General features: G+C 35.8%; 4 protein-coding genes across 4 annotated transcripts; 1 reads left to right on the top strand and 3 right to left on the bottom strand.

Moving 5' to 3' along the window:
* Positions 1 to 6,227: 6,227 nt before the first annotated feature.
* LOC131159179 (protein SIEVE ELEMENT OCCLUSION B-like) lies at positions 6,228 to 7,740 on the bottom strand. Its single transcript, XM_058113890.1, has 2 exons — positions 7,322 to 7,740; positions 6,228 to 7,065 (listed from the first exon to the last, which is right to left on the bottom strand). The coding sequence occupies exons 1-2, from the start codon at positions 7,664 to 7,666 to the stop codon at positions 6,424 to 6,426; spliced, it is 987 nt and encodes a 328-aa protein (XP_057969873.1). The 5' UTR covers positions 7,667 to 7,740; the 3' UTR covers positions 6,228 to 6,423.
* A 2,377-nt stretch (positions 7,741 to 10,117) lies between these two features.
* On the bottom strand, positions 10,118 to 13,348 carry LOC131160987 (protein SIEVE ELEMENT OCCLUSION B-like). The gene is made up of 4 exons (XM_058116853.1): positions 13,130 to 13,348; positions 12,813 to 12,908; positions 12,178 to 12,635; positions 10,118 to 10,238 (listed from the first exon to the last, which is right to left on the bottom strand). Exons 1-4 carry the CDS (start codon positions 13,346 to 13,348, stop codon positions 10,118 to 10,120), a joined length of 894 nt encoding a protein of 297 aa, XP_057972836.1.
* A 19,880-nt stretch (positions 13,349 to 33,228) lies between these two features.
* Positions 33,229 to 37,555, top strand: LOC131159177 (protein-L-isoaspartate O-methyltransferase 1-like). The gene is made up of 4 exons (XM_058113888.1): positions 33,229 to 33,508; positions 34,423 to 34,693; positions 35,640 to 35,804; positions 36,909 to 37,555. Exons 1-4 carry the CDS (start codon positions 33,296 to 33,298, stop codon positions 37,157 to 37,159), a joined length of 900 nt encoding a protein of 299 aa, XP_057969871.1. The 5' UTR covers positions 33,229 to 33,295; the 3' UTR covers positions 37,160 to 37,555.
* Positions 37,556 to 38,748: 1,193 nt separating this feature from the next.
* Positions 38,749 to 51,240, bottom strand: LOC131159176 (28 kDa ribonucleoprotein, chloroplastic-like). Its single transcript, XM_058113887.1, has 4 exons — positions 50,463 to 51,240; positions 49,979 to 50,080; positions 39,474 to 39,755; positions 38,749 to 39,042 (listed from the first exon to the last, which is right to left on the bottom strand). Exons 1-4 carry the CDS (start codon positions 51,039 to 51,041, stop codon positions 38,980 to 38,982), a joined length of 1,026 nt encoding a protein of 341 aa, XP_057969870.1. The 5' UTR covers positions 51,042 to 51,240; the 3' UTR covers positions 38,749 to 38,979.
* Between the last annotated feature and the right edge of the window lie 20,849 nt (positions 51,241 to 72,089).

Genomic DNA, 72,089 nt, shown 5'->3' with positions numbered 1-72,089 from the left:
CCAGAAATGATGATTTTTAGAATATGAAGCATGACTTTAAACGGCATATGTGTGGCATGAACATTATTTTTTATGTGAAGTGAATTAAGATATAATTGATTTTACGAGGAAGCATATTTCCAGGTGTTTTGAAAAGACGAGTTATGTTATACTAAGTTTGACGAATATGTGAAAAATGAGTTATTTTCAGAATGTAAATACCTGAAACGTATTTATGTTATTGGCGCGAGGCCATGTATTTATATTATCGGCACGAGGCCGTATTTATGATTTTGGAGCGAGGCCATGTATTTATATTATCGGCACGAGGCCGTATTTACAATTTTGGCGTAAGGCCATGTATTTATGATTTCAGCACGAGGTCGTATCTATGTTTTCGGCACGAGGCCATGATGATGTTATGTATGTTCATGTATTATATGTTATTACAACCAGGATGTTAGTTTAGTTCAGTTCAGGGCTCGATACCGTAACTATATGTGTAGATCAAATATCTATGTCAGATTAGTGCTAACCATCCCACGAGGGGATGGGAGATGGGTAGTCGATGTGGCTTTCAGTAAAGTGTGGACGTCTACCTGGAATTCCAGACCAGGGTGTGGCGGGCCCATCGTACTTACAGACATATTTGATTTCGGCAATGGTCGGCCAGCCATTGTCAGGTCCCGCCTTCAAGCTGCACAACCCGTCATGGGGGGTAATACATTACATTAGCTAACTATTCATCCTAGGTAAGTTTTCAGTAATTTCAGTACTATCAGTATAACAGATGCATTATTTATGATATCATTTACGAGTAAATATGAAAGTTTATGATGATTTATTTTACGACGATGAATGTGTACGGAAAAATGAATTGTACTGTATATATATGATTGCATTAAATGTTCATGTGTCACACAGCTGTATTTAGTTTATTTTCCCTTACTAAGAAGTGTCTCACCCCCAACATTAACACATTTTTCAGGAAACACAGAGAAACCAGCAGGTCAAGGCCATCGTTGAGTGAGTGGAGCTTCCCTACTAGAAGGGTAAGCATTGAACTAGGACTAGAAGATTTTTGTTGTAAGGTCCTAGTGTCATTTTTGACTTTTTGAAAGATCGTAAATAAATATAGTATTTTTGAAATGTAAATAACTCTGGTATTATGTTTCACTGTTGAATGATTGAGATTTTATTTTACTGCTACTTAAGCTTCCGCTATGATTGATAGGTGTCCCCGTTACCCACGGGTTCGGGTTGACCATTTATTCATTATATTACATTTTATGTTAAAGAAAATTAGGGTCACTACAGCTACGTGGAGAAATAAAGAGATTACGACACTTTGGAGTAATAAGGAAGCATATGCTCACAATCAAGTATATCTTCACTGTAACAACCTAAAGAATAATGGGATTTAAATAATAAAGAGGTAGGGAAATGGAAACAGTAATAGAAGGAGGGTATATTTCATCGACGAGAAGATGCTAAGAGGCTGTATAATAACCCAGGAAATTAATCAAGGACTCGTTGACTAATAAAGGGGATTCGTCGACGAGGATAACATAGGGTATATTTCGTCAACGAGAAGATACTGAGAGGTTGTTACTAAACTCTAAAATTTGTCGACGAGGAGATGGTGTTCATCGATGACCTTTCTTCATGACCTCGTCAATAAGATGATGTGACTCGTCAACGAAGGTCAGTGTATAAATAGTGTTTAACTCGAATTTTAAGCAAAATTTTCAGTAAAAACTTTACTTTCTCCCTCCTTTTCAATTTCTCCCCCTTCTCTCTTCGATTTCGGCCCCATTAGTCACTAGATCGACAATTTGAGGCCACCACAACGCCCCTGGAGATGTTCTCTTCAAGTCTGCCGGAGCGAATCGTCGGTGGGACAAAGTTGGATTTCATCCTAGATTCAGAGTAAGGTCTTTTAAGAAAAATTTAGCTTTCCAACAGTTGTAGGAAATGTTGTAGACGTAGAAATAGTAATATTTTGTTCTGGAATATATGGTTTTCAGGGTGTTGAGTGAGGAACCTACGGGTGTAAAACCCGTCACGGTCTGGGATTTTAGCAGGAGTCGGGTAAGGGAAATATGCTATTTTAGGCAGTTCTAAAATGATTTTCATTATGAAATGTATATTTTTACCAGATTATAATTCACAGTAGAACTTTATACAGTTTATCAATTATAAATAATATGTTTTAATTACTATGTGGCTTGAGAATATAAATATAGTATAGAAACATGCTTTACAATATTTTTCAGAGTTATGTTTTACAGAATATACAGACAGCGGATATGTTTTATAGCAATTACAGAATACCATGATTATACAGTTTACAGTACCATGACATACAGATTTACAGTTAATTTCAGAAACACAATTAATATAGATATAGTTTACTACAGCGTTGTGGTTAATCCAGTTATTACAGAATTATGGTAAAATAGATAGTTGTATATAGAGATACATTATATAGTATCAGACCCTGATGGACCATTATAGATATAGTTTACAGAACACAGTACCATTGTTATATACAGTATAGAGTGCAACCACCTATTTAGATAATACGTGATAGATAAGTTGATCGCATAGTGCCCACGTGTGGAAAGACTCCCCATCAGATATGGGTTGAGGGGGGTTGATCAGACTCACGGAGTATAGTGGTTTATCCTAGTACGTCAGCCAGATTAAATCTCGCCTACGGGTCGCACAACCCTTCATGAGAGGTTAAATCATGACATACAGTTATCCGTCTAGGGAAGTTTTCAATTATTATTATGTATGCACAATTTCACAGAAATAGGGTGTAACATCCTCAAAATTTTTTCATTTTTTTTTAAATAAATTACTCTAATTTTTGAATATAATGGGCACCCCTATGCAGTGGAAAACATAAATCTCATAACCACATATACATGTATATACAATACCAGAATTCAGTATTTCAACCATAGCTACATAATACATCTTTCTCTCCAGTGTTAACTATCCAAAAATACAAAACCCTACACAAAACTTACCCTATAACTAGGGTGACCAAGGGATCTCTATTCGCGAGCCTGATTTGCTCGCCTAGCTGGCTCACCTGAAAAAAATGTTAAAGTAATGGGATAGGTCGACGCTCAGTAAGTGGAAATATGTTATTACTAGTGTGTGGCGATCGAGTCATAAAATTATAATAATAGTATTTAAAACTGCATGATTTGACAAATCTATAAAACACATGTATAAAAACTTAAAACATTTGTATCATCTAAACTTTCTATCATTCATACTGCTATAACATACTATATACAATAAAAACTATAAAATTGTATACATATACATAATTGTGTTCTTTCCCTAGGACTATGTATGTCATGATTTGACCCCTCATAACAGGGTTATGCAGCTCGTAGGCGGGACTTAACCTGGTCGGCCCTCTAGGTAAGTCATCATACTCTGCACTACCTCAGGCCGGTCAAACTGCATCCACTCCTAAGCGCGGGACTGGCTGCTACCTCGTCTAACCGGCCCCCTCTACTCAGTGTATTTGGGAGCTGCATCCTCTCCGAGCACGATTAGACAGTATCGTCACACCATCTGAGATATGTGGTTACACTCTATCTATATATAGCAACGATGCCGTGCTCTGTAAACTATATCTGTTTGTAATATCTCCACAGGGATCTAATATTATATATAAGTACATCTATATATATATATATATATATATATATATATATATATATATATATATATACCTTTACTGTTTTCATCATGTTTCCAAAATAACCATAACGCTATAATTTTGTACTGTAAATACTGTAAAATCTGAGTAACTGTAGCATCTCGATGCTATAACTGTATAATCTGTCTTTATAAACTGTGTGTTATGGTATTCAGGAAAACATAGCATTTTATAAAAAACTATGATATATATTGAACTGAATAAAATCTATATAAATTTATTTGTTAATCATCTGTGAATAATTGTATGTACATGCTATATAACTTGATATGCTGAAGTACTGTACACATTTTTCATCAGGAAAATATCTACTCAGGCCACACAACATTAAAACATTTGTTCTGTAAAAACTGCATAATAACTGGTATATATGTATCTATGAAAGCTCTGTTAATATTCTTAAAACCCTAGCATAGCATATTTCCCGTACTTTATTTAACTCTGAAAAGTCAAGCCCCTACTAAATTCTGGCCCTATACCCACAGAGTTCTCCACTCGACACCCTGAAAAATCAATTCCTCCAGAACAAAACATAAGTATTTCTTCGTGTATTGTATTTCTCACAACTGAGGGAAAAAAATACTGAATAAAATACCTTACCGTGAGATTGGAACGAAATCCAAATCAACTTCTCCAATGACTAGCTCCGGCAGATTTGCAGAGAACTTCGCCAGGAGTGTCGTGGCAGCCTCAGATCTTCAATTCGGCAAGAAATGGGCCTGGAATCGAAGAGAGAATGAGAAAGGGACGTAGAGAGAGAGAAAAGAAGATTTCCTGTGCTGAAATTTCATAAAAATCTGGGTTTTCACTATTTATAGAGTTGGATTCGTCGACGAGACACGTCACCTCGTCGATGAGTCCTTCAATAATTTCGTCGACGAATTTCAAACTGTCCAAAAACCCCTCTCAGCATCTTCTCGTCAATGAGGCGTGGCTTCGTCGACGATACTTACGAGCTCGTTGACGAACTCCTTGTGTTCGTCAACGAGGCCTTGTGTAAAATTTTCGTATTATTCCATCCAAAATGCAATGTCGTCGACGAAGCCTGCTGCCTCCTTCTGTTTCTGTTTCCATTTCCCTCTCTCTTTAATATTTAAATATCATTATTTTTCGGGTCCTTTCACAAGGAATATATGTATATATATTAAAAGTATTATGTATAGAAACCTAAAATATAGATGTGTTAAGTAACATGCAAAAAAATGGTGGTTTATATTATTTGTACTGTATTTACAGATTCAGTTATACATGATTATATAGAAACATATTTTTCATAGTATTGTAACTCATTTGCCACACGCTAGTAATAGCATATTTCATCTCACTGAACGTCATCTCATCCTATCAAACTAACATTTTTCAGGCGATCCAAGTAGGCCAGCAGATCAGGCTCGCAGGTAAAGGGGTTTCGGCACCACCCTATCAGTCGAGTGAGTATTTTTGGGAGTATTTTTGTATAGCCCTAGTCCAGTTGAGGGTATTTTGGGAAACAGTCATATATGTATAGTTTGGGAATACTGTAGCTCTCTGGTATTGTGCATATTTATATATGGTTGTGTTTATATGAATTCAACTTCTCGATGCTTAGGTTGTTGGTTTGGTTTAATCCAATTGATATCAGAGCATTATAAATTTCATAGTAGAAAAAAAAAAAAAAAAAAAAACAGAACTGGAAAGTAAATAGCATGTCGTTACAGCATGGTATTAGAGCATTATAAATTTCATAGTAAAAAAAAAAAAACAGAACTGGATAATAAATAGCAGGTCGTTACATTCACAATTGGCATGCTCATCAATCCGTTAAGATTTGTGGAGATTCGTCATTTAATGAGGAAGATTCAAGATTTGTGGAGATTTGATGCACCAAATCTGTGCGTGAAGATCTGATCCTACAAGTCAAGGCAACATGGAGATTTGTCTCTACCTTCTCCTTTATTTCCTGCACAATTCCCTTTGCACAAAAAATATATTCTTGCCTTTTTTTTTCTCTGTCTAACAGGGCTTAAATACCTATTGTAATCTTTCTTGTTGCTCACGTTGAGAAAGATACATGAAAATCAATTTCGATTTTTAAATTTAAAAAATTCTCTCCCTGCACACCTACTTTATAAATAGTGCCTAATTAATATTGGACGTTCTCAAATTACATCATGATGACATATGATTCTCTTTTCTTTTCTTTTTTTTTTCCAATTAACACCCAATTTTGGTATTGAATCCTTTGTGTCCATCTGAAATTCAATTCAAAAACACGAAGTTTGTCCCACCTCAAAAAGTCTCAAAATGATGCAGCTACCCCACTTTCAAGGTCCATCAGCAGATTAATTTAATGAGATGCATGTAAGAAAAAGAATTGGCACCGTTTAGGTAAACAAAGCGAGGTCAAGCACCTTGCATCCCATCCTCCATCTTAGGAGACCCAAAATAACAGATACGCAAATAGAACATTCAATAGTGACATTTGATGCTTTTGAAAAAAAATTTGTGGATGATTACACTCTTTTTACTTGAAAAATATTTTTGAGATCAACTTGCCTCAACTTAAAGGAGTGCCATTAGAAGGATCAACCTCCCTTCTTTTAAACTTGAACCAACAACTTAATTCAGTCATAAAATATTGACCTCAAAGCAGAAAAGACAATCTGAAGTAGCAAAATATGTTTTGAAAAACATGAAGTAGCCCGAAAATTAATTACTCAAGGGTGCCTGCAGCAGCATCGGGACATTGTGTGTGGAGCCATTGTTTGGCTGCACTGAGTGCCCATTGGGTTCTTCGAGTACTTGCAATCAAAGTCCCTCGCCATCGCCATACAGCAACAATGGTTTGCCGCCTGTGGCCACATAATACCCACGTTGTTACTACTGCCAATACACTCCTTCAACGCCACCAGAATCATGCTCCTTCCGCTTGTCTCGACTACCTGCCTCTCCGCACACCTCTTCAGCGCTGGGAGAATCGACTCTCCGGCCGCTGCCACCATCTCCGACCCTCCCACAGTGCCAAACAGGGCCCATCCCTCCCTATGGCCATCGAGGGCCAAAAGGCTCTTAGCTTCATTCAAAACAACGTCATTCTCACCCACATGCACCAGCTGGTGGCCCACATGGAGGATGCTGGTGAGGCGAGCCCAGAAGTGGCGGACGGTCTTGTAATGCCTCCACGTGTCTATGGTGTTGCAGTGGGTTAAGAGGGTTGAGATTTGTTCCTTGGTGGAGTTGGATTTTCCCACATAGATCATATCCCTTTGGTTCATGAGTTTGGTTGCTTCTCTTTGGAAGTCTCGAAGCCATTCCTCCTTCACACCTCCGTATAGACAAATCAAGTCATCGCTCCTTCTCTGATAAAGGAGGAAATGGATTGATTCATTAGAGGAAAAAAGTTCAAGGTTGTAAAACGAAATGGCATTTGCAAACGCAAAATAATCAACCAACATCTCGGGTGATATTTTAATGGGTACAAGGTTGCGAGACTCACTCATGTGTCTAATTGAGACATTATTTAAGATGAATTTTCAAAATATTAAATTCTATAATATAAAACACACTTATATTCATACATACTTCATTCAATGTGAAGCATATACTCATACATACCTCATTCAATGTGAAGGAATCAACAGTATCTAACAAAAGTCGAATGCCCCACTTCTCTTCCCGCCACAGCTCTCTCTCCTTAAATCCACTGAATTGCAGTGCCTTACAGCCCCAAATTCGAAACGTGTGTAGGGCATTAGGGCACATTACCTTCCCTTCTTGGTCCACTGCCACCAAAGTGGCCTCCTCATTGCTACCCCAAGCATCAGGCAGTAAAGGGTGGCGCACTGTGTACCCTATCATCTTCATTCTCTTATTATTAAATGTTGTGTCTTTAATTAGGTCCACTGTTGTGATGGGAAGCCACACCATTACACAAAACCCACCTTCTCTTTTATGCAACATTTCAAACTTCTCTCTCAAAATTTCTAACTCTTCATCAAAGATGTTAAGATTGGATATGAACAAGAACACTTTCTTTCCCCTCAGTACTTCAATGTTAACCTGCTTAATATATATACTGTTACTACATATGGAAATCAATAACCAAATAAAGGATACAATTAAAGATTAAAGTGGCGATTAGATTGAAATCATATAATTAAGAACGACCACTTACCCATTCTCCAGAACAGCAGTCACGGAGTGGTGGTTGATTGACCATAGAGCATATCAACATATCTATCACATTTGTAGTAATTGTAGTATGGGATGTTGTAAAGGTGTTTGTGAAGATTTGACGAGCTGCAATATATTTGATGATGTAATTATTAAAAAAAAAATTACACTTTATTCATATGTAGAAAAAGGATTATTCTACGTTAACACTTATTTTTATTTTATATATATATATATTGCTATTGATTGAATAGTAAATGTTCAAAGATCTTTTCACATGAAGTTTGCTTGGAGACTGATGACGTTAGATAATCTTTGGACCCATTTCTTTAAGGCTAAATATGTTAAATCAGGTCACATGAGTTCTATCAATTATACTCCTAAGCACTATCGATTTTGGAAGACAATCTTGAAGATCTTTCCAAAAGTCTATGAGAATGTTTATGTGAAGGTTAAAGAAGGAAAAACTTCTTTTTGGTTTGATAAGTGGTTGAGTAGTGGTCCCCTTGCGGAGTGTTCTCGCATGGTCCAATATCCTAAGTTTAAGATTCAAGATTGCTGAGAGTCAGAGAATTGGGATACTGATATACTGAAAGATTTGGTAGGGGTCCCCAAAACGGATGAGATTTTGTTGTCGTCTATAAAGAACAAATCGAGGCCTGATGTGTTTATTTGGAAGCCATCCATAGATAGAAATTTTTCAACTGCCTCGACATGGGAAGTGATAATAATTAAAAGGGATCAGTACCCGTGGATGGAGTGGGTCTAGCATAAACTTCTACCTAAGAAAGTATCGATGTGTATGTGGAAAGTTATGTTCCAATGTCTTCTTGTAGATGAGAGAGTGAGGAAACTGGGAGTTGATATGGTCTCTTATTGCTACTGCTGCATGGATAAAAAGGAGGAATCTCTCAATCATGTTCTGAGTATGGGCTCCATTGCAAGTATGGTTTGGAAGAGAGCAACGTCTGTCTTGGGAATCCTAAACTTTGAGGATGAACCTTAGAGCGTAAAAATTAGTAGAAGGTTTAGATGTACCAAAAAATCATCCCAAAAAGGTACAATCATTGGTTTGTTACCTACTATGATTTCTTGGAGCCTTTGGCTCAAACGTTGTAAAGCTCGCATAGAAGATAGGCATGAGTTAGGAAATGCAGTTTGGTTATCGGTGAGGTCTTGGCTCACTAAAATTGTAGAAGGCGTGAAGGGTTCTCTGCCTTCTATTGATAAGAATTTATTGGAAGAGTTCTAAGTGAAAATGAAAACTTTGAAGGTTATAACTCCTCAAAAAGTAGTCTGGGAAAAGCCTCCTACAGGTAATATTAAGGCCACTCTTTCTGAAAAATTTGAGTCAAGTACTAATAATGGAGCGGAGTTGCAGGCTCTTACTAGTAGTGTTCAGCTCTATAAAGAGTTGAGATATTAGAATATTTGTATTGAAAGTGACTCGGAATTGGTGGTGGGTTGGCTCACATCTAAGATTTGTTCTTCCTAGTACTTATGGGACTTTTGGTAATTGTTAGAGGAGGAGCTACAAGGCTTTCAGTTCTCTATAAAGCACCAATTTAGATAAGTTAATCGGGTGGTAGATTATTTGGCTCGTCAAGACAAGGGAGGCAACACAAGGAAATATTTTGTAGGTGATGTGTTGTGGAGTAAAATGAGAGGTCTAATTCGTATGAATAAGATGAGTATTCCAAACCTTCGGTTTTGTTTAATGTCATCAGTTGGTTCTCCTATATTTTCCTTAAGTTTTATTGTGTTTGTTTTGCTTTGATTCATATGGTCTTGTTTAGTTTGATTTAGTTGGATATTGGTTCGGGTTTCATTAGGCTTGTGTTGGTTCTGTGGCATGGGATGGTTTTGCTAGTTTCTTTGTATATCCCTTGTGATATGTTTGTAACCACGGTTTTTCTCCGCCATAAGCGAGAGCAATCAATAAATTTGGGGTGTTTAAACAAAACAAAAAAAGACTCTTTATCTTTTATGTTCAATTTTTTCATCTTCAAATATCTTTATTCAAAATTTAATTTAATTAAAAATCATTTTACTTAAACTTTTTGGTCTATCATCTTAATTATAATAATTCATTTCTAACATGTTAAAATCTAAATGTTAGAGATATAACAAATAAGTTAATGATAATATGGAGAGAGAGAGAGAGAGAGAGAGAGAGAGAGAGAGAGAGAGAGAGAGAGAATTCACAAGATAATTTTTAGTGAATGCAAAGAATTGAAGTTAAGACTCACCATTACGCTGATGAGAAAGTAAAAGTTGATATTCAAAATTCCTTCTCCTCCTTTCAATGTCGACGGCCAAGGTTTGAAACTCTGTAACTTGCACTGGCTGTATTCTAGAGCTGTTAAAGGAAATGGGTCATTTTTAAATTATTAATTAGGGTAAAAGACACTAACCTCTTTTGAGGTTTGACAAAAAGATTATGGCGTCTTCCGAGGTATCAAAAATTTCAAAAACCTTCCCTGAAACCTTCCCTAAGGTTTGTTAAAAATACACCAACATTGCCTTACATTTTACAAAAAGATAATTTTTTTAAGGGAGAGTTGTGTCTTTTTGACAAATCTCAAAGGAATTAATGACATTTTTGAAACCTTGGAGTAGGTTTGTGTCATTTTTTTTACAAACCTTAAAGAAAGTCCATGAAATTTTTGAAATCACAGGGAAAGTCTTTGTCTTTTTGCCAAACCTCAAGTACGGTGAATATCTTTTATCCAATTAATTATTGAAGAATATTATATCAGCATAATTTATGTAACAAAGTTTCTATAAGCTCAAATTTGGTGCTCCAGTGTTGCAGTAAATTTTTTAAAAGAAAAAAACAAGACAGAACTGAAACAAACATTAAGTTGACCTCAAACTATCATCACACAATTTCTTTTTAGTTATTTTTTATTATATTTTTTGTCACCTCAATACCAACTATTAAAATTTTAATGAAATAGTGACAAATAAATTCAATTCAATTTCATTATATGGGCATCTTCAAACTTTTTATCTCAATAGTATTCAAACCCCACACTCAGTGCACGCATGGAGTTAATCTTGTTAGGAAATTTTAATTTCCTATTGTGGGCTCACATATTTAAGAATAATTATTTTATTAGACTATTTTAACATCTATTAGATATAAACTTTGTAATGTATAGAAGTTCATTACTAAGTTAATTTAGAATTGATGGACTTCTAAACTTAACTTTGTATATATAGAAAAAAAAATAATAGGATCATGGTCCCCAAATCAAATCAGAAATAGTTTTCACGTTCTTTCTTTTCCCCATCTAAAAAGAAGAACACGAGTAAGGCACTTAAGAATTTGACTGTGGAAGATTAAAACTCTTCGCTAAAGGCTGTTGGACAATCAAATCAGACACGTCTATGGATCCATATATTTATTCTACATTTAGTATGGATTTAGGTATTTATTCCGTGTTTAGTTTTCTTAATTAAATAACATGATGATCTTGGGATGTTAGATTTATGGATTAAAATTATTACCAACAACTCCACCACCCTAATCCCATGTTTGGCAAGAACACTCGCACGTCACGAACGTCACAATTTTAATTATTTTTACTTAATTTCATTAATAATATATTAATTCTAAAAATCCGTATTTATATTTTAGGATCATTCCAAACACTTAAGAGGGCCTTCTCAGCCAAGGCCCACCCCCATAGTTTTAAAAAGTTTAATAGAAAATAAAATCCTTAGTGTCATTAGTTTGGATCCACATTACACACTACCTCAGAAGATGAGATGAAATAGGATTGTTTGAGGCTATTCAAAAATATTTGAAACACGAATCGAATCAAGCTGAAAATTCAGTTATTCGATTTTTTTGGTTTGGTTCCGGTTCAGATTTTTTACAGATTTCGATTATCAATTGGATTTTGGTTTGTATTGATCCCGAACCAAAGATTATCTGGACTGAATTAATATACATATTTATTTATAATGTTATATACAATACATATAAATATATTAAAATATATACATAATAAATATTTTAAATTATATATATAATTAAAAGAAAAAAAATTAAACATTAAACCCCAGCTCACTTCTTCTTTCACCACCAAGAAAAAAAAAAAAAAAAAAACCTTTCAGTGACGGTTTAAAATGTTGACTATTAATTAGCAATGACAGTTTAGTGACAGCTACAGATTAAATTTAATGTAGTAAAATTATGTTAAATCTGACGTATTTAAACGAAAGGTGGACCCCATGTAAAAAAATAGCATTGCTCAATAAAGAAAGCCTAACAAAAGCCAAAAACGGACCTCAAAATGCTAGTGCAGAAAGCGACGCCGTTGATGAACCGGTAAATGTGGAGGGGCAGATCGTGGACAGACGCCGACGCCGACGCACTACACATTTCCTGCACTGCGACGTAGTGCTGTTTGAGCTCGTTGAACTTCACCATCTGGGTAGTCACCTCCACCACGCCCCCGATCAGTCCGGCGAACATCTTTTTCACGGAGCCTATCTCTAACAGATCCGGCAGCGCCCAGCGCCTCAGCAGATCCACCGATTGGGCCAGTGCGTTCGCTGGCGGGCAGTGCCAGTAGGCATACTCCGGCTTCGGAAGCAACGGATGTGGGCCGTTTACCATCAAGAATTCGCCGTACTTGACGGCGAAGGCTGCCAGTGGGATGGCCAGTTTCGCTTCCCACTCGAAGTTGGACAGCAGCTTCAGTATCGCCATGGTGGTTGCCCCCACCGGAGCGTTGCAACACATCTATATAACAAATAAATTAGTTAAACCAAAAACTACAATTGATTATCGGCTGACAATATCTAGAACTAATTTTTTTTACAAATTTGATATATTTTGAATTCTTTTCTCAACATCCTTCTCTTAATTTTTCTTAAAGTGTTGAGTTATTTCAATATGAAGTTAGTTTGAGAGGATTACCTCACAAGTGACCTTTTGAATGGCATCCAACACATCTTCATTGAGGCGGCCATAACAACCACCACAATAGGCATCTTCCCTTGAAACATGCTCCTCCTATATAATTAAACTGTTAACGTGACAAGCCTGTATACGTGTGTTCTACAAGAAAATATTAAGTACATAGAACATATACATTAAATTCTCTTGTCTGTGAATCTCGCATGGGTCTGCTCTACCTGTTTGGCGCCTTAGTCTGGATTCGTGTGCGTGTGTGTGTGTGTGTGTGTGTGTGTGTGTGAGAGAGAGAGAGAGAGAGAGAGAGAGAGGGGTCGTACAGTGGAGATGAAGGAGGAGGAGCTGTAGACGATGGACTTGACAGTGCGGAGGATGGACTTGACATCAACACTCTTGATCACATTAGTGGAAGGGGTGAGAGCTGCATGGGTGGCCAACACCTCTCTCCCCAAAATGGCGTCCTCTTCCTCCCACTTCACCGACGATGACGAGGAGAAACACCCACTGTTTTGGACGTACAATCCCTGATTTGTCGACATATTTACTTTACTGTATACTTTTCACTTCAGTGAACGACAATATATATATATATATATATATATATATATATATATATATATATATAGATGCACCCCCAGTAGAAGAAGAAGGTCAAAACGTCGTCAATTTCGAGCTCGAAAACAAGGATGAAAGCCCTGGGTTCCTTCCTCGACGTCGTCTTGTTTTGAAGTAGTGAGAAGTGAGAACAGAGACTGCCTTATATATATATTTATATAATTATATATATTATTTAGCTGGCAATCTTGGATGGTACGTTTGTAATCTTGTTTCAGCTTTTTCTTTTCTCAGGAAATTTGATACAAAAATCAAACACCGTAAGCTTTTGTTTTTTAATTTTTTATTTTTTGTCTCTCCCTTTTCGACATTAAAGTTAAGGGTTTAGCTACTTCAAACACACTCATTCCATACTAACTATTTATGCAGTTGGCTTTATACAATAATTTAAGTCATCTCTCTGTGCCACTCTTGATGATTGATTAATTTGTTTGGTTTGTAAAAATGAAATGTAATTCATCATTACAATTTTTTTATATTTATATGCATCATTTTCACTTTTATCCAAATCATTTGATTTGAATTTATATCAAATTTGGATAAGATACAATATAAAATTGTATACAAATTTATTCAAATCCAAATTTAAGGTTCAAAATTCATGCTTCTAAACACGATGTTAATGTACTTCATTCTAGCATGCTAAATATTTTATCAACAGTGATTTTCTTTGTACTTTATTAAGAAGACGCATGCATATAATACTTTATCTGTTAGGAATGTAGTTCAAAAATTATAATTAAGCTTTTGGGTCAAATTGGTGCTCACCCATATGTATCAAACCGACCATAGACTCTTCTGGTGCAAACAATTTGTACATGGCATGAGGTTGATTACATTTTGTAAACTAAAAGTATATAAAATATATATATATATATATATATATAATATATATATATAGAATATTAAAAACAGCGTTGGGAAGATCATGGACTGCTATATATGAAATCGATTTGAGTTCTCACTCCATAGTATGGTTCTCTGGATTCATTATTCCTTCTCTTTTTCAGGTCAAAAAGAGCAAAGGGACAAAACAAAAGGATGCATGTAGGAAACATATAGAATAAAACATTATGTTTTATTTATTTCCATGTTGCCAAATCCAGCATCCAAGTAGATTAAAGCTAGCAGTTCTACCAGCTTGTCGGATTCCCTGTTCACATTCATCGTTTTACACAATGGCTGGCTGGCTAGCTTGTGAAAAAAGTAATGCTTGCTCTACAAAAAGATTAATGGGTAAAAATTAAAATTATAATGGATAAAAGCTACACAAAAGTCAAGAACTTAAGGCAATGTGTTATGAAGATGCTACAAAATACAATTGATCTTAATATTTAGATGATTTTGATTTTATCCAATATATTCAGCTGAAATTTTTATGCATGTAAGGTAATTCAAGACACATTCTTCTTTTTGAATGGTGCGATGGGAGAAATTAATTATAAACACGACCTAACCCTACATGGTGTTTATATGCCTGTTTTCTAAATTAAAATATGTGACAATCGCTCCAATTTTTCATGTGTCTGATGATGCGAACAAATGTAGGATTTATTTTCGTATGCTTTGCATCTAAAAAACAGACATGTTAATAATATAGAGAGATAGGTCTCATATATAATTTCTCTGGTGATTGAGATTTGGAAATCGATAAGATAACTGGCAAAAAAAATTTTATAACTAAGCTAGACTTTTTTCAAGAAAGGGTACCATCAAGAATCCAATATCATTGGAAATAGTTACCTCATGCTATGTTTAAAATATCTAAGTCTTCATATATTTTTCCTTTGTAAATTTAGAATTAAATTTTTTTAATTGGTTGTAATGTTGTGTGTTAAACTTGGATTGAGCATAATGGTACATGCGTTGTTTTTGAGTTATATACAATTGTATTTATTTTTCTACAGGATAAATCTAAAATGTTTAAAATATAAGGGTGATATTTTCAACAACACTTATCTAAAGTGATTTCAATAGCGTGATGTAGAAAATATGGAGTTGGAATTTTTTTATGTTGAAAAGAAAAATTAATCTTATTGTGTAATAAATGAATTTAAAACCTATTTATAAAATCATATGATGTGCACAACACAGGGTCATAGATGTTTCATTCAAGAGGATTGAAAGTTTCTTATTTGTCGCTCCTTTAATAAATTTACCATTTCTTTAAAATATATATATAGATGTACTAAAAGAGAATGCAGTTGTTCTGAGCATTTTTCTTGGAAATGAACTCTGGTCTTATGATTTCTCTCTTAATTAAGAAGGAATTCCATTTTTTAATATATTTTCTCTCAATGTCAAATGTTATTAAAAAAAATTTTTTTTTAAAAATATTCCAATGTTATTAAATACTAAGAAAAATTGAATATTAGTTATGTGTAATATCAAAAAAAAAATCATTGATTTGGTGTTTTTTTATTTTTTATTTTTCTTAATAACTAAAAATGAAAAAAGTGAAATCTTTCATATTTTCCATTCTTTTTCTTAATACTTTCAAGTTCCAAATACATACAAATTGGATAAAAGAAATGTGCATAAATAAAAAACAAAAATTTGATGCTACTCATTCAGTTTCAGTTTATTTTTACACACCAACATATGTTAGGGCCTTCTTGTTTGTGCATATATGGCTAACTTTTATATTATTAATTTAATTATTAGCTTGATAAAATTATAATATTCATCATGCTATTTAGTGTGATTATGGAGGAGGAATGCCCTAAGACAGCGTTTTCAGCCTTTCTTTCCCAAACAAACCAGTCAATCCACATGTTAATTCCTTAAATTTTGTTTGGATTAAGAATTTTGTTTAAGGAATAAAACATATTTTCTTTGTATTGTGCAATGTAGCGCAAAAACGATCGTGCAATGCAATGTAACAATCACGATGAACAATACGGAAACACACATATAATGAAAGCAATAAAAGACATACCAAAAGATTTAACGTAGTTCGGCAGAATGCCTACGTCCACAGGAGCAAGTGGTAGCTGAAATTTGCAAAATTAGGGTTACAACATTATATTTATACTAACCCCTATACAGATAGAGGTATTAGAGAATCCCTCAAATACCAATGTATCAATCCGTGGAAGATTTGCCTCCATATCCCCAACCTATTGATCTTCTCAGTTTAAATTTCAAAAACAACCCTAAAAAAATCATCGACGGTTTCATCAATCCGTCGACGGTTTTCCTTCATTGGAAGTAACAGTTATTCTCTAGATAATCTCTAATCACTTTTCTACATACTACTACTGTTATTGTTAGTGTGATTAAAGATAATTCGGCGTCTAATAACTAAATTTCTACCCCCACACCATTTAATATACCCCAAAGATATGAAAGAGTGTGTTGCTCCTGAATCAAATAACACCATACCTTTATTTGAAAACAATAAGATATCACTTGTCACCATGTCTCCCACATTTTCTGCATCTCCGGGAATAAGAGAATAAACTCACGCCTGGGCGGTGTTCCTTTGGTAGTTGCCTCGGGGTGTCTAATTCCCTCCCTAATATTGATTAGGTGGGGATGCATTATTCGTCGAGCCAAGGCAGTGTCGTGCAACATGGCTAGGTCTACCACACTAGAAACATGTATTTGATCCACTTTGGCATTCCCCCGAATGCTTTTTATTATATCTAGGACAAATAGGATATGATGGGTTACCCTGAAATTCCAAATTTTCGGCAAAGACGTGGAAAATAATAGTCATTAAATAGAAGAGGGAAAGGAAAATTCAGAGGAGGTAAAGCAGGGCTCGTCAACGAATGCCCTGACATCGTCGACGAACTTCCTTATATGGGTCGTTGACAAGTCTCAATATCTCGTCGACAAAGAGATACCAAGAGGGTGTATTTCAGACCCATTAATTCGTTGACGAATTCTTTACTTTCATCAACGAACTGCCTTCTTCACCTCGTCGATAAGTCAACATGTCTCGTCAATGAGGCCACATGGTCAGCCATCTATATAAGGGCAAAAATCAGATTTTTGACGAAAAAATCAGCCAATTCTCTCTCTCTCTCTCTCTCTCTCTCTCTCTCTCTCTCTCTCTCTCTCTCTCTCTCTCTCTCTCTCTCTCTCACATACACACACACCACACTAGTTTTCAGTTTCTCTCACTTCTCTTTAGATTTCTGGCCACATTTCTCCCTGGTTCGACGATCAAAAGCTACCATGATGATCTTGGGGAGATTCTCTACCACCTAACCAGAGCAGAATTTCGATTTTAGAAGTTTGGGAACCATTCCAAAAATAATACTATGTTAAATAGCTAAGTTTTATCAGTTTTAAGTAATTTTGGCAACATTTTCCCTGTAAATAGGACATTTTTCATAGAGATATGTTCGAAACCTGGGTGTTTACATTAAACTGTTCACATAATCGAACCAGTAATTAATGAATTATATGAGTGCACAAGATCTACATATAATCAGCATTAAATAATGTAATGTGTTTATGCATCCCACAAACAATCTATATCAGACTATAGGTCTATGAAAAAATAGAATGTGATGTTGATAATGGTTTACATGGCTTCTTTAGGACTCAAAAACAACTATAATAATCAAATACAAATGAGTCCTTTATTGATAGAATTTTCACTTAACATATGTAAAAGTAAATTTAGAGATGAAGTTTAAAATTCATTTGAACTTCACTCATCCTTTCAAAAATGTTTTAACATTCACCACACTATAATCATTCTCACAAATATGGTATATGTCTTTGATTATTTTGGGAGAAATTTAACAAATTTTCAACAGCATACTGTCTGTAAATAGAATATTTCCCAAACCTGCAAGTCACAAAAGTATGCAATTCAGAAGATTTTTGCATCATACAGATGCTCAATGTGCTCAAGACAACCTTATGACTTAAAAATAAAGACAATGATATGCATGAAAGTTCATAGGATTATGTTTTCCAAAATTATAGAAGTTTTATAAAAATTTGGCAGCATTTTCCCTATAAATAAGACATTTTCCATAGAAATATATTCCAAACCTGGGTGTTTACTCTAAACAGTTAAGAATAATCCAACCAGTAATGACTGCACCTTATAAGTGGTACAAAACACACAAAAAAAAAAAAAAAAAGTAAGCTTTGAAACACTATGATCTATTTAAATTTATTCTGATGATCTTTATTCTGACTAGATTTTATGCATGCTTTTGATCTTCGTTTCCCTAATTGGGTCTTAAGTTGGAAGTTTAATGTTATTAGATCTTCAATTAAGGAGTTGGGAGGCTCCTGTATTACTTGTAGGCTATAGTGTTTGGAAGATTTATTTCGGAGGAGGTTAAGAAGGCGTTGGAATTTAACAATTTTTTAGCACCATGCTGTCTATAAATAAAACATTTCCCAAACCTGCAAGTCACAAAAGTTCCTCCTAGGTTTAGTTAAGCCAACAGCAGTAGTACAAAACCTCAAGTTCGTCTACGCATATACGAAATTGCGGAAAATATAAATCAAGTCCTAACAATATAAGCAACACAGTTCCAGTATCTCCCAACAATTCACAATTTAGCATATGAATAGAATTAAACAAGCAACAGAACTACCAGCACGCAGTTCAAATTACGTTTTACATACCTGCATCATCTGGTCAAGATTGGCGCATTATTTGTTCGAACTGTGCTTAATTGCCTGTTCAAAATTACTGCAAGCATGGCTTCAACATTGGACACCTTGTCTTTCAAACTCTGGTTCTCCACTGTGACATTAGACACCATGTCTTTCAATTGCTGATTCTCCATTTCCATCGTATGCATCCGCTGAACCAACTCCTTCGCCCGAGACTCGGCGTATCCACATTTGATTAGATCTCTCACAAGACCACGGATATCACATCAAGTTGAGAAGTTCACAACACTCCAACATTCAATCTTTATTGGCTCCATTAATTTCTAAAACAAAGCACAAAGAATTTTGTGAGATCAGTTGAACTAAGATCCTAAGATCACAATGTACAAGAAGAAGCACCTTATTGTTGCAAGGAGGAGCCACCGTCTGTAAATTGGACATTTTCCCATAAAACCTATACTTGAAACCTAATTGTTTTCAGCAAATAAATCATTTCAATCATGCAACAGCCTAAATCCACTACGAGCATACAATTCACAATATACTGCATCAATCATGCGGATGGTGTTCAACACAAGCATGTATTCCAACCCGCGAATTCTACAATTCATATAACATAATACCATCGTCTCTTATATTGCAGAAAACATAATAATAAAACTTACAATTCCTTTCATTTCTCCACATTTGATTAGATCTCTCACAAGACCTCGGATATCACATTAATTAAGCTGAGAAGTTCACAACACCCCAACATTTAATCTTTATTGGCTCCACTAGTTTCTAAAACAAAGTACAAAGCATTTTGTAAGATCAATTGAACTAAGATCCTAACATCACAATGTACAAGAAGAAGCACCTTATTGTTGCGAGGAGGAGCCACCGTCTATAAATTAGACATTTTCCCATAAAACCTGTACTTGAAACCTAGTTGTTTTCTGCAAATAAATCATTTCAATGGGTGGCATAGCAGAACGTGCCGAGGGCAACTGCACATCCTCAAAAGTCACCCTTGGTGCTCTCGTCTCATCTGAAATCTGTTCGTAATCACTCAGGGCTGCTTGACCGCTAGAAGAAGACTCTCCCCTTGGTGGGTCCTAGAACCTCTGCCGCTTGGCAACGCATCGTGGCGAGTGGCCATGCTTTGAGGCAACCCAAGGCTTCGTTCGCGGAGGCATTGGCCAGGAAAGATGAAACCTTAAGATTTATGTTGATAACAAAAAATTTTTCGAAGGGGCATACTTAACAATAACATTATGAGAAAATATTCACCCATACTTATTAAAACACGTGTGAATGTGGTCAAGTGATCAACTGCGGCCAACTCAAACATATACATGCTATTTGTGGTTCCAAGAACATTACTTATCTCATTTGGTGCTTATACAGTTATATACTTCAACATCTATTATCTTATATTTTGAAAAAGTTTTTAACAAAATTTCGGCAACATGCCGACTGTAAAGTGAACACTTCCAAAAAAAATATTTTACCTGAAAAAGAGATTATATATGTGATGACCCAAAAATATATATAAGATTAAAGCATAATAACAATAATAAAATAATAAAAATGGTCATTAAATTAATATTAATACAGAAATATTTTTTTGTAAGATCCTTGATTTCATGTTTGATGCCTAAGAAAAATCTTGTCTTAGTGAGTGCTCAAAGACCATTGTAATTCAGTCACTCCCTAGAGGTCGGTCTGGTCAAAATGAATTTTCACAGGATAAATAAGGTAGACAATGCTTGTACACGTGGGGCCCACATGAGTCCCGAAGTCGTGTGAGGTCCACATGAGTCCTGAAATTGTGTAGGATTCAATAAACTGTATAAGGACTATTGGAGTTACATAGGATCAACTTAGGTCTTGAAGTTGTGTGGGACCCACAAGATCATATGGGGCATACATGAGTTTTCAAAATTCGAACTTAATTTTTTAAAAAATAAATAAATAAAAATAAAACATAACTTAAAAATAATAACAATAATAATAATAATAATAATAATAATAATAATAATTATTATTATTATTATTATTATTATTATTATTATTTTTAAAAATTTTTTAAAAAAATTAATTAATTAATTAATTAAATGGGAGTGTCGACAAGCACTCTCATTTCTCCCATATGACCTCGATCCCCATCCCATACCTAACTCATCCATGCTCATTCCTTAATTTTAAAAAATTATAATTTCACTCATTTCCCCACACCTTTACAAATTCAATTTTCTTCCCCAAAATTTTTCTATAAATAGGAAGCTCTCAACCTTCATTTTTTACAAAAAAAAAAAAAAAATCAAAGGAAGAGAGGATTAGTGAGTAAAAGAATTAGTGGTGGAGTGAAAATTTTTACTATAATTAAAATTCTCACTCACCCACTATTTTCGATATCATTTTTTAGAGATATTCGTTGTGTTCGCAGCACAAGATAAAAGAAAAAGTAAGTAAATTTAATTATGTTAAATTTTTATTTAAAATTCATACCCAAGTTTATTTATAAGTAAATTTCAATTATGTTAGTTAATTTCATGAAATTCTCCTAATTTTATTTTTACACATATTTAATTATACTAATTTTATCTTTAATATACTTGTATTTATTTTTTAGTTAAGAAATATTATAAATCTCTCGAGCATTTTACATCATTAATTTCTATTGAAGGAAATATTTTTAACACGAAAATTGTGTGGCATGAGTTTATTTATAAGTTGCATATTTCACAAAAATATAAGTAAAGATTACATGAGTTGAATTTTTTTATGTTGCATATTTCTCGAAAATATGAGTAAAAATGAGATTTTCATGATATTATTATAATTGTACAAATTATATAATAAAAATATTTTTAAAACCCCTTATTCCTCAGACGATACAAAAAATTATGAATGCTCGATACCGCAGCTTAAAGTTTAAACAGATCAGAGTGCACCCATGCTGTTTGCAAAGTGATTTTATGTGGTAGTAGATTTTTTCTAACTGCACACCTGTGTCGGAGCATAGTTTAATATGGAAAATCTTACTTAATGATGATATACGTTGATTTAGTTTGACTGACCAGCCAGTTAAGTCCAGTCTTCAGATCGCACAATCCGGTCATAGGGGTAAACATGACTTACGATTAACAGACATAAGGGTGGTTTTTACAGTACGTGTATATACATATTTAATTACATATACAGAGTTATTGATGAATTGAAGGAAAAGTATATATTTATGTGAATAGGGGCATTCTTATGCCTAGTTAATGATTTAATACGGAAAAGTATATATCTATATATATACACACATGATTGAGTATTATAGTTATAGTTTTAAAAGTTAAAAAGTTCATTTTAACAGTTATAGTATATGAATATAAAATTTTACTGTTGTAGTTGATGGTAAAAGTTTTTATACAGAAAAATAATTTAGATTTATTTGCGTCCGTTGAAAAATTTATATTTGTAGGAACCCACTCGAGTTCGGGTCTTTACAATTAGTATCAGAGAATAGGATATAGGTTCTGCATACTCTAGCATATAGATTTTACTAGAACTTAAATATAAAACATGATTTGGGTAGAATTGAGTAGTTTAAAATATTTATTTTAGTTTGTTATATTATTATACGTTAATAATAGATTTACGATTTTAAAATAACATTTGATCATTGTTTAATAATAGATCCTAAAGATAGTAACATTTGAGAAAATGAGATTAACGTGAAGGCTCCAAGGACAGATAACAATTTTATATTCTCTAAAAAAAATGATAGTATTATTGAAGATACGTTAATTAAGTTAAATATGTTATTTATGTTTGTAAAAACACGTACTCATATTGATGACTCATAATTAATTGTTAGATTAGGTGCATTAATAATTTAAAATTTTCATATATATAAATATAATAATATAATAATATCCTAGATTTATTTATTTTTGTTTTTATTATTTTCACTAAAAATATAAGAACACATTAGACCCTACTGGGTTTGGAAGTGCTATACATACAAATAAATATGAACAAATGGTTTATTCTGAAATCTGAATTTACCCAAAATTCCATTACATGTGCAAGTTGAATATAAATATCTATATTTTTACATTACATATTCAATTCTCATTAAAACATTCAAACTTAATTGAAGAATATATATTTTGACGAAATCTTTAATTTTAATTTTGTATTAGTTTATAAGGAATTAAATATAATTTAAATGTTATTATATTATATTTAAATTCAAAAAAAAAATCTCTTAGCATGTGTAAGTTAAATATGAATATATATATATTCATTGCATATTCAATTCCCATCAAGTATCCAAGTTTGATTTAGGAGTACAAATTTTGACGGAATCTTTAATTTTTATTTTGTATAAATTTATAAAAGTTAATACAAGTTAAATTTTACTATATTATATATATATATATATATATATATTATATAGTAAAAAAAAAAAGCCTCATGGATGGAAATTATCGACTACAACTCACTTACCCCTAAAGCAAGGCCAAGGCATGAGACCACTTTGGCATAATGGGAACCCGAACCCGCGATCACATGGATGCACAACCGGTTCCTTACCACTAGGCCACCCACCCAAGTGGTGACCTAAGGATGAGATTAATTATAGTTAAACCATTAATAAAGATGTAGAAACATGAAAAGAACCTTGAGTCCGCAAATTTTGCAATACGTGTCGCTCGCTTGATTTCTGCAACACGTGTCACTCTCTCTTGATTTTTGCAACATATATCACTCTCCCTCGATTTTTGAAAAATACATTACTTGAGGCACACGTCGCTCTCTCTCGATTTTCTCGACACACATCGTTCTCCCTCGATTTTTGCAAAACGCGTCGCTCGATATCCATGACACACGTCACTCTCTCTCAATTCTTGCGACACACGTCACTCTTCCTCGATTTATGTAAAACGCGTCGCTCGATATCCGTGACATGCGTCGCTCTCTCTCCATTCTCGTGGCAAACGTCGCTCTCCCTTGATTTTTGCAAAATGCGTCGCTCGATATCCGTGACACGCATCGCTTTCTCTCGATTCTCGCGGATCACGTCGCTCTCTCTCGATTTCCACAACACGCGGCCCTTCCCCTATAAAAAGGGTCTGCCCTCCTCGAACTCTAAGCATCACAGCTTTCTATCATCTTTAACAACCACATTTCAATTTGTAAAGATTAGTTCTTCCTAACTTTTCTCTTGGTTGTCTCATTACTGGAAAATGTTGTCAAATCACCCAACTCCCCAAGTTGCTGAGAGCAGCACTAGATCACCAATCTAAAGATGGAAACCCAACAAGGCGTAGCTGGAGATTTTAGAGGAGGCCTTCCGCAACAGTCAAGGGGAACTCCCTTCTGTGGAGTGGGCTATCTTGCTTGCAGCACGACTTCGACGGTATGATCCAATCAAGCCGAGAAATGTACGCTTTTGGTTTGAGAACCGTAAGCGTAAGTGGGGATCAGTTGAAGAAGCCACTATTTCAACTACTACCCCACCAATTATCCATCTTACCTTCTCCGCCACCACCGCCCCAAGTAGTGCCCCTGCCATTTTCCCAACCACTTGTACCCTCATCCCTATCGACAATATTCCGTCTATGAAGCTTACAACTAACATCACACCAATGAGTCATACCCCTTACAATGGCAGCATCGCAGTCACCACACTAAGGGTTTCGGATAATGTTGGCCTACTCTACCATTGTCAAGAGATCCAATACGCATTGAAACTCATGTACAGGCCACCAATGGCTCGTTACAAGCATCCACACTGAAGGCCACAAGGGAAACGAGTGTTTTCTCCCTTTTTTCGACCCAAGCAAGCGATATTACAAGAGGTCAACTCCGCTAAGAAATAACCCAGGTAGTTAGCAATGACACCGCTAGCACTTCAATAGATGTTGACGTTGAGTTAAGGCTCTAAAGGCCAGATTTCGTTTCATTTTATTTTATATATATTTTTTTAATTTATAAGACATGTATAATATATATATATATAATTATCATTTTCCACATCTTTTAAATTTCTTTTCTATTTCAACCCCTATTAGACCAACGATTCACACTTCAGTTCCCAAAATAAAATATTTCGCCAAATTGACCCTCAATCTATTCTAAGACTTAGCTGAATCGTTCATCAATTTACTCTTTTAAATAGCGCAACCAATTATACAGTACTCATTTTAAATTAACAAATTTTGAGAACGAAATTTTTATAAGGAGGGGAGAACGTGATGACCCAAAAATATATATAAGATTAAAGCATAATAACAATAATAAAATAATAAAAATTGTCATTAAGTTAATAGCAATATAGAAATGTTTGTTTGTAGGATCCTTGCTTCCATGTTTGATGTCTAAAAAAGACCTTGTCTTAGCTAGTACTCAAAGACCTTTGTGGCTCAGTCGCTCCCTGGAGGTCAATTTGGTCAAAATGAAATTTCATAGGATAAATAGGGTAGACACTCTTTGTACACGTAAATAAGTACATATACATAAAATAGTGTTTTGACAGACATAATTTGTTGAAATACATAGTAAAATAATAATAATAATAATAATAATAATAATAATAATAATAATAATAATATAGGTACCCTATGTGGGGCCCATATGAGTTCTGAAGTCATGTGGGGTCCATATGAGTTCTGAAGTCATGTGGGGTCCACATGAGTCCCGAAACTATGTAAGGCTTATAAAACTGTGTGAGAACTATTGAAGTTACGGAGGACCCACTTTGGGTCTCGAAGTTGTGTGGGCCCACATGAGTTTTCGAAATTCAAACTTAATTTTTTTAAAAAAAATAAAACATAGCTTAAAAATAATAATAATAATAATAATAATAATAATAATAATAATAATAATAATAATGATTTTAAAAAATAATTAATAATTAATTAATTAAGTAAATAATTAATTAAAAATTAATTAAATGGGAGTGTCGACAAGCACTCCCATTTCTCCCATATGACCTCCATCTCTATCTTCATCTCATTCCTAACCCATCCATGGTCATTCCTTTATTTTAAAAAAAATTTAATTTCGCCCCTCTTCCCACACTTGTACACATTTCATTTTCTTCTCCAAAATTTTTCTATAAATAAGAAGCTCTCAACCTTCATTTTTTACAAAAAAAAAATTTCAAAGGAAGAGAGGATTAGTAAGTGAAAGAATTAATGGTGAACTGAGAATTTTTACTATAATTAAAATTCATACTCGCCTGCTCTTTCCGATCTCATTTTTTAGAGATATTCGTTGTGTTCGTAGCACAAGGTAAAGGAAGAAGTAAATAAATTTGATTATGTTAGATTTTTATTTAAAATTCATACCCAAATTTATTTGTAAGTAAATTTCGATTATGTTAGTTAATTTCATAAAATTCTCCTGATTTTATTTTTACACATATTTAATTATACTAATTTTATCTTTAATATACTTGCATTTATTTTTGAGTTAAGAAATATTCTAAATCTTTCGGGTATTTTACATCATTAATTTCTATTTAAGAAAATATTTTTAACACGAAAATTGTGTGACATGAGTTTATTTTTAGGTTGCATATTTTACAAAAAAATGAGTAAAGATTAGATGAGATGAATTTTTTTTGTGTTGTGTATTTCTCGAAAATATGAGTAAAAATGAGATTTTCATGATATTATTATAATTGTACAAATTATATAATAAAAATATTTTTAAAACCCCTTATGGCTCAAACGATACAGAAAATTATGAATGCTCGGTACCGCAACTTAAAGTTTAAACGGATCAGAGTGCACCCATGCTATTTGCAGAGTGATTTTATATAGTAGTGGATTTCTCTCGAGTGCACACATAGGTCAGAGTAGAGTTTAATAAGGAAAATCTCACTTAATGATGATGTACGTTGATTTAGTTTGGCCGGCCAGCCAATTAAGTCTAGTATTCAGATCCCACAACACAATCATGGGGGTAAACATGACTTACGATTAACAGGTCTAAGGGTGGTTTTTACAGTACGTGTATATGCATATTTAATTACGTATATAGAGTTATTGATGAATTGAAAGAAAATTATATATTTATGTGAACAAGGGCATTCTTGTGCCTAGTTAATGATTTAATACGGAAAAGTATATATCTATATATACATGATTGAGTATTATAGTTATAATTTTAAAAGTTAAAAAGTTCAGTTTAACAGTTATAGTATATGATTATAAAATTTTACTGTTGTAATTAATGACAAAAGTTTTTATGCAGAAATTTTTAAATTTACAATTATTTTAAAAGTATTTTTGAAATTATAGTATTAAATATTATTTTACGAAAATATGAAAGCTCATTTTGGCCACACACTAATAATAATCTTACTTACTTACTGAGCATCGTCTCACCCCAATCATTATTTTATATTTCAGATCATTTTGAGAAGCGTACCAGAAATCTGGAGTAGCAAGTACATGGGCGAGAGTAGAAAGAGTCGAGTAGAATAAAAATTTAGCATAATACAATTTAGAATACTTTTGTGTATTATAGAATTTTAAAATTTGCATTTTAATAATTGAGACATATATTTGTAATAAAGCTAATTAGTGTTATGGTAATAAAAATCATTTAGATTTATTTGATCTCCGCTAAAAAATTTATATGCAGGAACTCACTCGGATTCGGGTCCTTACAACATATAAGAGCATGCGAGAACCTAGATTCACTACCAGCATGCAATACACAAATCTGCATCATTCACAACCAGTATGGCAACTCAATCCAGTATTTCACAAGAGGTGTAATATAATTCAGACTAAGAAAATTAAAAAATTTAGAAGATTTACTTCACATGGCATTTAATTATTGTCTTTTCACTGGCCTTTTATACATTTTAGTTCTGAAAATTTATTGCAATCAATTTTAAAATAAATTATTGTTATAAAATATAACAACCTACAACACAAGAACAAACAGTAATTAATTTGCCACTTTACTTCATATGACATTTAGTTCTTGGCCTTTCATGTATTCCAGTAGTTCAATGGAAAAAAATTATCCCTTACAAATAATCATGAACATATAAGAGTAGCTTATCTATCTTCGCCTGAAGTAGAGTTTTCACTTCCAAAAATAAGCCCAACAACCCCGTGCACAATAATAAATAACTCGGTCACATATTAATGTAACATGTACGACATAAAGTCATAAAAGACAACTATGGTACTATCTCAAATGAATGCACAAATTTTAGTAGTAGAATATTAGAAGGGGAAAGGCACCAAAGTGTCCAGCTCACACTTTATACTTACAATGAATTTAACACGCATACACCAAGGCCTAACCTAACAACATTTCCTGGATTTATCACACAAGTTGGGCATTACGGATTTCCATGCTCCAACTTGAGGGGGAGTATTAAAGAAATATCTACACTTTCCATTTTTCAATTATTATAGAGCAGATATTTAGGAGTAATTTGGGATCTTATTCCTTGACTCATGAGAAATGAGAAATAGAAAATTTTCGACCAAAAAATTGATCCAACACTATGAATTAAGGAGAATTTCGCTCGAACTGTAACACCCCGACCCCGAGGGGTCTGGGATATTAACTTTTTACTACTGATTTATAATAGAAGCAAATAAACTCAATTGTTATTAAACCAAAGCGCTAATTATCCATATTACAATCATTTATTTAAAAAAGAAAAATTTCACAATATAAATATCTGGCATCATGCTAATATTTCTAATCAATCTTTATTTTTCTATCCCCACCCGCGTGCTTGTTAAGCCTGATTTCCAACATGCTCTTCAGAGTTATCTGAAATAAAAATATGATTGGAGCGAAACGACGCTCAGTAAGTAAATAAGATTATTATTAGTGTGTGGCCAAAATGAGTTTTTTTAAAATTTCGTAAAACAATATTTAATATTATAACTTCAAAACTGTCTCTAGAATAAATATAAATTTAAAAATTTCTGTATAAAACTTTTACCATCAACTATAACAGTAAAATTTTATAATCATATACTATAACTGTTAAATTAAACTTTTAACTTTAAAACTATATAAATATTTAATAATAAATATACATATACTTTTTCTTATACGTTTTCTTTAGATCGTCATTTAAGCACTAGAATGATCCTTTTCATGTAAACTTACACTTTTTTTCAAATCATCAGTGACTTTATATACGTAATTAACTATATATAAATATATATTATAAAAACCACCCTTAGGCCTGTTTGTCGTAAGTCATGTTTACCCCCATGACTGGGTTGTGCGGTCCGAAAACTAGACTTATCTAGTTGGCCGACCAAACTAAATCAACGTACGTAAACTTTAAGTGAGATTTTCTTTATTAAATTCTAGTTCGGAACCAGGTGTGCACTCAGGAGAAATCCACTAACATAAATAACCACTCTGTAAACAGTGTGGGTGCACTCTAATCAGTATAAACTTTAAGCTGTGGTACCGAGCATCTGTAACTTTGAACTTTCGTTGCCATAAGGGGTTTTAAAATCATCTTATTATAATTTATGTAATTTAAAATAATATCGTAAAAATCTCATCTTTACTCATATTTTCATAAAAAAATGCAACATAAAAATAAACTCATGTCACACAATTTTTGTGCTAAAAATATATATAATTTTATTTTTGAATAAAAAGAAATGCTGAAAATTTACCCGAGGGGATTAGAACATTTATTAACCAAAAAATAGATGCAAGTATATTAAAGATAGAACTGATATAATTAAATATGCGTAAAAATAAACTCATATAAATTTTGTGAAACTAATTAAAATAATTGAAATTTACTTATAAAATAAACTCGAGTATAAATTTTAAATTAAAAAAAAAACTAACATAATCAAAATTTACTTACCTTTTTCCTTACGAATACTGTAACTATCTCTAAGAATGAGATCGGAAAGAGTGGGTGATTGAGAACTTACTCAAAAATTCTCTCTCCACCATAATTTCTTTCACTCACTAATCATTCTCTTCCTTAGAAAATTGTTGTGAAAAATGAAGGTTGAGAGTTCCCTATTTATAGGAAAATTTTGGGGAAGAAATGGAATTTTTAAAGTGTGGGGAACTTGGTGAAATTATAATTTTTTTAAAATTAAAGAATGGGCAAGGGATGGGCAAGGTATGGGTTGAGTATGGGATGGGGATGGAGGCCATGTAGGAGTGCTTGCCACCATTCTCATTAAATAAATTTTTAATTAACTACTTACCTAATTAATTAATCAATTAGTTAATTAATTATTTTATTATTTTATTATTTTTCTTAATCATTATTATTATTATTATTATTATCATTGTTATTACTTTTAAACTATTTTTAGTATTTATTGATTTTATTATTTATTTTTGAACAAGAATTAAATTTAAATTTTGAAAACTCATGTGGGCCCCACACAACTTCGAGACCCGAATGGATCCTACGTAACTTGAATAACTCTTATACGATTTTATGCATCCTACATAGCTTTGAAACTCGTGTAAACCTCCATACAGTTTCGGGACTCATGTGGGCCCCACGCAGTCTTGTGAGCTCCGCATAGGATACCTATATTATTATTATTTTATCATATATTTCTACAAATTATATCAGTCAAAATATTATTTTATGTACTTATTTACGTATATAAACAGTGTCTTGTAGTTCCGGGACTCATGTGGACCCCACATAGTTTTGTGGGCCCCACATATGATACCTATATTATTATCATCTTATTATATATTTCTACAAATTATGTCTGTCAAAACACTATTATATATATATATATACTTATTTACGTGTACAAACAGTGTCTATCCTGTTTATCCTATGAAATTCCATTTTGACCAGGCCGACCTCCAGGGAGCGACTGAGCCGCAATGGTCTTTGAGCACTCGCTTAGACAAGGTCTTTCTTAGGCATCAAACATGGAATCAAGGATCCTACAGAAAAACACTTCTGTATTGATATTAACTCAATGACTATTTTTATTATTTTATTATTATTGTGCTTTAATCATATATATATTTTTGGGTCATCACACGAACCATTCAAAAAAATTTTGAGGATGCGCCTTTTTAAAAATTCCATTGAAACTTGATTTCTCATTACTATTTGCCATAAAGTGCACTCTAAAGTTCTAATACTTGATGAATTGAATAATGAGTTATAAGTGTAAAAATATGGGTTTCCTATCAATTTATGTTCGATGGACTAAGTACGATATTTTTATTTAACCTAGTTAACTACAAATTTATTAGAAATTCAAAGTCAAAGCAATGTTCACAAAACTAGTAGGCTTTTATTTGGGAAACTAGCAATCCATGAATAAGAATATACATAGAGGAGGTTGTTGGCACCCTACTTTGTTTGAAAAAAGGAATTTTTTTTTTCAAAAAATTAAAAAGAGAGAAGAAAAAAATAATTCAAAAGAAAAATTAAATAAAAATTTGGTGTGTGGACCCACATGTCTAGGCCAAAATTAACGACGTCGTTTTGAAAAGGCCAATAGAAAATCAGTGGTGGTAAATATTGCTTTAATCACAATAGATATTAAAATAGTAAAATATATTGAAGGACACTCTTATTCTTGGAGATTCATAAATTTGTTTCAATAAATATTCATACAACCGTGAACATCAATAGTAGTATCATTGTCCAGTGCATCTAAATATCATGCATTTGATCATTACTTATTTTATTTGATTGTACAATACATTGAATTGTGGTAATAGTGAGAGGATATGATGTTTAGGCATTTTCATGAAACCAGTTCAATGCTTTAACAGTGATGAAATTTTATTATTCAGATGCAAAGAGGATGATCGATCTTCGAATCTGATCTCCTCCTGAAGTTGTAATTTGAACTTCAACAAAACAAACAACTGTTTAAATGCTCATGGAGATGAAGAAACCCCAGATCTCATAATCTACAGATAACATTTTAAGAACAATGAACCCCCAAAGACATACATGGAAGACAAGAGAAGAAGAGCATGTTAGAGAGAGAAACTCTCCCTTCTCTCTAGAAGGTGCATGCTCACCGAATGTGATTGTAGGGCTAATCTCTTTGACCGTGTTGTGAATCCCTCACAATCAGCTGTGTTTGAGATTGGATTGTGCTTGAATATTGGAATTTTAGTTGATAGTGGGCTAATTTTAGATTAGTTGCACTGAGTTCCTAGACTTGTGAAGTGGTTCTTCGTGGTCTCGTTGAGAAGCTTCGTGAGGATTCTTTCATATTTTTCTAGGGTTAGAGGATCGGAGTAAGAGTACAGATTTTTTCATTGCGCTATTTGAGAACATTGTAATCATTTTTTATCTCAAAAACTTTAACAATATTAACGGCTTATTTAGTTTGCACAATAGCTATTACTTGGAATAAAATTAAAAATAGTGAAAATTTGGAAAATGTAAGTAATAGGTGTCCCTTAATATATGTTTCTTCTTATCCCATTAATATGTAATAAGAAAGAAATAAATCTTCTCATAGAATAGATATTTACCACTCATAAAAAAATTTTACATTTTTACTTGCTTTATAATTTCAATGTAATTTTTAATCTAACTAATTGTAACTAACCTATTATATATAACTAATCTAATTTTAGGAATCAAGAATCTACAAATCAAACATAGGTTAAGAATTATTTGAGTGGCAAGAGGTATCCTTTTTTTTTTTTGGAGTCAACTGAAAATTCACTAGTTAAACCTAGGCTCCACGTTAGGAAGTATCCTATATCTCATCCCATAGAGGACTTGTTGTTGTGGTTGTTGTTATGCAAAGCGAATTTCCCCTCTGGTACATTTTTTTTAAAAAAAAATATCAAATTTATCTATATAATTATTCATAATTATCTCAAAACACACCCACAATCACATAACAATCCCAAAACACCCTTATAATTTTTCAAAAAAATTTTATAATATATATATATAATTTATAAATTAAAATATTATTTCACCCTTGCGTATTCTTTTTATAATTTTTTTAAAATTTTTAAAAAAAAAAAAATTGTGAAGCACACAAATATATATATATTTTTTTAAATCCTTATAATAAATATGAGTCATAAAGTAATCTCCTGGTCTTATCGACACAGATCTTTCAAAACTCTCTCCTGTAAGGCCGGGCCCAAACACATGGGCTGTGGGCCTTATCACGAATAGGCCCAAAAACCAAAGAGAAAGTCCACCAAATCGCACGTGTGAGGATGGAAGCGGTGACGTGCGATCGTGCGAGTAAAGTGCACACTGGGCAACGATAAGGGATGGAACATGCCAGAAAATGAGAATGCCTTCCTCTGCAGTAGCGTATGGTTGCCGCTACCGTGCGCCTATTAAGCGTCTGATAAGCTTCAACGCGCCCCTAGACCGTCGCCCCCACTGCCTCCTCCGCCGCCCCACTCCACTTCTCCCCTACGTCTCGGCCTCCCTATCTTGCTCTAAGATCCCTAACCCTAATATCTTCACGGGGAACTGTCTCTTCTCCGGCATGGAGGTACCTCTCTCTCTCTCTCTCTCTCTCTCTCTCTCTCTCTCTCTCTCTCTCTCTCTCTCTGTATTAGTGGATTGCTTAATTGAATGATATTCGAAAGGTTGATTGCTCCAGCTTGCAAATTGGTTGATTTTTTCTTGTTTGTAGGACTCCTGTTCAGTATATTTCGTTGTTATTGGAATGAATTTGCTTTAAAGAGCGCGTGGGATTGTTCATTCAAATTATGTTTATAGAATTGCCATCTTTCAGGAGTTGGAATTTTTTCTGAATATGATGTTATTGTCATTAAAATTTATTTGAATCATATGCTAAATCTGTAGTTATTGTTTGTAGAATCCATTGGTTACGGGTATGTGTGGAAAACAATGGATATTGAGGATATGGGCACCTATTAGATATTGTTCAGTTTGTGGCTGTTAAACTTGGCAATATTGTCCATGTGTTGCCTTGGCTGAAACAGCATGGGTTGTTGGGTGAAATTATTTGGCTTGACTTGGGGAGAAAAATTTCAGGGGGCAGGACCAAGGTTGAGGAGGAAGCTCTGAAGAACAAAGGTTGTGTTAGGTAGAAAGGGAAAAAAATTAAGGATTTGTCCTAAATTGTGCTGAACGAGGAAAAGAATCCATGTATTTGATTTGATTCATTTTTTGGGAGAAATACTTAGTGATAATTGTTGTTAATGTTGAGCCTACTCAATGGGCGAAAGAAGTCCCATACTTGACCCCAATTGCTCAAGATAAAGTTTGCTTATTTTTTTCTTACGTATTATGGAGTTTGATGCATCCTCATTTGATGATAATTTTCAATTTAAATATTGTATTTTTGCTGTTTGGCTGTCTGCTAAGAAATTAAATTCATTGTTCCAGTTCACCAATATTTGAAATTTATACTTTTGTTATTCTTGTGATGATTTACAGCGCTTCTGGACTGCAAGTAGTATCAATAAGAACAAAACAATGGTGGAGCATTTGCAGAATTATGGTGTGATTACATCAAGGAAGGTAGCTGAAATAATGGAGACTGTTGATAGAGCTTTATTCGTTCCAGGTGGAAGCCAACCTTATGTGGACAGTCCAGTACCAATAGGATACAATGCCACTATTTCTGCACCTCATATGCATGCCACATGCCTTCAACTGCTGGAGGAGAATTTGCAGCCCGGCATGCATGCCTTAGATGTTGGTTCAGGTGATTTTGTGCCTCAATAGTGTTAGTTGTGCAATAAATTTTCAGGACATCACTTTCTCTTATTGTTATGCCAAATTAGCTAGAACTTTTTCATTGTTTTCGAATTACCTTCAAACGCTGCATTTGAGGGCATGGGTTTTGGATCTTGGATTTGGATTTGGACAAATATAAAAATTATTTAAAAAAAAAAACAGTCCAGTGCACAAAGCTCCTACTTATGTAGGGTCTAGAGAAGGGGCAGACCACAATGGACCTATAGTACGCAGCCTTACCTTACATTTTTGCAAGAGGTTGTTTCCACACCTCGAACCTATAACCTCCAGGTCACACGGCAACCACCTTACAAATCCAATACAAATTCAAATCCAAGGTCTCCCCAAATATAGGGTCAAAGTACTCCATGCCAATAGTATTTCAATTGATTTACTTTTCATGCATATTTTGCAATGGAAACTCAAGACTTGAAAATATATCTGTATATGGCTTGATGAACATTTTGTAGCAAGCATCCCATGCAACTAACAAACAAGTTGCAGGTGACGTGGTTTGGTTGCGATGCACCAATAAAGCTCCACAATAGAAGCATCTTGAGTTTGTTTTAATTCTCATGTCTCTTTTACTTAGAGTTATTATCAATGAACATGTGTTTCTCTTTCTTTCTCTCCCTCTCCCCCCCACCCCCCCTCCCTCCCAAAAAAAAAACACACACACACACAAAATTCTGCATTTGTGTGTGCTATTTTAGCTTGCCCTCTTAGAAAATTTACCCAGGCCTTTTTTTCTGGATATATATTTAGTGGCTCTATTTTGATCCTTAAAAAAATAACTCAAAGCCGCCCAATCTAATGGTCTCCATAGTCCATAAGGAAGTTGATCCCATATTTCCGTTCCACATTGTTATTGTGTTGCGCTTTCCAGTTTGTGACCCTTACTGTGATCCTTGTAGGAACGGGCTATTTGACTGCATGCTTTGCATTGATGGTTGGACCACAAGGTCGTGCAGTTGGTGTAGAACATATTCCTGAGTTGGTGGCTTCCTCGATTCAGAATATTCAGAAATGTGCAGCTGCTCCACTGTTGGAAAAGGGTTTCCTCTCTTTACACGTTGGTGGTATGTTTCTAAAAGGTCTATGTTTGTTTTTATGACAATGTTTTGTTTTAAATAGATGGGAAGAGGGTTTGAAGCTAATTGCTAGGAGAACTTTGTGCATGTGCCAGCTGGTACATGCATTTACCCCCACTATTTATTTGGTTGGTCCGACATGGGCTCTACGCAAAGAATGGTGGTGATGTGCTGGTTTTTACTGGGTACAGGAAAAAAAATCTCTATTAATAGGCCCTAGGAATGGTATGGAAGCAATATTTCTATGAATGGTGGATGGGCTTGAAACAGTGTCTTCTTCATCAGAAAACTTCTATGCAACTTAGTTTAATTTTTCCAGTTGGGATCAACATGTCTAGTCCAGTCTTTGTCTTTAGTTTTTTGAGAGCATGTTGAAAAAATGACCAGGTTTTGAAAAGACAGTTGTCCCCTACTCTTTTTGACAATGCTTCTGTATACTATCTCTTGATATCGTTATACTTGGGAAACAAGTAATATGTTTTCTATTTTTATGAAATAAAAAATAAAGAGCACATAACATTTCCATAGGCACCCACATGATTATATAGGATGGTTTTTTTTTTTTTCAAGGAATTCTATAGGTTGAAAGATGAGCATTATGTATTCCATAGTTGAAAGATGAGCATCATGTATTCCATTGGTTGTAGGCAGTGGAAAATCCCTTAGGTCTTTTTAATCTCTTCCGTGAATTTCACTAGACTGGTGACATGTACAATGTATGTGCTCCCAACACTAAGCCGACTTCTCTTGAGGTTTTAAAAATTTCAGGAACCCTCCCTGAGGTTTCAAGAAATGCATAGACCTTCCCTGAGGTTTTCTGAAAAGACGCTAACCTCCCCTCAAAAGACTTGAGGAGGTTTGTGTCGTTTTGGCAAACTTCAAGTGAGATCTGTAACATTTTTGAAATCTCACGGGGAGGTCAATGGAATTTTTGAAGATCTTAGGGGAGGTACCTGTCTTTTTGCCAAACTTTGGGAAGTTGAGTGTCTTTTGCTCTTATTTTTATGTAATTATTTGTAAAAGGTAATTCAATCACCCGCGGCACCTCTCTGTTGAAGGATTATGATTAGCCTTGACGATATGTGGTTGCAGATGGTAGGCTTGGTTGGCCAGAGTTTGCACCTTACGATGCCATACACGTAGGGGCAGCTGCCCCAGAAATCCCCAAGGCACTTATTGAGCAGTTGAAGCCTGGAGGCAGGATGGTGATCCCGGTTGGGAACATTTTCCAGGATTTGAAGGTTGTGGACAAGAATGCAGACGGTTCTGTTACTGTGCGGGATGAGACCTCCGTCCGATATGTCCCTCTGACGAATCGAGATGCGCAGCTGCGGGGCTACTGAACCAGGAATGCTCCTTATGCCTGCATATCCTGGTAATCTGTTGCTGCGAGGGATTGGCTGCTTTGAACTTAAGGAGCATGCAGACCCTAGAAATCTGTTGCTGCAGTAGGTGTTGGCTGCTTTGAGTTTTCGCTGATTTCCTTGTTTTAGGAGTGTTACTTTGTATATTTAATGTCCTGGGTCAAGGTTGTGTTAAGTTTGTCTCTGAACAGATCCACACCAGCCTGTAAATCGTTCATGCTTTTAGTGAAGAAGATGGCCGTTTGAGCTTGAAATTTTGTGGGTTGTAACAATATACTGTGTTCCTGAGATTATTGGGGCCACTGCTCATCCATAACAGGAACTCTACATAAACCAGAAGTTGAATAATTAATTTCATGTATTGATCATGATTCTTTACTTCTTTATAAATGGCTCTCATATTAAAAATTATTTTTGAATTTGCATTGAATTAATCAAGTCAGAGTTACCAATATTTTGGTAGAGGGATGGCATGGATTTTCTTCAGAATCACGACTAGGGGTTTATGCCTCCGGTAAAAATATAATATAATCAAAATTCATCACTCGATGTCTGCATATTTTTTATAGAATTATTTTATTCCTCTCATTTTATCCCATTCTATTTCTGGCTTCATTTGAATTGGATGTTTGGGAATAAAAGATTGGGACCTAATCTGCAAGGCTCGTCACTTTCTAATATACTCGAGTTAAACTGAAACTATTATAGGGAGCATTAGCACATATCTGGAGGATTCAAAAGTATACATAAATGGTTGAGATAAGCCCATTAAGCACATAAGCCTAAGAAAACTAGCAAACTGACTTTCTACAAATACCAGAAAACGCTAGTTTGCATATTGCTTATAATTTTCATTTTCTTCAAGAATTTTATCCCTTCTAATCATTTTATAACACCTTCAATCACCACAATTCATAATCAACTTCATGGAAATTTTAGTCTGCACGAAAAAATTATAAAAATATATTTATTTATATTGCCAGTCTTATTTTTGTCGTCAATTTTTCAACTACTTTCAAAAATACTGAAAATCAAATTTTATGATTTTCAATTATTTTGACAAGCCAAAAATTCTAACATCTTAAAATAATTTTTTGAAATAGTAAATTTTAAAAGTAGAACAATTAAGTAAAATAATTATAATAAACTTTATTTTACTTTACTATAATATTTTTCAATGTGTATTATATATAATTTTACTACGTTAATCATATTTTTGTAATATTATGTAACTTAAAAATAAAAACATTTTTTAATTAAATTCTAAATTTATATTAATTTTATAAATGTATAAAGCAAATTTTAATTTTTTATTTTTATTTCTATGATTTTTTGCAATGATGGAACAGACGAACGCTTAGCTTCAGCAACATTTGCCCTAAACTCTACTCAGACCAGTATTCAAGTACCATCTCTCCCTCTCTCTCTTTTCACACACACAAACCCTGCCTTTTTAGCATTGCCCATTATTTAAAAATAAAAAAAAACCTTACCATCAAGTTTTTTTAATTCTCAGTACCCAAAAACGCAGCTACAGCTTCCGCCACTAAAACGGACACAAACATAAATGTTAAAAAGCTACATAACATTACCAACACAATATCAAGTTAATAGGAACACAATGTGTATAACCTGTTTTACTTTAATCAAAAACATCACTGCAAACTAGCTGGCAAAAATTGGACCACTCTATCCCACCACAGGGGAAAAAGCAAAAAACAAAAAATGAGAGAGAGAGAGAGAGAGAGAGAGAGAGAGAGAGAGAGCCAGACCACCTTCAGTTCATCTCATCGATTGAGTCAAAACGAGCGCCTTGGTCTTTCCTCAGCTTTACTTACTCTGATTAACCTCCCTTCCAAAGTCTGCAGCAACAGAACACCCAACAAGGTTAGTCATAGAAAATGTTTAGGGCCCTTTGGGAAATTAAAGGCATAATTATCATTTTCATTGAGTTTTTAAAGAATTATGAAAATGTCAAATTGTTTTTTCAGTTCTCTGACAATTTTGATGGAGTTGAACAATAATAAAAAGCTAGTTCTTTTTAACTTAAACAAACGATGGGAAATTAAAGTTGGCATTTTTTTGACATGCCCACATGTGTTCATAGGTTCTACTCCGCCTGTCATTAGAACCACACCAGTCTATGAGGATAACCTTGATGGACAATTGGACATCTATGAATTAAAAAACGAAACAAAATGAACTTCAACCTCATATATCTACACTGCTCCCAGTTACAGAGAACCCAAATCCCTGATTTAGTTCTATTCAAGAAAGGGCAAAGCATATTTACCTGCCCATCAAGAGCAGCAATGGCATCATTCAATTCAGTCTCGGTGGACATCGTTACAAAGCCAAAACCACGTGAACGGCCAGACTCCCTGTCATATACTACTCGAGCGTCCACAACCTTACCATGTTCACTGAAAACCTGCTCCAAGCGACCACTGTCTACGTCCCATGGTAGGTTACCAACATGGGCTCTGAAAGCATTTTCAAATATGCGAGGGGGACGTTCTGGCCGTGATCCTCTAGGAGCAGCCTTATTTACAGTCAAGAGCCTTCCACCCAAATCCTGTCCAAAAGCAAAGGAGCCATCAGAAAAGTTGACAAAATCACCAAAAAATGCTGGGATCCATAACAACATTAATGTATCATGGGAGAGAGGACAGTCACTTCTAAGAAGATTGTCTTCCACTGAAGATCATGGTTCTAATGATGAAAAGACGCGCTTCTCATGTCACCTGTAAATGCATTATACTTGTATTTAAAAAAAACTAATATGCAGTTAATGCTTGCCAAATTGCCAATCTAGAGTCTAGATCCACTCATACATCTGTAGCCACCATGCATGCATATGCAAATTACTAGAAAAATGCATAATCACGTATACACAGAAAATAAGTTCATTCTCTATCTTTACCCTCTTATTTGGTCTATTGTTGTGTTATATCATCAGCTCGACTTCTATTCTTGATGGATATGCGTGCACATGTCTAATATACCATGATTAGAATTACACTCGAGTAATAAGAAACAATGTTTTAAAAGGCTCAATCAAGGCCCACCTCAGAGGTAAGGCATGCCTAAAACACCTTGAGGCTCAATCCAAAATACCATATTCCAACAAGGTTAATGCATTAATGCCAAGGCTTACGAATTTGTGTAAAAAGACATGCCTTTTGCACCCCTATTAGCCGAGGCTTACAGATTTTGGGTGTGTCAAGTTAGTTAGATTTGGCTAGAAATTTGAACTCCATATTTATATAATAAAAAAAAATGTCTTAATATGTCATAATACGAGTTAATTTCTAAAATTCTTTAACCTCAACCTTTCCAAAATAATTGAAAGTTGTTTCTTAGATCTTGAAAACAATTTGAACTTTGTAATGTTATAGATATCTCTTATCATGATTACATGCTGAATTCCAAGCTAGCAACTTTTAAATGGCCATCAAGCAATTTGCAAATTATATTTGATTTTATTTTACATTATATTTTTATTTTCTTAATTTTTTATTTATTTTAACAATATACATAATCTATTTGCATCTTTTTTTTATCTAAAAATAAAATTCTAAAGAGGCTTATCCTCGCCTCTTAAGGGTTAAAACACCTCGCTTTATGCTTTCACCTTTTAAAACATTTATGAGAAACATAATGTTTCTCTTGTAGCTTTTGTTTGTCTAGAAGACTCATCCTCCTTCAGTGCGTATTATTCTCTCTTCTGAAAATTTAAGAAAAAAAAAAGTAAAGTATTTAAAGCAATATGATCTGAAAAGCAGCAAACACCCATTGACCACTAATTTATCAGAGAGAACTGAATGACTGTCAGACTATCTTGGCAAGATACAGGTTACTTATCTGTGTTATCCTCCACCAGATATGAAAATATGATGAATTTGGAAAAATATTGTTAAAGAGCACATATCCCACCAAGGTGCATAAAACAATATGCTAACTGCCAACAAATCTATTGCAATAGAATAAATCAATAAATAGATTCCGTCTTGAGGACAAAATAAAGTCAAGAAATATAAAAGCAAGGCGCAAGAATGTAATTGTTGTTTTGAATTTCTTTGGTTAATAATCAACCATAAAATTTTTATTCTATCTCTAGTGATCAAAACTTTACTCCATTAGGCATGTCAACTATAGCAGTAATTATGGCAAAAGACTGAGTAAACTATTTCTTATTTCTCAGCAAATAGTGGAATGTGGTTTATCTGAGCCATCCCTTAGACACTGAGGTAATTGAAATAAGGCATTAGTGACTTATCCCTCTCTTCTACTACCATATTTGATAGATGATCAAAGGAGAATCCTCAAAACACTTTTAGCTCCTTAATCCCCAAAGCCCCGAGCTGAACTATGCATGCTTCATATTTGGTAGCACTGTTGGCCTCATAATTCAGCAAATGACATCATTTCTTTGATTGAAATTAACACAAATCAAGGCCAGTTCCCTTGTTGGAGGCTTTGTCCACAAACATTTTCCGTTCTTCTTCCTTACCCTTAGTATATATTTATCGAAGTCCAAACCTTTAGTACAGATGGATGGTCATCTAGGTTTTGGTCACCTGTTGCATGGCCTTTGACCATTTTTCCACCACAATTTGTATTTCAAATTCCACTAGTATCATCATTCATCTCAAGATCCTTGAATTCAAAATCAATTTGTTGCACAGGAGTTTCAGTTCGTTCAACACTTTTTCTTTCTTTAATTAATCTTTCGCCAAAGTGTTGCCATCACAAGAAAAAATTATATTCTTTTGAAAGAGAGATGTGATCTTTCTATTAGATCTTTCTATATCATATTAAATTATATGTGAATCACATGATGTAGGATCCATTATTTGAAATATTTTCATTAGATGAATAGAATTTGATGGGAGGACTATGCTAGTTCTCTCTCAAGACCTAATTTTTTACATTGCTCTTTCTGAGGACCAATGTGATTCTCCTATCTAGTCTTTTTTATTTAATAAAAATACTTCAAACGGTAGGTCCTAGGGGTGGCAAAATGGTTAGCGGGTCAAGTTTGAGCAGGTCGTAACGGGTAGGAATTAAACGAGTTTGGATTTGGATTTGGATTGACCCGTTTACTAACGGGCGATTAAAATATAAATCAAAACTACCCGTTTAATAAATGGGTACCTGTTAAGAATCTGTTTAAAAATATAATTTATTTATTTTTAATTTTTTAAAACATTTCATATAAAGTGACATTTAAAAAAAAATAGCACTTTTTATTTTATTTATTAATATCTTAACAAAAAAACATAAAATGTAGAAAATAGTACATCTCTTTAATTAATATTTTTTTTAATGTAATACACACACACACACACTATATATATATATATCAAATTAAACAGGCCACCCGGCGAGTATCCAACCCAAATTCGCCTAACTCGTTTATTAAACGGGTCAAGTTCGGATTGACTCGTCTATACTAGGTATGCCATGAACTAATGCCTTTTCTTTTAGGCCACATGTACCAACACTAGGCAGGTTTTCTAGATGACAAGTTAACAAACTTCACAAATGTTCCTCTTTCGACTAAGACGGAACCACCTTCTCAATTTCCTTCTTTGTTGAGGTTTTAGGAACAAGAAATTGGCCAAATACCACTTAAATATTTTTGAAAGATTTTGACACTCATCCTTCTGCTAGCATAGCACATCTTTGTTATGGAGTCTTAAGTCTTTGCTATGAACATGCAACTGACCTTTTATCGTTGTCAAGATCCACCTAGATTCCTCTTTCACTTACCGTGAACCAAGTAACTGGTCGGCATTCAAGAATTTCTTTGAATTCAATCATAGTCAACACATTGTTATTCTTTCAAGAATTATCAGAGGATCTTGGTATGGCCTTCTATTGTTGAAATTTTGCAATCACAAACTTCTACTTCCTTAGAATCATTCTCTTGGGCAAAGTGACAACAACTCATTGGTACATTATGCTAGCATCCTTCAAGCCAAGGGGCATAACCTTATAAGTACACCCCCTAATTCATGGTAAATGAGGTATTCATAACCTCATGAAGTGCCATTTTTATCTGATTGGATCTAAAACCAATCCATGAAATATGAATAATAGTAAGGTATGATCTGCATTGTCATCAATAAGCACATTAATTAGAGGGACAAGAAATTTTTCTCTGAGCTTGCTTTGTTCAAGTCCTTATAGTCATCACATCCTCACTCTTCCATCCTTTTTAGGGAAAGAAGACATCTGCCAATTAGTTGAATTAAGAGACTATCTTTAAAAATCTAGCATATAACTGCTTAATTAATTCTTTTATTTTATTTGTTCATCTAGGTTTCCATCTCTCAATTTTAGTTTCATTTCACCAGCTTAATCTTTAGTTACAAAGGGGTCTTGTGCCATTTGATCTAAGAATCAATGCCAAGCATGCCTTTGTAGGACCAAGCAAATAGGTACTAATATACTCCTTCAGAAGCATAATTTATTTTCATTTTCTTTTAAAGTTGTCCAAATTTTTAATTCTTTAGGATCATCTTTCATGTCAAGATTATAGTTTTAATATGTTCAATAAGCTTGGTTTAGCAGGCTTAATCTTGAATTTGTCATTATAGCTCCAAGGAGATATCCATGATCCCAACTGCCTCTTTTTGTTTTGCACAAATCATCCACCAGTCCTCCTCTTCTTCCCTTCCAACCAAAATTGTGGCTCTTAATAGTAACTTTTGTAGCCATAAAAGATTTAAACCCACGTATGTCATCCTAGTCGCAAGTTCAATCCACGGTTTGGGAAACTCGTATTACAACTCATCTTAGCCAATTCTCACAAAATATCCCAGTCAGGGAAAATCAAATAGGCTTCATTGCTCCATGTCATCTCTCTCTCATTTTCATCAAGATCTCCTCAACCAATTTTTGGGTAGGCTCATACCCCAACCTATAGGAAACATCAGGACTTTCACTTGAATTGGCTCAAACACGCCTTGTAGCTTCTTCCCCAGTCCATGTGGGTTAAGTATCCCATCTCTCTCTATCATAAAAGGGCTTGTAATGCAAGTGCAAAGTCTTCTTCGGAAGGAGTTGTAAATTCAACCATGTTCGCCTTATTAAACTAGAAACTCCTGCGGTTCCTTTGTTTTTCTTGGACCTTAAGAGCACGAATAACTCATTGATAGACACAATGGTGACTATCCCACCATTTCATGAGAATCTAACCTTTTGGTGTAGGGTGGAGAGAACCTTGTGTGTGGATTGAAAGCCTTCCAAATAGGAGATTGATGTAAGGCAGTGTCTCCAAGAAGCCACAAATGGCCCCACCGTCATAGCCAAAGTAACATTCCTAGTCATGTATAGTCATAGCCTCATACAACTAATTAGAGGGAATAAACAAAGTGGCAAGCTCCATTGCTACTCTCACTACAATTTGCAAAAGACAAATGCCCAAAGCAGATCCATTGTCAATTTGTCAATCAATGCATACAAAACACTCTTGCCTCAACCACATAATGCGATGTAGAGGGCTTTAGGGTACCGTACACCTTCAATTAGTAGATCCTCATCAAAGAAGGGAACAAGAGAGACAATCAATAAATTGGTGGCTGTACAGGAAATATGTAGGAAAAAACATATGGGTGGCAGCAAGAGGTGCAACAATCAAACCCCAAATGGACATTTTCTCATAATGCTTCCTCAGCTGCTTAAAAAATTCTTCCTCAAATCTCAAATTCTTGGACACCTATTTGATATAGTGCCCTTTCTCTTCTAAACCCACAAATCTTCCCAAGAAAATGCCCTCGCCACCCCCCACCCCCGCCCCACCCACCATCTCATCAGTTATAATAATCCCCCCCTTCTTCTTTCTCCATGATATCTTCACATGCCAGAGCGCTGGAGGCAAAAAATTTTTAAAAATGAGAGGGAGCACGAGATGCAAACTTACATTACGGTATGATATTAGGTTGTCCAATGGAACTCTAGGTCGAAATGAAATTTTTGAATAAAAAAATTATAAAATTGGAACCAGGAAATTATGGTTCAAGAGTGGGTAGATGGTGATGTTGGATTTTGAGATTTAGGCTTGGTGATCCTTACACTATCGATGAGACCTCGTATGGCATGGCAAAGGGCTATGCATTGTCCTTTTGTGGCTGGGGCCAAAGTGATGGAAAATCATTGATGCCATACATGTAGGGAAATGGTAATGGCAAAAGGAGTGGTTGGCGAAGGGTGTTCCCCTGACTTTTAGGGGGTCAAATACTTTTAGTAGGGCATCTGAAGTCAGCTAAAAAGGTGAGTCAAGCAGGCGATCATCTAGGATCCTTGCTTAAGGGTATTGAGTTCAGTGGTTTTCTATTGTGGCGTGAATATTTAGGTTTATTCTTTTCCAGTTTGACGAGGAAAGGTGAGCATTAACCAAGCAAACAGCAGCTATGACAACAAGGTCTTCTTTGTCCTTAGATTCAACTTCAGATTCAATTAGGCAACTATTTTGCTAGCATTTGCTCATGATAGACTGGTACTAGACACTTTGGCACAACCATATTCAACTATATCTTTCAGAAGGACAATCCATCATAATCTACCAGATTTCTCCATTTTGTAACAAATGCAGTCTCATCAAGCTTTTGCTTAGTAGACTCAACCCTCTAGGTGTATACTTGTAATTTTAATTTAAACAGTGTACTGGTTTTGCTCATCAAATCCTCAGCACATATCCTTTCACTATCTCGAGCCGGCATCTTCTATAGAGAAACAAAAACACCATTGGGCTGACCCAGACAAAAAAATTTGCTCCCTAACTCCCATTTGTTAGATTTATGTATTTGATTACACCAGATAGTCTTTCACATTAAGACAATAAAGCACCACTATTTTCTTCAGTCTTCTTCTATGAAAACAACATATTGTAAACACATTCTTAGTTTATTCAAAAATATTCTGCTTGCTTCCTAGTCAGGTCCAGTGTCCAAAATTCTGTTCACAAATTTTTAGGATGGCTAGGAGAACAAAGCACATATCTTTTCCTCTATTGTTTTCCTCACCACATCTTCAAAGAATTAAAAGACTATGTATTATTGTTTATACATCATATTTTTATATTTATCTGACAGCCATTTTCTCTTCAGCCATGTATAGGTACTTAGAAGAATGTTGGTTCTTCTACTCGTTTCAACCATGCATGGATCACCAACATTTATGGCAACTCAGCTGCCTTTTTTCTCCACATTTCTCTCCCTTTCCTCCTCTCCTCCTCTCCCTCTCCCTCTCCCTCCCACTCTCTCCCTGAACTTCAGGATGTATTTAGTACCCTGAAGCCCTTAATTAAACTCAAATAAAGGGGTAGTGGGATTTGAACTGTACAAGTCTCTCATTTATGAGACACATATTGGCAGTGGATATCAAAATTAGGGAAAACAAGGCATTTCCTCAAAAACTCACCAACCTCCACTATATTAAAATTTTTAATTTGAAAAGACGCTGCAGTCAAAGAATGCTACAGGGGAAAAAATATCTTACCCATTTATTATGATTCATACTATCCAAGATTAATAAGAATTTTGAGAGTTCCAATTTAAAAAACGAAGGGTTTCTTTTTTCTTTTTTTTAGGTTGGGGTTGGGGGGGGTTGGGGTGTTGAAGAGAGAGTGAGAAGCCCTCAAAATGGTTATGTGAATGGTGGAGGTGCCATCAGTCTCAAGATCCTTAACATCTAAGTATCACTTTTCAAAAGCACAGTTTTTGAAAAATAACTATTCCTATACACAACATAATCCTTAGCCTTGTAACGTAAGATAGTTTTGTCAGGGAGTGGAAAAAGTATGCAAAACCCTTGGGCTCAAACTAGGTAAATCATATTGTTAAGGACAAAAATAATGAGTGAAGTGGTCATTGCTCTGAATATTCCAAGTTGAGGATCAAGCATTCATGTGTCACTGATTTGCTTTATTCTCCGTAGCAGGACGGCTGGCTTTTGGGGCATCAAGACATTCTCCCTTTTGGAGTGGAGGGTATAGCCCCTGACTTCAGATCTCTTCTCTATAGCATTTCATATCAAGAGTGTACTGAGGAGGCCAGAGAAGATGGATTGGATCAAGAGGCACATCTAAACTATATATATATATATATTCCTTAAGCAGTTGGGCCTAGTATCATAGGTGAGACCCGAAGGGATATTTTTGTCTTGAATGTCAAGAAAAGGGGAAGTTACCTTACAACCTTACACAAACCAAAGATATAATATTATAGTACAAGGTGGAGGTGCTGATCTACTTTAGTGGACTCACAGCACAAACTACTTCCCCTTGATCACTTCAATTGGCCAAGGCATGTGGACAACAACCATATGCCAATAAGCAGCAGGAGATAATCTATCATAGGCTATCTTCTAGGGTTCTGATTAGTAATCGTTTGCTCATGGGAAGCACATAGCATTCTCATTTGACAATCATTGGGATGTCTCAGTGGACACTTGGTCAAGTCAAAGACAAACAAGGTTGGGCCTATGGCCTGATCACACCAAGTCTTGTGGCTGGCTTAGATAGGTTATGCATGCAGATGTGTGGGTGGTTGACGCATGACTGGTCAGACAAGTGTATTAAGTGGCTACGTGGTCATGTACGGAGGGTAGCACGACTAAAGGAAATCCATGCAAATGGCACATCAACTTGACCCATAGACCATGCACCCTAGCCAGAAACATGGACAGTTGGTTGGCATTCTAACCAACAGAATAGCTACTTAACAGTCTTATGGGATACTTGACTAGCAGAGATCTCATGGGTTTCCAACATTTAGCAGTATTCCAGCCATGCAGCAACAGTCAGAGCGGATTGTGGCTTGCTGGCACATTCTGGTAGCATCAAGGATAACCTAACAAGTTGGGGTTGTCAATTGCAGATCCTTTGATAGTTGGAGGTCTCAACTGTAAAATAGACATACTGCATGCATGAAACACCAACCAATTCCTGTGGACCTATTCCTGTAGAGAGTGTTTCCTTTGTCTTATTTATGGATAAAGGTCAGGACATGTTGCTCCTGAAGTGTCCGTGTGTATGCTTTGTTCTATCTCGCTACTCGCAGGATAATAACCAACAAATATGATTGTAGGAAGATTGTTGCCAAGGGGAACTCAGTGCCATCACAGTGGAGAAAATTTTGTCAGTAATTTCGATCTCTGTACCTGTGACACTAAGGCAGAAGCAAGAAAACATAACAAGAGAATCTTTAATTTAGCATAGAGACATGTAAATTGAACTTAAAAGCATCTTGTGCAAGAAGGCACACAGTATTAAGGGCAATTTCATTGGAATGATAGAGTCTGTTAGGTTTGAGAATGAAGAAAAATGCTTAAGCTATAGAAGGGAGACAGATGAAGAATTCCTGATCTCAGTGCCAATAAGGAGGGCTCCACTGGTACCTGTTTCTCACTTCATCTAGCAGATTATTCTGCAGACATCAGCCCATGATTTAAAAGAGATAAATGAGTACAACATATATATATACAATATCAAGAAAGGAAAAAACAAAAAAGACGACAATAAACAAGTGACAAAAATTCAACAAAATCAAAGAAAGAGAGAGAGAGAGAGAGAGAGAGAGAGAGAGAGAGAGAGAGAGAGAGAGAATCAGAATTCCTGCTGTATTAAGTATTCAGAATTTCAGATAGGGTCTAGAGAATACTAGTGTTGGAAGTTGCAGTAGTCACCTCAGGCACATTGAAAAAACACTGTGATTTCTTTCATTTCAATTTACACAAAGTCCACAAAGTAACAAAGCCAAAAAAACACTTCTTTCTAGACATATGAGCAGAGAGCTTTTTTCTAACATAATAGCAACTCCCTCACAGGAAAAAGGCATGAGTGAAGCTATCCCAATCAAAGGCATTAGATATCATCACATCCCAAACCTCTGACAGCATTGGACAGTGCAGTAACTGCCCATTGCCCGACCATCTCCCGTCCACCTTACACATGCAACACCTATTAACCAATCAAACCTCTCTTACACAGGTTATCAATTAATCGACTGTCAAATATAACAGGCCTTCCGAGGGATCTTACAAGTGCATAATCCTTCCACAGGAAATTCCTAACATTAACTCCAGTAAGATACAAATGAAAGGACAACAAAAAAGGTCCAAATTTCCTTACCCAACAAATAATCTTGCCCTCATGCAAACCAAGCTTCAACCTTTTCCTTACATAACCAGTCCATCAACATAGCAAACAAATCCAAGTCCAAATCATTGATATCAACAAGAACCCAAATTTCAGCATGCCATACCAGACCTAAAATCCAAATAAGAGTACAAAAGAACATCTTGATCCAAAAACAACAAGTATAAACCTGAAAAAGCATGAGCTGGCAATTTTCAACCACAAATCTTTACAAAATCTTTTACCATCCTCACCTTGAACAAATGCAAGTAAAGGATTCCAAATGGCTGCCCAAAGACTGTAATCCTCCAAACCCATATCTTCAATAAAACCTCATTAAAAGAAATAACATTCCTACTTCCCAAACCTAACCGCCGCCCCCCACCCCCGGGGGGTGACCATGAAAACAATCCAAGCCACAGCTCACAAAATGGGGGACAAAAAAAAAAAGAAGGATTGCAAATTCAGCTGAATCTTCTGTAATCTTATTGCCCTACTAACAGAAATAGGAACACATGAGTAAATTATCTAGGAGCAGAGACCAGCCCATGATAACAAACCATGGTGCTCCCCCTCATGGGGTTTCCGTTTCTCATAACTACTGAAACAAAACAAAACTGAAAATTTCATGCTGCTAAGTGTAAGAGACTTACATAACGATGGTACATATCCACAGCCTTCTCAGCTTCTTCAACAGTGCTCATTGTCACAAACCCGAAACCACGACTCTGATCAGTCTCCCTGTTATAAATAACCTAGAAACAAAATAATAGTAGTAGTAATAATAATAATAATGCATCGAAACCAACACATGTTCACATGTAACAAAAAAATATCCTCAATAATAAAAATTTGAATTAAATGCTCAGTTGGTTTTTGTATTTGAAAAAGAAAAAATATAAATGTTGGTCACCAGATGATTGAGCAAAGCCTGGTGCAAACACTAAACTGAAAATGCAACATAATGAAATATACAATGACTGATAATATCTACAATTTTGAAAAGATAGGGGACCTGCGAAAAAATTGCAGTGATAAAACGTATAAATTTTAAAAAGTCAGCCAGCAGCTATCATTTTAACTCCATTAAATTCCAGAGCAAGAGCTTTGAAAATCGATAGACGCACAGAATTATACCTCAGCAACCTCGACAATCCCGGCCTGGTTGAAGATTTCAGCCAATCTCTGACTATCAACGTCGTACGGCAGATTCCCAACAAAAAGCTTCGCATCTTCAGACGGCTCCGAGTACGGCTCCTCCGCAAATCCATCTTCGCCGGTACTCTCTTCACCATCGACGCTCGGCTCCGTCGCCTCTTTCCCTTCTTCGGTTTCCCAATCAGATATGCTCGCTTGGGTCTCATCGGCCTCTTCATTTTCCCAAGAGAAATCTTTTGCTTCTTCTATATCCGATACCCCTCCTAATTCTTGTGGGTCTTCTTCAAGGACAGTGTTCTCTCCCTCTTGCTGAGCCCAGTCTGAGGTCTGGGCTACGGAAGTAACTACAGTTGAAGAATGGGTCTTCTTTTTCAGAGAGAGAAAGGGGAGAAGCAAAGAAGATTGAGAGCACGACAGGTGTACTCGAATTGGTCTTGATGGGACTGATAGATACGGGTGTGAATATTTTGCGGCGAAGATGCTTGGGGCAGAGATGAGAACACCATTGACCATGGGTGAGGACTTGGAGACAGGCTTGGTTATGGTAGAAAGAGACATTCTTCTTAGGGCAAGAGGAAGAGGAGGGATTTGAGAGAGAGAAAAAGGGGAAGGGAGGGAGGGAGGGAAGGAGAAGGGTTTAGGAGAGGGGTAAGGAGTTGAGGATAAGGAGGTGGGGAGGGGAAGACCACAGACTGCACTTTGCAAAGCGGCGGATGTTTTGAAATGGGCCTCAATGTGGTATGTGGGCTTTTAGAGTGAGTATAAGTAGGCCTAGAATTGCTCCTGATATAATTTGGTGGCCCAGCCCCCCTCTCCCCAACAAGTTCATTAGTTCGGCCCACCTATTTGAAATCCTGGATAAACTTTTTTTGTGTTTTGCTAGGCAAAACTTCGATAGAAACTATGGAAGTAACAATGCACAATTTTCCCATCTTTGATAAGATAATTATATGATTAATTAACAAACAACAACAACAACAAGCATTAAGTCCCACTAGGTGGGATCTATTATATGAATTCTTTTTCTCTAATTTATTCAATCAAAAGTATTTTTCTTATTAGATTAAGGGTTATTAGATCCTTATTTAGTACCTCATTTCAAATTATTTTAAGTCTCTCTTAACCTATTTTCATGCTAGAAACAATAATTAATACATTTTTCCTCACAGGTATTCTACTATGCCCACATTTCAAATGTCCAAACCATCTAAGTAGTCTCTCCCTTATCTTATTTTCAAACGATGCTATGCTTAAATTATTAGGTATATGCTTATTTTTTTACTTCATCTTTTAATGCTAAAACACTCATCCATCTTAACTTCGCAATCTCAACAACTTTTATCTTTTGTACATATTTTTAGTTACCTAACATTCTAAACCATAAAGCATAGTTGGTCTTATAATTGTTTTATAAAAATTTTCTTTTAATTTGAAAGGTATTTTACAATCACACAACATGCACGATGCACTCCTCCATTTTACCCAACTTGTTTTAATTTTATGTACTATATCTTCATCAGTTTCCCCTTCAGCTTACATAATAGATCCAAGATAAGTAAATCTATCATGTTATTAATCTCTTGATTATCAAGTTTAATATTCTCTTTATTTTTACTCCTTACATTTCTGAAATTACATTTTATATAATCTATCTTATTCCTACTTATCCCAAACCTTTTAGACTCTAATGTGGCTCTTTGAAATTCTAACTTAGATTCCACTCCGCTCCTACTATCATCGATCAATACAATAGCATCTACAAACAATATATACCAAGGAATCTCATTTTGGATCTTTTTAATTAGTTCATCAATTACTATAGTAAAATGTAAAGACTTGAAGTAAAACTTGATGTACACCTACTGTGATTGGAAAATCTTTAGATTCTCCTTCTACAGTCCTAAAGCTAGTCACTACTTTATCATATATATCCTTAATGACTTTTATATATTTACTGCACACTCCCTTCCTTTCTAAGACCCAGCAAAGAACTTCTCTACATGCTCTATCATAAGCTTTCTCTATGTTAATAAAAATCATATACAAATTCCTCTTCTTTTAAAAAAAAAAACTTTTCCATTAAACTTTTTAAAAGATAAATAATTTTTGTTGTTGATCTCTTAGGCATAGTGTCAAATTGTTTTTTCCAAATCTTTGTTTCTAATTTTATCCTACGTTCAATTACCCTTTCCCATAATGTCATTATATGAATTGTAACTTAAATCAACGATATTTATTACAATTTTGAATTTTGCCTTTATGTACAAAGGTACTAGCATATTTTTCCTTCATTTTTCCAATATTTTTTTTGTTTTATAATAGTGTTGAATAAATTTGTTAACCAAATAATTCAATTATCCCCTAAACATTTTCAAACATTAATTGGTATTTTATCAGATCTTATAGATCTCCCACTTTTCATCTTTCTTAATGTCATCTTAATTTCAAGGACACTAATTTTGCAAATAAGTCTCCTATTTTTAATATTTTCCTCATTTGTCACTTTCAATTTCAATCTTTCATCTTAGTTTTCATTAAACAACTTATCAAAAAATCTTCGCCACCTCTCTTTTATATCTTATTCTCTAATTAAGACATTATCATTCTCATCCTTTATACATTTTACATCGCCTAAATCTTTATATTTTCTTTCTCTATCTCTAGCAAGTTTGTAAATGTTTTTTTTCTCCATCTTTTGAATCTAGTTAGTATATAAAGTATCATAAGCTCTATGTTTAGCTTCATTAATAGTTATTTTTGCATTTTTGCTTGCTTCTTTATATTTTTCAAGATTTTTTATATTTTTTGTAAATTTGTCATATTTTATACCAATTTTTTTTTGTCTTAATGGCTTTCTAGACTTCTTGATCTCACTACCAACTTTCTTTATTATCCAAGTGTCTTCCTTTGTACTCACCTAAAATTTCTTTTACTATCCTTATTGTTAGCCTTGGTGGCTACACTATCATGGTTTATATGTTTTGATAATATTAACTTATAAGTTGTTCATAGTGTATTCCATCTTTACAGATCATGTTTAGTACAGGTTCAAGTGGCAAATACATGGAGGTACTGGATCAAAGGCAAAGATCGGACCGAATAAACGTCAAGAAGAAAAGATAAAAAAGACACTCACTCAGAAAGGACTTAAGCACAACCAACGAAAGCTTAATTATTAAATTATATCTAATAAGGGTTGTGCGAGGTAAGAACATTTTGTAACTCTTGCGGGTGTATTTCTAACATGATTTCTGAGCAAGAGTTGAGCAAATGCATATGCATACTAGGACACATGAGTTTGTAAGATTTTACTTAAGTCACAAACTCAACTTTAATAGTTTTCAATGTTAAAATATCAAAGAGTTTGTCAAAAGAATCCTAAACTCAAAATATGTTTTCAAATGGACAAGTTTTTAACATCCTAGCTAGTTTTAAGAATATTTTTATACTTAGTCCTGGTTGTGTCAAAACGAGCTTTATGTCCTAAGCACTCAATAAAGTCAAGTATATTTAATAAAGGACATACTAAGCATATAAAATATCAAAACAAGTCTTCAAATATGTTTTCATAAAACAAGATATCTTATATTTATAGGAAAACTCACTTGAACAAGTTTTAATCTTCATTAGAATTAATATATTTCTTATATTTTTGTCCAATAATGTTTTAAGTCATTAAAAGGCTTCTTGACAAGGAAAAACAGAGGAATCGTCAACTATTGTAGTACAGCCTTGAGTCCTAAATACCTTTCGGTATTTGGAGCATAACTTTTGCTAGAAAAGTCCAAAAAGAACGATCTTAGTGTCGTTGGAAAGCTAATAAAAAATCTCACAACTTTCATTTTGATGACTTTTTTTTATTCAGGGAACTCGTCAATGAGGGGGAGACACTAGTCGACGAGTGTAGGGCACTAGTTGATGAGTCGCAGGCAGAATGTTAACGATTGTTGGCAGAGTGTGACTAGTCGAAGAGAGTAGGGGACTCATCGACGAGTGGTCTCATGCCCAACACCATAATGGTTAGAAAACATTTAGTTCTCAAACAAATCACATAAGATTTGCTCCCAACGGCTAGTTAACGTTCATATTAGCTCTTTGGCTATAAATACAAGCTATTAGGCTTGTTTAGACATAATTTTGAACATTTTTTTTATCATATTTGTGAAAAAAAATCATTTTATCCAAAACTTAAGCACTTTGCACTTTGCATTTTAGTTATTCATCACAAGTGTTCAATCCTCTCTTGCTCATTCGTTGTGTTTGATTCATTCATTGAGAGAATAAAGTGAGGATTTGATTGTCTTTAATATTTGCTCATTTAAGGAGCATTGATTTGTAATTCCAATCTCTTGTAAGGTTCTTTGTGAACCATTGTTTGGTGAAGGTTCTTTGTGATCAAAGGCTCTTCGTGAGCGGGTAGCGATTTGTTCCCGAGTGTAGGGTTTAATACCCAAGTTGTAAGACTTGCTCCACCGGTGAAGGAGTATCTTAGTGGATTGTGGAATCATTCGCTTGGTGCTAAGGCGTGGATATAGACTTGGTACCGAACCACGTTAAGCTTTCTCTCCGTTCACTCTTTAATTTTTGTATTGTGCTTGATTTTCATTATATATTGTAATATAATTACTTGCAATCTTGCTAAGATTTTTATTTTGTAGAGAAAGCCCAAATACCTGAAAAGAATCCACTCACCCCCCTTTAAACTTTATATACTCTCGGGTGGGACGCAGAGCGAGGCGCTTGTATTTTTTGGAGTAAAATCCAGAGTATAAAAGATCAAATGGAGTATTTGGTGGACACCTTTTCGCATGGACACAATCTCAAAATGTGGCAGGTCATCACAAAGGGAGACTATGAATTCAAAAATGCCAAAGGTGAACCAAAACAAATTGAGGAATTGTCGGACACCGAAACAAGCTTAGTTGAACTTAATTTTCAAACTAAGAATTTCCTTTATTGTGCTTTGAGTGATAATGAATATAATAGGATTTGTGGATGTGAAACCGGCAAAGAAATTTGGGACAAAATTGAAGTCACATATGAAGGTACTTCTCAAGAAGTCCAAAATATATATGCTACTTAATGAATATGAAATATTTAAAATGGATGAGGGAGAATCCATCACATCTGTGACGACCTACTTAATTTCCACATTTAAAAAAAAAAAAATTCAATATCACAAATCTCAACTCAGCAGATCATAATCCACTTGGACCCGTGGGTACCAGGGATACATCAGAACACATAACAAAAGCCTAAGCAGTAGGAAACGTAAATCATAAACACCTCATTATATCATACATCACAATACCAGAGTTACTACAATCACTGTATACATATATACACAACACTCAACCCAAAAGAATGTCTTAGAGCCATTTTCACAAAATACATCCGACCCTATAAAAATACTTACCCTTCTGGAAGGGCAGATCTACTGTACTAGATCAGCAGGGCTTTACCCGCTCTCCTATCAGGGGCTCCTGAAAAGTTTATAAAATTTTGGGGTGAGACACCTCTCAGTAAGGGAAATAAACTAATACTAATGTGTGGCAACATGAGTATTTCGTTTTATACATGTACCAGACAGAACATAATCAGCAACTGTTTTTGTCAAATCTGGGAAAACATATATATCATCAAAACATGGTAGAACATACTACATTTTCATAGACATATTTCATCTCATATAAAAATAATAACACAAAAACATTCCCGGTAGGTTAACTGGTTGTTGTCATGTATTACCCCCACATAACTGGGTTGTGTGGTCCAAGGCGGGACCTGACAATGGTTGGCCAACCACTGCTAAGTCAAAAGTATAGTCTGTAAGTCTAATGGGTCTGCCAAACCTGGTCCGTACACCAGGGGCACTCACACACTTCTTAAAAACCACATCGACCATCCAATCTCACAACACTTCGTACAGCGGCGTTAACACAAATATCATGATCACGAAGACCATGGACACATAGCAACGGTACTGTGCAAGTGCTAGCCTAGACCAAGCCAACCAGGTTCTGATATCATATAACATATACTAAAACTGTGATACATGGATATTTCATATCATTAATTATTAAATCAATTATGTCATTTTGCATATATACATATATCATGAAAATCATCAACTCTTACGCTGGTATTACACATTTTACCATAGCTCGGCCCATACGTCGGTAAATCATATCATAGCACAGCCCGTGTAACGACCTGCTATTTAACTGAGTTTTTTTTTTTTATACTATGACATTTAACATGCTCTAATACCATATTGGGTAAACCTAATCATTAACCTAAGCAGTAAGAAGCGAAAATCAAATAAACATATCCGTATATAATTATATACAATACTAGAGTGCTAACAGGTTTCCCAAAATATACATATATAACTGTTTCCCAAAAATATTCTCAACTAGATAGGTCTATACAAAAATACTCCCAAAAATATACTCACTCTCTACTGACAGGGCAGTATTATGGCCCCTTTATCTGTGAGCCTGGTCTGCTCGCCTACCTAGATCACTTGAAAAATGTTAAAGTAATTGGGATGAGCCATCGCTCAGTAAGACGAAATATGCTATTACTAGTGTGTGGCAAATGAGCTACAATATTATGAAAATCTGTTTCTATATAATCATGTATAACTGGATATGTAAATATAGTACAAGTAATAAAATCCACCACCCTTTTCATGTTGCTTAACATAACAATATTGTAGGTTACTATTCAAAATACTTCTAATGTATATAAGTATATTCTCTATTTCTGTAAATCTGTATATACGTAATAGTAACTGAAAACTTTCCCTGTGGATAACTGTGTGTCATGATTTAACCCCGCATGACAAGGCTGTGCAGCCCGTAGGCGGGATCTACACTGGCTAGCTGACCAGGGTAAATCACTATACTCCCTCGGTTTGATCTACCCTCCTCAACCCATATCTTATGGGGAGCCTATCCACCTCTAGGGCACTATATGATCGACCTACTATCGCGTATTATCTGAATAGGTGGTTGCACTCTGTAAATTGTATGTAGCTACGGTACCGTGCTCTATAACTGTATGATCCAACAGGGTATGATACTATATAATATATATTTCTATCAACAACTAACTGTTTTACCATGATTTTGTAATAACTGTATAAACCATGACAATGAAATAAATTGTAACTGTATCATCTGTATCTCTGAACTGAATTGTAATCTGTAAGTCATGGTACTGAAAACTGCATAATCATGATACTGAAAACTATATATCATGAACTGTATAATCATGGTACTAAAAACTGTATAATCATGGCATTCTGTAATTATTATAAAATTTAACCACTGGTTGTATATTCTATAAAACTTATCTTGAAAATACTGTAAAACATGTTTCTTTATTATACCCATATTCTCAAGCCACACAGTGATTTTAAACATATTATACATAAATAATAACCTGTATAAATTTCCATTATGAATAATCAACTGATAAAAACGTATAGTTTATACTGAAACATAGAAAAATTGTTTAGTATAGCATATTTTTCTTACCTGATTATTGAAAATCCCCTATGGTATACTGGCATAACACTTGAAGGGCCTCCTACACAACACCCTAAAAACAACATTTGTCAGAACAGAATATCAATATTTCTTTACCTACATCATTTCCTATAACTGTCAGAAGGCCAAAAATTGACTAAAATGTCTTATCCTGAATTTGGGATGAAATCCAACTCGATCCCACCGACGATCTGCCTCAGCAAACTTGAAGAGAACTTCACCAGGAACATCGTGGTGGCTTTAGATCATTGATCCGGCGACTGGAGGGGCTAAAATCGAAGAGAGAAAGGAGAGAGACCATAGGAGAGAGAGAGAGAGAGAGAGAGAGAGAGAGAGAGAGAAGCACTGAAATTGAATAAAAATCCAAGTTTTCACTATTTATAAGGCCAGATTCATCGACGAGACACGTCACCTCATCGACGAGTCCTTAAGTAAATTCATTGACGAACCTTACCCTTCGTCGACGAAATTCAAAGTAGTCCAAATCCTTCTCTCAGTATTTTCTTGTTGACGAGACGGGACCTCGTCGACGAGGTCCTAAAGAACCTTCGTCGACGAACCCCTAGAAATTCCTTGAAATTGTTATCTCCAAAATGCAATGTCGTCGACAAAGCCTACTGCCTTATTCTGTTTCTTTTTCCATTTCTCTCCCTCATTATTATTTAAATACTATTATTCTTCGGGTCACTACAGCCCGTACACTGGCAAATCACATCCATAGCTCGGTCCATACGCCGGCAAATCATATACATAAGTCAGCCCATACACTGGCAAATCATACACATAGCCAGCCTGTATGCCGGCAAACATATATTAAAATCTCGGCCCGTACGCAGATTTTCCCATTATAAAAATCCGTATTATAATTACATTTCTAGAAAATAGTATTTCATAACATTTTATACTCATGCCACACTAACAGATTTTATATATATTCAACCTACCATTATTTTTCTCATATATAAATTATATATATGAACATATTTACTTTCCTGAAATCAAATGCTATATATACATATATTTTCTCAAAAAGAATTAGCTTAGTTTATCCCCTTACCTAATTCCTGAAAAGCCTTTAAGAAAATCTGTCCCGCACCCGCAGGGTTCCCTGTTCAACACCCTGAAAACAGAATTTCCCAGAACTAAAGTTCAGTATTTCCAAGCGTATAACACTTTCTATAACTTCCAAAAATCCAAATATTGAGTAGAAAGCCTTACCCTGGATTTGGGATGGTTTCCAACTCAGCCCCACCGACAATCCGCTCCAACAGACTTGCAGAGAACTTTTCCAAGAGCATCGTGATGGCTTCAGATCGTCGAACTGGCGAAAATTTGGCCTGAAATCGAAGAGAGAAGGAAAAGAAACCGAAGGGTAAGAGAGAGAAGTGTTCTGCGTAGGAAATTTCGATTAGGCTTATTCAAACTGTGGCCTTCGTCGACGAGCCACGTCACCTCGTCTACGAGGTCAAGAGAAGATTCGTCGATGAGGTCAAGAGAAGATTCATCGACGAACTCTCCCCTTCGTCAACGAAATTCAAAAACCCCAAAGTCATCCCCTTGGTATTTCCCTATTGACGAGCCACGTCACCTCGTCAACAAGTCCTGTAGAAAGTTCATCGATGAACTCCAACCCTCGTTGACGAGCTCCTATTATACCCTCGTCGACGAGTCCCCTGTATTCGTCGACAAGGAGTTGAAAAATTCCTCGGGATTTATCCTTTCCAAAATGCAATGTCGTCGACAAGGTCGACTGCCTCCTTCTGTTTCCGGTTTCCATTTCCCTTTCTTTTTATTATTTAAATTCCATTATTCTTTGGGTCATTACATTCTCCCCTCCTTGTAAAATTTCGTCCTCAAAATTTACTATTCACGTAATTCATCATCCCTTAGCAAGAAAAGGGTCTACTTATTTTATTACCTACCCCCACTTATGGCGGAGGAATACCGTGGTTACATTTCGAGTCCTAGGAGATTACATATAAACAAAAGAAAAATTCTCCCAAAACTAAAATGTTACACTAATTAAACCATTACATGTACATGCAAAAGAAATACTACCTAACTACTTACATTTTACCAAATCAAACTTCTTGGAATAGATGCGGATATTTTTGTTTCATCTGTTCCTCGGATTCCCATGAAGCCTCTTTAATTGCATGATTCCTCCACAAAACTTTTACCTAAGGAATCTTCTTGTTACGTAGCCCTGTACTTTCCTATCCAGAATCTTTATGGGTACTTCCTCATACACCAGTAAAATCACTAAACTCTAATTCATCATAATTGATGATATGAGAAGGATCTGAGACGTATTTCCTTAACATAGCAACATGGAATACGTCGTGGTGAAATACGTCGTGGATCTTGGACAACACAGGTGGTAAAGCAAGCCTGTAAGCTACCGATCCCACTTTATCTAGAATTTCAAATGGACCGATAAACCTAGGACTAAATTTACCCTTCTTCCCAAATCGCATAACCCCTTTCAATGGAGCTATCTTCAAAAACACATGATTACCCACATCGAATTTTAGATTCCTGCGGTAATTATCAGCATAACTTTTCTGTCGGCTCTGAGCTGTACTGATCCTGTCTTTGATAATCCGAACCTTATCACGCGCTTGCTGCACAAGCTCTGGCCCCACTAATCGCCGCTCACCCACTTCATCCCAAAATAAAGGAGAACAACATCTCCTACCATATAAAGCCTCAAATGATGCCATGCCAATGCTTGACTGGCAACTGTTATTATACGCGAACTCTACCAACGGCATGAACTGAGTCCAACTACCCCCAAAGTCTAATACACAGCTCGGAGCATATCTTCTAATGTTTGTATCATCCGCTTAGTATGCCCATCTGACTGAGGATGGAATGTCATACTAAATGACAACTAAGACCCTAGTGCTTCCTCCAGACTCTTCCAAAAATGTGACGTAAAATGCGGGTCTCGATCTGACACAATCGATACTGGCACCCCATGAGAACGAACTATCTCCTGAATGTAGATCTCCACTAAACGGTTGAGGGAGTAGCTAATCTTGATAGGTAAAAAGTGGACGGTCTAAGTCAAACAATCAACAATCACCCAGATGGCATTCTGGTCATATAATGCCGTCGGTAATCCTAACACGAAGTCCATAGATATATGATCTCACTTCCACTCTAGGATAAATAATGATTGCAACTGCCCTTCCGGCCTCTGGTGCTCAGCCTTTACCTGTTGGCACGTTAAACACTGGGCTACATACTCGGCAATCTCTCTCTTCATACCACTCCACCAGTACGAATCTCGCAGATCTCTGTACATCTTCGTACTAGCGGGATTAACTGTATACAAAGATATGTGAGCCTCCTTTAAAATAGTCTTCCTGATCTCAGTATCAACAGGAACGCATAATCTGGAACGGAACCACAAAGCTCTGTCATCTACAATATTGAATTCCTCCCCCTGATCACTCTGTACTTTATCCATCACTTCTGCTAATTCTGGGTCTTCCTTTTGAGCGTCTTTAATTCCTTCTCGCAGAGTAGGCTGTACTACTAGGCTGGCAATACACACTAGAGGATCATTCTCTACCAACTCTATGCTGAGTCTCTCCAGATCCATCATGATCGGATACTGGATCTCCATAGCCGCCAACACTAGTTCCCTAGATTTCCTGCTCAACGCATCAGCTACCACGTTTGCTTTTCCTGGGTGATAACTGATGATACAATCAAAATCCTTAATTAGCTCCAACCACCTTCTCTGCCTCATATTCAGTTCCTTCTGTGTGAAGAAATGCTTTAAGCTCTTGTGGTCGGAGAAAATCTCACACTACTTGTCATACAGGTAATGCCTCTAAATTTTCAATGCGTGTACCACTGTAACCAATTCAAGATCATGTGTAGGGTAGTTCTTTTCATATTCTTTCAATTTCCTAGACGCATACGCCACTACCTTGCCATGCTGCATTAATACACAGTCAAGTCCCTTCAAGGACGCATCACTGTAAATGACATACCCCTCACCCCCTAATGGGATAACCAATACTGGTGCTGTGACTAATCTTTGCTTTAGTTCTTGAAAACTCTGCTCATAACTGTTGTCCCACCCAAATCTGACATTCTTCCTCGTTAGTCGTGTCAAAGGTCCTGACAAAGTTGAGAATCCCTAAATGAAATGGCGGTAATAGCCATCTAGCCCCAAGAAACTCCTGATCTCCTAAACATTCCTCGGTCTAGCCCAATTCACTATCATCTCAATCTTGCTAGGATCCACATAAATACCGTCTCCAGATACAACATGCCCCAAGAACACGACCTTCTCAAGCCAAAACTCACATTTACTGAACTTGGCGTACAACTTCTTTTCCCGAAGTGTCTGCAAAACCTGCCTCAAGTGCGTCTCATGCTCCTCATAGCTCCTCGAATAGACCAGTACATCATCAATTAAAACAACAAAAAACTGGACTGGGTATTGGTGGAAGACTCTGTTCATCAAGTCCATAGATACCGCAGGAGCATTCGTCAAACCCAACGGCATAACAAGAAACTCGTAATGCTTGTACCTGGTCCTGAAGGCCATCTTCGAGACGTCTTCTGCTTTCACTTTTACCTGATGGTAGCCGGATCTGAGGTCAATCTTCGAATACACTCGTGTACCCTAGAGCTGGTCAAATATATTGTCGATACGGGGTAGAGGATACTTGTTCTTGATTGTCACTTTATTAATCTCCCTATAGTCCATACACATCCTCAAAGTCCTGTCTTTCTTCTTCACAAATAAAACTAGAGCTCCCCACAGAGATACACTGGGTCGTATGAAGCCCTTATCAAGCAAATCTTGCAACTAACTCTTTAATTCTACCAATTATGCTGGCGCCATACGATAAGGTACTTTAGAAATCGGCACTGTACCGGAAGGTAGATCAATAGGGAAATCTACCTCACCATCGGGTGGCAAGCCTGGTAACTCATTTGGGAAAACGTCCGTAAACTCCTTTACTACAAGCGTGCTAGCAAGTTTCAATTCATTCTTTAACGTCTCCTTCATAATAGCCACAAATCCCTGACAACCACTCAGCAGTAGTCTTTTGGCTTAAATAGCTGAAACTAGATGAGGCGGGGACTGCACTCGCGACTCTACGAACTTGAATTCTGCTTCCCCCGGAGATTTGAATATCACTTCTTGTGCTCGAAAATCTATGCTGGTAAAATTAGCTGTTAGCCAATCCATGCCAAAAATAATATCAAACCCATGCATGTCCAGCATTATCAGATCAACAGACAAAGTCTTTCCTTAAATATTAACTAGACATCCTCAAAGCACCCTACTACACCTCATTGCTAACCTAGTTGGTGTAGATACCAACAATTCAACATCTAATGATTGTGTTTCAGCTCCACATAATTTAACACACCCCGAAGACACGAATAAGTGTGTAGCTCCTGAATCAAACAATGGAATAACTTTAAAAGAAAGCATAATGACCATACCTGTCACCACGTCACCTGTCGTCTCAGCCTCACCTGACGTTAGAGTAAACACCCTGGCTGGAGCCGTATTTCTCTACTGGCCCCCACGTGGCGCCTGATAACCTCCCCGGTATGGTCTGAGAGTTGGAATTGCATCTGGTGGGGTAGGACAGTCTCGCACCATGTGCCCCGATCTTTTGTAGCGATAACACACCACCCCTTTTACTCGACACTCTCCCCAGTGTCTCCTACCACAAGTCTGACAGACTGGAGGACCCTGCTCGGTCTGCACCTCGCGTCCTCCCGTTTCCTGCCTCCGCCCTCTGCCATGATTTCCTCTCTTCTATTGACACGACCTATGACCCTGCTGGTAGCCGATAGATGCAGATCTCTTCCTTTGTCCCTGCTCCTCTGCATCAAGACGCTCACCAATCTCTGCCAAGGCTGCCCTATTGACCAACTCAGCAAAGTCCTAGATCCGCAGCACCACCACCTACTTGAATATACTTCGCCTCAAGCCTCTCTCAAACTGCCTCACCTTCTTTACTTCATCAGGAACAATATAAGGGGTGAAACGAGAGAGCTTGATGAAACGTGTTGCATACTGCTAGACGGATAGCTACCCCTACTTCAGACTCAGGAATTCTTCTATCTTAGCCTCCCTGACAGTAGTTGGAAAATACCTATCATAGAAAAATTCTTTAAACCAGTCTCATGTCATGATTATCAGAGTCACCCTCTGCCGCTCCAAGAGTCTCACCGCAATCCACCACCTCTCGGCCTCTCCTGTCAGTCTATAGGTGGCAAAGAGGACCCTCTATTCCTCAGTACACTGCAACACAGCCAAGACTTTCTCGGTCTGCTACATCCAGTACTCAGCGGCTGCAGGATCAACTCCACCTGAGAATGTCGGAGGATTCATCTTCGTAAATTTTTCTATAGTGCACCCATGGCTTACAGATGGACCACTCTGCTCCCTCGAGCTCCTAGCAATCTCAACCATCACCTGCTGAGCCACGCTACGTAATACCGCGTCAGAGTCGGTCCCAGTTGCACCTGATGGTCCTGCTCCATCATTGCCACTCGCATGGGCACTATTTCCTCTTGGATCCATCCTAAAACAACAAACGCAACACAGAAATCCTATCTTCATAATTTACCCACCTATCCTCACCACTTACCTCAACATTTCTAACTCATTTCTAATCGCCAGTCCTACATTCTAAAAACAAACCCGAAAATAATTTGCTATGGTTTTCCTAAAATCGTCACCCCAGGAAAAACACAGAAAGTACCACAGAAGTCCTGCTTTTAGACTGTAGAACAAAACCTCAAATCATTTCCTAAACTCTGGTATTATTTCTGCTGCATTCTAAAGTCTACAAAACCTAGCAATCTAGGCTCTGACACCAACTATGATGACCTGCTTAATTTCCACATTTTTTTTATATAAAATTCAATATCAAAAATCTCAACTTAGCAAATCATAATTCACCTGGACCCGTGGGTACTAGGGATACATCAGAACATATAACGGAAGCCTAAGCAGCAGGAAACGTAAATCATAAACACCTCATTATATCATACATCACAATTCCAGAGTTACTACAATCATTGTATATATATATATGCACAAAACTCAACCTAAAAGAATGTCTTAGGGTCATTTTCACAAAATATATTTGACCCAATCAAAATACTTACCCTTCTAGAAAGACAGATCTACCACACTAGATCAGCGGGGTTTTACCTGCTCTCCTATCAGGGGCTCCTGAAAAGTTTGTAAAATTTTGGGGTAAGACACCTCTCAGTAAAGGAAATAAACTAATACTAGTGTGTGGCAACATAAGTATTCCGTATTATACATATACCATACAGAACATAACCAGTAACTGTTTTGTCAAATCTGGGAAAACATATATATCATCAAAACATGGCAGAACATACTGCATTTTCAAAGACATATTTCATCTCATATAATAATAATAACACAAAAACATTCCCGGTAGGTTAGCTGGCTGTTGTCATGTATTACCCCCACATGACTGGGTTGTGTGGCCCGAAACCTGAAGGCGGGACCTGACAATGGTTGGCCAACCACTGCCAAGTCAAAAATACATTTTGTAAGTCTAATGGGTCTGCCAGACCTGGTCCGTACACCAGGGGTGCTTACACACTTTTTAAAAACCACATCGACCATTCAATCTCACAACACTCCGTACAGCGGCGTTAACACAAATATCACGATCACGAAGACCATGGACACATAGCAACGGTACCGTGCAAGTGTTATCCTAGACCAAGCCAACTAGGTTCTGATATCATATAACATATACTGAAACTGTGATACATGGATATTTCATATCATTAATTATCAATTCAATCATGTCATTTTGCATATATACATATATCATGAAAATCATCGGCCCATATACTGGTATTACACATTTTACCATAGCTCGGCCCGTACGCCGGCAAATCATAGCACTGCTCGTGTGCTAGCAAATCACATCCATAGCTCGGACCGTACGCCAGTAAATCATATCATAGCACAGATCGTACACTGGCAAATCACATCCATAGCTCGACCCATACGCTGGTAAATCATATACATAACTCAGCCCGTACGCTGGCAAATCATACACATAGCTCAGCCCGTACGCCGATTTTCCCATTATAAAAATTCGTATCATAATCACATTTCTAGAAAACAGTATTTCATAACATTTTATACTCATGTCACACTAACAGATTTTTCATATATTCAACATACCATCATTTTCAACAGTGTTTTCTCAAATATAAATCATATATATGAACATATTTACTTTCCTGAAATCAAATGCTATACATAAATACATTTTCTCAAAAAGAACTAGCTTAGTTTATCCCCTTACCTGATTCCTGAAAAGCCCCTAAGAAAATTAGTCCCGCACCCGCAGGGTTTCCCATTCAACACCCTAAAAACGGAATTTCCTAGAACTAAAGTTCAGTATTTCCAAACGTATAACACTTTCTATAACTACCAAAAATCCAAATATTGAGTAGAAAGTCTTACCCTAGATTTGGGATGGTTTCCAACTCAACCCCACTGACGATCCGCTCCGACAGACTTGTAGAGAATTTTTTCAGAGCGTCGTGGTGGCTTCAGATCGTCGAACTAGTGGAAATTCGGCATGAAATCGAAGAGAGAAGGAAGAGAAACCGAAGGGTAAGAGAGAGAAGTGTTCTGCGCAGGAAATTTCGGCCAAAAATGAATTTTAGGCCTACTTAAACTGTGGCCTTCGTCGACGAGCCACGTCACCTCGTCGACAAGGTCAAGAGAAGATTCGTCGACGAACTCTCCCCTTCATCAACGAAATTCAAAAACCCCAAAGTCATCCCCTCGGTATTTCCTCATCGACGAGCCACGTCACCTCGTCGATGAGTCCTGTAGAAAGTTCGTTGACGAACTCTAACCCTCGTCGAAGAGCTCCTACTATACTCTCATCGACGAGTCTTCTGTATTCATCGATGAGTAGCTGAAAAATTCCTCGGGATTTATCATTTCCAAAATGCAATGTCATCAACGAGGTCGACTGCCTCCTTCTGTTTCTGGTTTCCATTTCTCTTTCTTTTTATTATTTAAATTTCATTATTCTTCGGGTCGTTACAACATCCATGTTCACTCGGTTCACAAACATCACAAACGGTTTAAAAGCACTCGGTATGTAAGAACCCGACCTAAGAAATATGGATTAAATAAATAAGAAAAGGGAAAGGACTTTGAAAAAGGGAAAATAGTAGGGCTCATTGACAAAGGTCCTTCCCTCGTCAACGAAGTCTCTTTTATGGCTTGTCAGCGAAATTCAGAGGCTCATCGACAAGATGATACCGAGAGATTTTTGAAACTTTGGAATCTCAGGTTTTTCAATGAGGCCAACTTTGTCGTCGACAAATGCCCTTCTTCTACTTGTCTACGAGAGTTCCAATTCATCAACAAGGTTGGCTAGGTCAAAGGTCTATAAGTTGAATTTTTGTTGCTTAAACGTTAAGAAAACTCAAATTATCTCTCTCTCTCTCTCTCTCTCTCTCTAAGATCTCAGGCCGCCTGTTACCCGAATTAACAATCCGACGTTACTACGTGGATCAGGGGGAGAATCTTTATGATAATAGCGAATCTGATTCGTTTTGAGGATTTCTGGGTTTTACCCTAAAATTGAGGTAAGGGTCTAAATCCATTTTAGTTTCTATAGATCTGTGGTAAATAGGATGGTATTGAAGTTGTGTTCTTCGATTTTAAGGTTTTGGGGATCCCATGTCACTGTTTGGACCGTTTAGGTTCGTATTTCTGTTTTCAGGAAAAGGTAAGGGGATTTTGTTTATATCAGTTATTTGTGAAATCTGATTCAGTAAAACTATGGTTTACGATGATGTGGATGTTTTGAATACTTATTTGGGAAAATCTACCTGGTGAAATGACGGGATTTTTGGGTTACAATTTTTTTTGGGAAAATTGGGATTTTGGGTATCATCTTAGTTTATGTTGAAAAATCACATATTTGAATAAATTATAATAAAGAGATGATCGTACCTTTATTTATATTAAATTGTATTCTCGGATCAAATGTTATGCGATTATTTATTTACCCAAATAAGTGTGGCATGAGCTTGTATATTTAAATGATTTGAGTTGTGAAATGTTGAAATAAGATATAGGAATAGGAGTTCCAAATTGTTCTAGGTTTTGTGAAAATGTCGGGTCTGAATAATACCGTAGGCTAAGATATTGATGTCAGGTCGAATTTATACCATAGGTTGAGATATTGATGTCGGGTCAGAATAATATTGTAGGCTGAGAGGTCCGACTTTTGTCGAGAATGTGAAATACCACTTATTATGTCAGTTTATCACCGAAGGGTGTGAGTCACCATATCTGTGTCGGTTCAATGTTGAGGGGGCTTATGCTATGCCAGGTTACCGGGCACCATATAATTTGGTCAGCTTAGGCCGAAGAGTGTGACAACACAAGATAGATTGTTTGATGTGTTTTGAGAAATATATTGGAACTGTGTTTGTGAAACATTCTGGAATTGCTTGTGAAAATACTAGAATTGTGAAGGATTATAATTTACTATTGAAATAACACTCATGTACCACACATTGATATAGCCTAAGTAGCACTTACTAAGAAGTGTCTCACCCCAATTATACAAATGTGTTTCAGGTCCTTCGGGTAGCCGAAACTAGCGTTCTAGTGTTTCAGGAGCGTGGTTTTTGGATAGTGCTGCATAAGTACTTGTGTGAGTACTGAATTGTAGTCGAGGATTCATTTTGGGTAATGTAGACACTCGAGGTTTTGTTTTGGATTGTTGGGACTTAGACTCTGGTATGGCATTATGAATGTAGTAGGTTGAATTATTCCGCTACGTATATTATGTGTATGTGATTGTGTATAGGGTATCCGCGAGCCCTATAGGGTCGGACCCTCATTTGTGTAGTATCATAGATGGTTGTATGATACAGGGACAAGTTAGGTTACTAAATCACACCTTGGGGCCCATTTTCGGGTTCAAGGTATGATAGCTTGGTATTAGAGCTAACCAAGTTATTAGGTCTTGTAGACTTGGTTAGGCTTGATTAGGTGAACATACCAAAGTATAAGAATGTAGGGAATGGGTAGAGTAGGTCAAGGGTTGTCTTGTAGCTAGACAGGGATTCATTGACGGTGTTCTTTGTTTTTCTTGGAATGACGATTTCAGTAAAACCACGACAAACCATTAATAGTTTCGTATTTGTGTGGTGGGGTAGAACTGGACCCAAGAGTTTAGGAGTTAACATGATTATTTTGCAATGATTGTGTTAATTTTGATATGATATAGGAATACTAATCAATTCATATCCTATTTTCAGAATGGAACCCAAGGATTGAAACTTGTATAGTAGCTCGAAGAGAACTTCGAGTGATGGGTCACCTCTTGTGCCTCGGGGTTTGATCAAGCAGGTTATGCGAAAGATTGGGCGAAGGGTTAGGAGACGAGAACGTCTACTTATAGTTGCGAGTTGCACCATTGAGAAGTTCACCCGCATTCATCCTTTGACGTTTACTAGAGGATCCAACCTGATCGTGGCAAAGAACTAGGTGCAGAAGACGGAAAAGATACTGAAGGTTCTACACTGCATCGACGAGCAGAAAGTTCTTTATGCTACATTTTAGCTGGTAGGAGAAGCTGAGAGATGGTGGATGGCAGTGAGTCTACTAGAGGAGCAGAGGGCCGACCCATCAATGATGACGTGGAGCTGTTTTAAGGAGGTATTCTTCAAGAGATACTTCTCGACTTCCACCCATGATGCAAAGGCATACGAGTTGTCGAGTCTAACCTAAGGGACCCTGACGGTGCACAGATACGCAGCCAAATATGTTGAGCTATCTCGTTTTGTGTCGTGTCTGATATTGAACAAGTACAAGAAGACTCGGAGGTTTGAGAAGGGTCTAAGGAAGGATATTTGTAAGCTAGTGGTAATGCTGCAGATTCGGGAGTTTCCTATTTTGGTGGATAAAGTCGCTGTGATTGAGGATAGTCTCTAGGAGGATGAGGTGTTGCTGAAACAGAAGAAGAGGTCAATGCCTTCTAGTTTTCAGAATGGTTCTCGTCAGGGGCAGTGGAAGAGGAGGAACTATGTTACGGGTAATCGCCAGGATTCGAATCTACGAGGTTCACAAGGGAATCTATCTTGCCCGCGTTGTACCAGGTGCCACAGATGGCATGATGGTGAATGCCAGCCGTTCGTGGGTAACTGTCATCGTTGTGGCGGATCGGGCCACATGTCCCGAGACTATCGTGCACTAATGGATGACACGCCTACATCGAGTCAAAACCAAGAAAATAACTAGGTGTCTCGGGGAAACTTTCAGAGAAACACGACTCAGGAGAGAGTGTACTCGCTTACTCCAGCTGATGCAGAGCATGATGGAAATGTGGTGACAGGTACCATGTTACTACTTTCAAATAAAGCTATTATCTTATTTGATTCAGGAGCAATTCACTCATTTATATTTGCAAACTTTGCGAAACTGTGTTAAGGTTGAAACCCAGTTTATGGATGAGGGGTTGTTTGTGGCTACACCATTTGGGAGTGTGGTGATTTGTAAGAAGATGTTTGGGAACTGCCCAGTGGTTATTCAGGGCAGAATGCTACTGGTAAATCTGGTAGTATTCGATATGTTTGAGTTTGATGTTTGATACCCTATGGAAGAAAGACTTAAAAGGATTAGATGTTACTACCCATATCAATAAGGTGCACCTTTCTTTTCGGGAGCCTTCCTATAAGAACTCCATGGTTAAGCGTGCTTGACTTGAAGTAATCTTAGGATGGGTGACCTTTTGGAAAGTTTTCTCAAGAAGTGTGTAAGTGAGGACAACACACACTGAAAAGGACACGTGTTGCCGTGTTGGTCTATGGGGCCAGTCATTAGTCCGATAAGGCCCACCCCCCCCCTATTGTTTGGTCCAGATGGAGGAGGAGAGACTCAGTGCTCCCTGATAGACCCAGGTTGGGGCTTAAATTATTATTATTATTATTATTAATTAAATAATATAATATTATAATATTATATATATATATATATATATAACTTAGTGTTCCCTGGCGAACCCAGGTTGGGGCTTAAATTATTATTATTATTATTAATTAATATAAAATTATATATATATATATATATTTATAAAATACATTCCTTCCTGAAGGAACTCAAATGAAATTGAAGAGGAGGCAAAGGTAGCGCCCCCATGTACGTCTCTCCTCGTTCTCTCTCCCACTCTCCTCAATTTTTTGATTGATTTTCGCCCGATCGAAAATCAGAAAATATCGCTAGACTCCATTCTCCACCACCGACATTTCTACCATAGCGGATTTGTCGTAGGAGTGGCGTAGGCATATCTCCTGGAGTAAGCTAAATTCTTACTTTACCTCAATTTCTTGTAAATCTTAAGCCCAATTGATGATCGGACACCACCATGAGAATTTAGGGATAATTCTCTACAAGTCTAGCTAGGCGAATTTCTCATGGGGTCGTCGTAAATATAACCCCAAAATTAGGATAAGGGTGTTATTAAGGGGCTAATTATTATTTAATTAATGTAAATTTAGAAATGCTAGAATATTGTGTATTTTGAGGTTGAATTTGGATTATTAAATTTAGGACTCGGGTAAGCGTCACGGGTGTAATTTCAGGACGGTGCAGGCATAGTTCAGAAAACCAGGTAAGGATGTTAAATATTGGTTTAAATGTTAATTTAGAGTATATGGAGCTTAGGAAAAGTTATATGGGTATTATTTTGGGAAATGAGTTAATTAATTTAGGGAAAACACAAATTGCAAGATTTGAGTTTTGGGCGCCAAAGGCGTAGGATCTGGGTATTAATGAGACTCTAAAATAAGTCAGGTAAGGGGAATAAATTATTACAGTCAATTTGAGAAATACTAATTGAGTTATTATGTGAAGATGATATTATGATATTTTACCTGAAATTTATTACAAATATAAATATCAGATGAAACTTGTGTGACATATGATTTATATTGAGACATGTTTAAAATTAGGTTAAAT

This window comes from Malania oleifera, chromosome 7 (assembly GCF_029873635.1).
Source record: "Malania oleifera isolate guangnan ecotype guangnan chromosome 7, ASM2987363v1, whole genome shotgun sequence".
Lineage (NCBI taxonomy): Eukaryota > Viridiplantae > Streptophyta > Magnoliopsida > Santalales > Ximeniaceae > Malania > Malania oleifera.
The sequence above is the reverse complement of the archived record's forward strand: the minus strand, read 5'-3'. Positions and strand labels throughout refer to the sequence as shown.

Coding starts and splice junctions, on each gene's coding strand:
- LOC131159179 (XM_058113890.1), bottom strand. CDS start 7,666: ATGTTGCATAAAAGAGAAGGTGGGTTTTGTGTAATGGTGTGGCTTCCC. Junction 7,066..7,321: donor ATTCCTTCACATTGAATGAG/GTATGTATGAGT, acceptor CTCCTTTATCAG/AGAAGGAGCGATGACTTGAT.
- LOC131160987 (XM_058116853.1), bottom strand. CDS start 13,348: ATGTCGACAAATCAGGGATTGTACGTCCAAAACAGTGGGTGTTTCTCC. Junction 12,909..13,129: donor CCTCCTCCTTCATCTCCACT/GTACGACCCCTC, acceptor TTAATTATATAG/GAGGAGCATGTTTCAAGGGA. Junction 12,636..12,812: donor TTCAAAAGGTCACTTGTGAG/GTAATCCTCTCA, acceptor TTTGTTATATAG/ATGTGTTGCAACGCTCCGGT.
- LOC131159177 (XM_058113888.1), top strand. CDS start 33,296: ATGAGAATGCCTTCCTCTGCAGTAGCGTATGGTTGCCGCTACCGTGCG. Junction 33,509..34,422: donor GTCTCTTCTCCGGCATGGAG/GTACCTCTCTCT, acceptor GATGATTTACAG/CGCTTCTGGACTGCAAGTAG. Junction 34,694..35,639: donor TGCCTTAGATGTTGGTTCAG/GTGATTTTGTGC, acceptor TGATCCTTGTAG/GAACGGGCTATTTGACTGCA.
- LOC131159176 (XM_058113887.1), bottom strand. CDS start 51,041: ATGTCTCTTTCTACCATAACCAAGCCTGTCTCCAAGTCCTCACCCATG. Junction 50,081..50,462: donor GGATTGTCGAGGTTGCTGAG/GTATAATTCTGT, acceptor TTTTGTTTCTAG/GTTATTTATAACAGGGAGAC. Junction 39,043..39,473: donor TTGCTGCTCTTGATGGGCAG/GTAAATATGCTT, acceptor CTGTTGCTGCAG/ACTTTGGAAGGGAGGTTAAT.